At 46.8% G+C, this 66703-nt stretch overlaps 2 protein-coding genes and 4 long non-coding RNA genes across 51 annotated transcripts; 2 read left to right on the top strand and 4 right to left on the bottom strand.

Moving 5' to 3' along the window:
- Positions 1–97: 97 nt before the first annotated feature.
- LOC127930144 (uncharacterized) lies at positions 98–4872 on the top strand. 23 transcript variants are annotated; one of them, XR_008137021.1, is made up of 5 exons: positions 98–3024; positions 3157–3354; positions 3551–3680; positions 3744–3875; positions 3935–4872. XR_008137021.1 is itself a non-coding variant. In XM_052519566.1 (5 exons), exons 1-5 carry the CDS (start codon positions 2851–2853, stop codon positions 4400–4402), a joined length of 1038 nt encoding a protein of 345 aa, XP_052375526.1. In that variant the 5' UTR covers positions 98–2850; the 3' UTR covers positions 4403–4872. The 23 variants fall into 23 exon arrangements, 12 of the variants coding, with proteins under 12 accessions (XP_052375526.1, XP_052375521.1, XP_052375527.1 ...); XR_008137018.1 differs by having other exon boundaries at positions 3485–3680; XM_052519566.1 differs by having other exon boundaries at positions 3157–3222; positions 3419–3616.
- Positions 4873–16699: 11827 nt separating this feature from the next.
- On the bottom strand, positions 16700–21693 carry vasnb (vasorin b). Its single transcript, XM_035763067.2, has one exon. It carries the CDS (start codon positions 20555–20557, stop codon positions 18473–18475), a length of 2085 nt encoding a protein of 694 aa, XP_035618960.2. The 5' UTR covers positions 20558–21693; the 3' UTR covers positions 16700–18472.
- An 840-nt stretch (positions 21694–22533) lies between these two features.
- On the bottom strand, positions 22534–24070 carry LOC127930143 (uncharacterized). Of its 5 annotated transcripts, none has more exons than XR_008137012.1 (5): positions 23193–24070; positions 22941–23150; positions 22773–22898; positions 22623–22685; positions 22548–22580 (listed from the first exon to the last, which is right to left on the bottom strand). It is a non-coding gene; the product is annotated as an uncharacterized LOC127930143 (long non-coding RNA). The 5 variants fall into 5 exon arrangements; XR_008137014.1 differs by having other exon boundaries at positions 22773–22877; XR_008137013.1 differs by having other exon boundaries at positions 22534–22664.
- An 11-nt stretch (positions 24071–24081) lies between these two features.
- Positions 24082–26568, bottom strand: LOC127930142 (uncharacterized). 20 transcript variants are annotated; one of them, XR_008136992.1, is made up of 7 exons: positions 26269–26557; positions 26140–26204; positions 25603–25862; positions 25131–25325; positions 24888–25017; positions 24515–24579; positions 24082–24347 (listed from the first exon to the last, which is right to left on the bottom strand). It is a non-coding gene; the product is annotated as an uncharacterized LOC127930142 (long non-coding RNA). The 20 variants fall into 20 exon arrangements; XR_008137007.1 differs by having other exon boundaries at positions 24082–24282; XR_008137009.1 differs by having other exon boundaries at positions 24953–25017.
- Positions 26569–35707: 9139 nt separating this feature from the next.
- LOC127930140 (uncharacterized) lies at positions 35708–38081 on the bottom strand. Its single transcript, XR_008136988.1, has 3 exons — positions 38016–38081; positions 37788–37901; positions 35708–35860 (listed from the first exon to the last, which is right to left on the bottom strand). It is a non-coding gene; the product is annotated as an uncharacterized LOC127930140 (long non-coding RNA).
- Positions 38082–64494: 26413 nt separating this feature from the next.
- On the top strand, positions 64495–66140 carry LOC127930141 (uncharacterized). The gene is made up of 4 exons (XR_008136989.1): positions 64495–64634; positions 64727–64795; positions 64934–65048; positions 65762–66140. It is a non-coding gene; the product is annotated as an uncharacterized LOC127930141 (long non-coding RNA).
- The last annotated feature ends 563 nt before the right edge of the window (positions 66141–66703 follow it).

Here is a 66703-nt window from a genome sequence, read left to right as displayed (position 1 = left end):
ATGTTCTGTCTGTTCTGTTCTGTCTGTTCTGTTCTGTCTGTGTCTGTTCTGTCTGTTCTGTCTGTTCTGTCTGTTGTTCTGTTCTGTCTGTTGTGTCTGTTCTGTTGTGTCTGTTCTGTTGTGTCTGTTCTGTTCTGTCTGTTGTGTCTGTTCTGTCTGTTCTGTCTGTGTGTCTGTTGTGTCTGTCTGTTGTGTCTGTTGTGTCTGTTCTGTCTGTTGTGTCTGTTCTGTTCTGTCTGCTGTTGATGGATGGTGGATGTATTTATTCTAGGTATGTGGTTGATGGGGGAAGTCATGAGAGGGAGGGAGGAGGGGCCTGGCTCCTACCTTCCCCAGCCACAGTGAGCCCAAATCGGGCTGATGTTCACTTTCCACTGGGCTGGACCATAACTGGCCCTGGAGCTCAGCTGAGCATCAGCAGTCCTGGCCACAGCCACAGCTCAGAAAGGATGGCGGCAGGCGGACACACACACACAACACACAACACACACACACACACACACACACACACACACACACACACACACACATACACACATACACACATACACACACACACGTGGCGTCAAGCGGCCCCAGCGGGCATTGTTTTTGTTTGTGTTGTGTGGTGATGTTGAGAGCCGGCCTCTCCATGCCTGGCTGTGCCCTGTAGCTCAGTAGAGCGCCACCCTGCATGGGCAGTTTGGAGCCTCCAGTCAGACCAGACTAGTTTAGATAAACCAGTCCAGTACAGAGGAGTCAGCGTCTTGTCACTGGACAGAGAGAGAGCCCTGCCCAGTCCGCTCATATCAGTCTTACTTCACTTTCTTATTTCAAATGTATTTGACAGTGTAAATGCTAAATCAACATGTCTGTAAATGTGCCAGATTCTTCCTGCACGCTACTTTTCAACTGTGGTCCCACTGTGAGGTTGGTTCCATGTTCTGGCCTCTGGCCAAAGCAGCATCATTGCCCACTGAAGGAACACTGTAATGGGTTTTTACATGAGTTTGGTCACACATCCACCATAGTTGTTGGAACCAACTATCAGAGCCAGCACAGTTGGGCTCAGGTCAGCTCAGCAGTGTGAAAAGGGCAGTGCTGAGGTATTTTAGTCAGCGGCATCACCTTTTTCTGACCCGATGATAGATAGATGTAAATGTTCTCAAATGATAGCTTTGATGAAATGAATTCTGAGTGAAATAAATGATTGAGTCCTTCTATCCCAGATTAGACCACCATGAGAATTATACAGGCCTCTAACTCCCCTCCCCAGTCCCTCCTCACGACCAAAAACAAACTGTCTCTCCCTCTCTCTCTCTGGGCTGACTGGTCAGGACGTGTAAACCGGCCCTAATTGGCCTGACGACAAGCCATAAAAATTACCCACATCCCCCCCACACACACACACACGCACACGCACACACACACATCCTAAATCTGCCACTCTTTCAGAAGCTCAGAAGTAATCATGCTGCAGACGTGTGTGGATTGCCAGGCTTTTCCTGTGGGCCTGGATTAGAGGATTGAAGTGTGTGTGTGGCTTTGAGTTCAGTTATGCGCTCGTGTGTGTGTCAGCTTTGTCTGCCTGTGTGTCTGCCTTCAAACACGCACGTGTTTAAGTCTAACTCCATGTTAATTACTTGCTCTCCTTGTTACCCCGTCCACCCTCCTCTTTTCTCTTTTTGGTAAATTGAAGGAGGGAATAAACAGGTGTTTGTTGGACGAGGCAGTCGTCTCATTCCTGCAGGGTCAGGGGTCAGAGGTCAGGGGGAATGAGCCCCATAGCAACAGGATGTTTGAAACTCTGTATTCTCTGAGATTAGGGTAGTGTGTGAGTAGACGTGTGTGTTTGGAGTTAAAATGACTAATGAGGGTAGAGGGATGTAAAGTCTGATCTGTGATCAAGGTCCATTCCTAAGCAAGCTGTGTGCCAGCCAGGCCTCTTTGGAAAGGTGCATCACACACACACACACAGAGACATACACACACACACACTGGACTACACACACACACACACACACACACACACACACACACACACACACACACACACACACACACACACACACACACACACACACACACACACACACACACACACACACACACACACACACACACACAGAGACACACTGGACTACACACACACACACACACACACACACACACACACACACACACACACACACACACACACACACAGACACACTGGACTACACACACTGGACTACACACACACACAGACACACTGGACTACATACACACACACACACACACTGGACTGCACACAGACACACACAGAAACATCCCACATCTAGATCTTAGACAGGTGAAGAGTAAGATCATTCATTCTATATTACTTGTCCATTGGTTTTAGCGCCACTATTTGCAGACACACGTCCATTTTCAGAGGTATGTCATGTCCACTGTTGGCCATAACCAGCTGGCCAGCCTCGACACATCGTGAGAGCAGTATTGTGATAAAAAGGATTATGGGTACTAATCCGTGCCTGTCACCACCCTCTGCTCAGTATAAATATAAGTAAACACACACCCTCGCAAACCTAGCTCTGCTCTGAGCACCCTCACTACCATAGACATGGGTTTAAATAGTATTTGTTTTCTTTACAAATAATTTACCTGTGCTCGATTGCGCTTGCCGGACGCAATGGAGCCAATAGAGTTGTCACAAAAGTTCAAGACCCTCCCATCTGACGCCTATCGCTCCAGGCAGGTTTGATCAGACGCTCCACGTATTTGAAGGCAAACGATACTATTTAAACCCAGTGTTGCTGCACACACTACAGAGCTAACTAAACAGCTTTAGATCTGAGTTAAGCTATAGGTTTGTAATATCAGCCCCAAACCATGCAGGGAACAGCTGAACCACTAGGTCCACATCTCAGACAGGTACCAGTTCATAGTATCACTCACAGACCATCACAGCTGAAAACAGGCCCAGCACATCTCAGGCAGGTACCAGTTCATAGGATCACTCACAGACCATCACAGCTGAGAACAGGCCCAGCACATCTCAGACAGGTACCAGTTCATAGGATCACTCACAGACCATCACAGCTGAAAACAGGCCCAGCACATCTCAGGCAGGTACCAGTTCATAGGATCACTCACAGACCATCACAGCTGAGAACAGGCCCAGCACATCTCAGGCAGGTACCAGTTCATAGGATCACTCACAGACCATCACAGCTGAGAACAGGCCCAGCACATCTCAGACAGGTACCAGTTCATAGGATCACTCACAGACCATCACAGCTGAGAACAGGCCCAGCACATCTCAGACAGGTACCAGTTCATAGGATCACTCACAGACCATCACAGCTGAGAACAGGCCCAGCACATCTCAGACAGGTACCAGTTCATAGGATCACTCACAGACCATCACAGCTGAGAACAGGCCCAGCACATCTGACAGGTACCAGTTCATAGGATCACTCACAGACCATCACAGCTGAAAACAGGCCCAGCACATCTCAGACAGGTACCAGTTCATAGGATCACTCACAGACCATCACAGCTGAGAACAGGCCCAGCACATCTCAGACAGGTACCAGTTCATAGGATCACTCACAGACCATCACAGCTGAGAACAGGCCCAGCACATCTCAGACAGGTACCAGTTCATAGGATCACTCACAGACCATCACAGCTGAGAACAGGCCCAGCACATCTGACAGGTACCAGTTCAGGATCACCACAGACCATCACAGCTGAGAACAGGCCCAGCACATCTCAGACAGGTACCAGTTCATAGGATCACTCACAGACCATCACAGCTGAGAACAGGCCCAGCACATCTCAGACAGGTACCAGTTCATAGGATCACTCACAGACCATCACAGCTGAGAACAGGCCCAGCACATCTCAGACAGGTACCAGTTCATAGGATCACTCATCACAGCTGAGAACAGGCCCAGCACATCTCAGACAGGTACCAGTTCATAGGATCACTCACAGACCATCACAGCTGAGAACAGGCCCAGCACATCTCAGACAGGTACCAGTTCATAGGATCACTCACAGACCATCACAGCTGAGAACAGGCCCAGCACATCTCAGACAGGTACCAGTTCATAGGATCACTCACAGACCATCACAGCTGAGAACAGGCCCAGCACATCTCAGACAGGTACCAGTTCATAGGATCACTCACAGACCATCACAGCTGAGAACAGGCCCAGCACATCTCAGACAGGTACCAGTTCATAGGATCACTCACAGACCATCACAGCTGAGAACAGGCCCAGCACATCTCAGACAGGTACCAGTTCATAGGATCACTCACAGACCATCACAGCTGAGAACAGGCCCAGCACATTTCAGCACAGCATCAAATCTGTTCTCTGCTGTGGAATCTACAGATGGGTATACAGATCCAGCGTTCATGATGCACTGCTAGCTTGAAAGCCCGTTCGGACTGTGTATACAGCGCTGTGTGATAGATGGCGACCGTCGTCTCGGGGGGACGAATCAGGGCCCTCGCAGCTTGACCCCAGGGCGGCGTGCTGCCGGAGAGTTATGGAAGCTGTGCCGGCCGGCCATGTTTTTCTGTTTGTGTTGAATGGTGTGACTGGAGAGTTACTGCTGTTGCTATGTTGAATATGAACATTTTTAAGAGGGAGGGAGGGAGGTTAGTCTCTTGTTGAAAAGGGGCTTGGTGAAGTACGAGCGGTTGGCTAGTCTCTTGTTGAAAGGGGGCTTGGTGAAGTACGAGCGGTTGGCTAGTCTCTTGTTGAAAGGGGGCTTGGTGAAGTACGAGCGGTTGGCTAGTCTCTTGTTGAAAGGGGGCTTGGTGAAGTACGAGCGGTAGTCTAATCTCTTGTTGAAAGGGGGCTTGGTGAAGTACGAGCGGTTGGCTAGTCTCTTGTCTAAGTCTCTTGTTGAAAGGGGGCTTGGTGAAGGGGGCGAGCGGTTGGCTAGTCTCTTGTTGAAGTCCGAGCGGATGGCTAGTAGCTCTTGTTGAAAGGGGGCTTGGTGAAGTACGAGCGGTAGTCTAGTATCTTGTTGAAAGGGGGCTTGGTGAAGTACGAGCGGTTGGCTAGTCTCTTGTTGAAAGGGGGCTTGGTGAAGTACGAGCGGGGGCTTGGTGAAGTACGGCTTGGCTAGTCTCTTGTTGAAAGGGGGCTTGGTGAAGTACGAGCGGTTGGCTAGTCTCTTGTTGAAAGGGGGCTTGGTGAAGTACGAGCGGTTGTCTAGTCTCTTGTTGAAAGGGGGCTTGGTGAAGTACGAGCGGTTGTCTAGTCTCTTGTTGAAAGGGGGCTTGGCTAGTCTCTTGTTGAAAGGGGGCTTGGTGAAGTACGAGCGGTTGGCTAGTCTCTTGTTGAAAGGGGGCTTGGTGAAGTACGGCGGTTGGCTAGTCTCTTGTTGAAAGGGGGCTTGGTGAAGTACGAAAGATGAAGTCTAGTCTCTTGTTGAAAGGGGGCTTGGTGAAGGGGGCTTGGTGAAGTACGAGCGGTTGGCTAGTCTCTTGTTGAAGTCCGAGCGGATGGCTAGTCTCTTGTTGAAAGGGGGCTTGGTGAAGTACGAGCGGTAGTCTAGTATCTTGTTGAAAGGGGGCTTGGTGAAGTACGAGCGGTTGGCTAGTCTCTTGTTGAAAGGGGGCTTGGTGAAGTACGAGCGGTTGGCTAGTCTCTTGTTGAAAGGGGGCTTGGTGAAGTACGAGCGGTTGGCTAGTCTCTTGTTGAAAGGGGGCTTGGTGAAGTACGAGCGGTTGGCTAGTCTCTTGTTGAAAGGGGGCTTGGTGAAGTACGAGCGGTTGGCTAGTCTCTTGTTGAAAGGGGGCTTGGTGAAGTACGAGCGGTTGGTTGGATTTGGTTAGTTGTCTTAATCCAGAGCAGTGTCCATGTAAGTCAGTTCAGCTGCTCTGTAGACTCAAACAGTCTCCCACCAACCCATTAACCCTCAAACACACTGTGTCTGTCTCTCTCTCGCCCTGTCTGTGTCTGTGCCTGTGTCTGTGTGCGTGCGGGGCGCAGGTCTGCTCCAGTTAGCATCATCACTGTAATAGGATGTGTATTAATCTTTCAGCACCAGGTCTTGGCGCTCGTTGTTTTGGGTTGTGCTGTAACCCTCTTGGGTGATGTTCATCATCCCTCCTCATCCGCTGTCATCCAGACTTTATTGGTTTGGTTTTCTGCTGCATGGCCTGTTCTCTATGTGTGTGTGGTTTATCTCTGTCTTTTCTGTCTCTCTCTCTCTTTTCTGTCTCTCTCTCTCTTTTCTCTCTGTGTCTGTCTGTCTCCCCCTCTCTGTGCCTGTCGGTCTGTCTGTCTGCCTGTCTGTCTGTCTGGAAGATGCCAGTAGTCCGTGAAGAGGAGAGATTCTGTATAATAATCCCTCTGTAGTTGTTGAGGAGTTTGTGTCAGTCAGTCATATCAGATGACACACTATGGTGAAATGATTTGGTTGATTGATAGCATGTGTCTCTATTGTAATGGAAAGATAATGTCACAGAAGAAGTGTTGCTGATTGCATGGTCTACTCCTATTCTAACCAATATGCTACATCATTGTTACCAGCTGATGCAGATGTTCAGTAATATTGCACACCTCAACCTAGAGGGACATTTAAAAGTGTAGCAAAGGGAGACGGAGTTGCCAAATTGAAAATAACCTGACTGAGAAATATTTATTTGTACATTTCAGCAGACGCTCTTATCCAGAGCTTTGTTTACAAACCATTTCCTGTGCATTTGAATGTCCAGAGGCATCTACCTGAAATCAGGCAGGGGTTTGGTGACCCCCCCGTCTCTCAGCCAGCTCTACATTCCTGAGCCCGGCCCAGTCAGGAAGTGAGCGGCAGACCCAGCAGGCCAGATTACCTCCATCCTGACACAAGTTGTGTCCCAAATGTCACCCTATTCATTACATAGTGCACAATTTTTTTACCAGGGCCCATAGTGCACTATGTAGTGAATAGGGTGCCATGTGGGACACAGTCCTGTCTCTGTACAGTACCTCAGTCTGTCTACTGTATTAAAATGTGTTCTACAGTTCCTCATTCAGTCACAGTCCTGCCTCTGTACAGTACCTCAGTCTGTCTACTGTATTAGAATGTGGTTCTACAGTCTATTTCAGCCACACCCATTGCTGACAGGTGTAAAATCGAGCACACCGCCATGCAATCTCCATAGACAAACATTGGCAATAGAATGGCCTTACTGAAGATCTCAGTGACTTTCTACGTGGTCTGGGTTTGGCGGATGCCAGGGGAACGCTACCGCTCCAAAGCATAGCGCCAACTGTAAAGGTTGGTGGATGAGGAATAATGGTCTGGGGCTGTTTTTCATGGTTTGTGCCCCTTAGTTCCAGTTTAAGGAAATCTTAACGCTACAGCATATAATGATGTTCTAGAAGATTCTGTGCTTCCAACTTTGTGGCAACAGTTTGGGGAAGGACCTTTCCTGTTTCAGCATGACAATGCCCCGTGCACAAAGCGAGATCCATACAGAAATGGTTTGTCTAGATTGGTGTGGAAGAACTTGACTGGTCTGCACAGAGCCCTGACCTCAACCCCATTGAACACATTTGGGATGAATCGGAACGCTGACTGCGAGCCAGGCCTAATCGTCAAAATCAGTGCCCAATAACACTAATGCTCTTGTGGCTGAATGGAAGCAAATCCCCCCAGAAATGTTCCAACATCTAGTGAAGGGCACACATTAGAATACAAAAAAAACAGTCCATGGTAAGCACAAATGAAACATCACAAATCACCCAGATAAACAGTTACATTCATCCACAAATAATTCCTCAATCGGTACCTTAAATTGCCTCTGAATCAGAGAGGTGCGGGGGGCTGCCTTAATCAACATCCACGTTATCAGGAAACAGGGGGTTAACTGCCTTGCTCAGGGGCAGAATGACAGATGTTTACCTTGTCAGGTCTATATCACCACAATCAAGAACAGATAAAAAGGTAGACTTTTTATCTGCCCCTTATCTGCCCCTAATCTCCCCCTTATCTGCCCCTAATCTGCTTCCTACTGCTTAGAGAAAGGCACAATATGTTTCTATAGAAAAAGCCAACTTCAGATCTTAGCATCTTAACCAGCTCATCTATTGGTTTTTAATGTTAAATCCATATCCATCCAAATGCCTCAGTATTTATACTTGGGAACATGTTCCATTGGAGAACCATCTACCGAGTGAACATGTAGTTCATCTGAAATATTCTTACGAGAGTTTAAAAACAGTTTTTGCCCGTATTAAGCACAAGTTTTATATCAGCAAGGGCTTCCTGCATAACTGTAAAATCAGCCAGATCAACAGTCAGGGCAATAGCATCCATAATACTATCGTCCACATATAGATGAAGTTCACCATTTTGAACAGATTGACTCATGGTGTTACATGAATAGTGAAAAGACCAGGTCCCAGAATGGACCCCTGTGGTACACCTTTATGTACTTGAAGAAATTCACACTTAATCCCATCCATCACGATGGCCTAAATTCTGTTACTAAGATAATCATGAAACCAAGAACAGGCGTCAGAGCTCAGGCCTATCCATGACAAATTATTCAATTGAATAGCATGATCAACAGTATCAAAAGCTTTTGACAGGTCCACAAACAAAGCAGCACATTTCATTGTAGTATCTAAAGTGTTGACAAGATCATTAACAACTAATGTGGTTGCTGTAATAGTGCTATGGCCAGGCCTGAACCATGATCAGTTTACATTCAAAATACATTTCTCACATAAAAAAGAGCAAAGTTGTACATTTACCAAGGATTCTGGAATCTTAGCTAAACAGGGAAGCCTTAAAATGGGGTGATAATATTTAAGATCCCTACTGTCTCCGTCCTTATGGAGGGGCAGCACGAGTTGATTTACATACTTTTGGAATATTTCCTGATAACATTGTTAAATAAAAGAAAATATGGGTAGTTGAGCCAACAATGATGGTGCTGCACACGTAGGCAGACCAGGATCCACTTTGTCAGCCCCTGTGGATATCTTGTTGTCTATTGCTAGCAAAGCATCCAGGACTTATTTTTCTGTAAATAGCCTCATAGAAAAGCTTTGACTACCATTTCTCTGATCATTCAGCAAGTTTACCCTTCCAGCATCCAGCACAACAACATTATGAATAGGCTTAAAGTTCTTTCAAAGAGAGAGCCTGCTGAAATAACATGGTGATTAAATGCATCAATGATGCCTTTTTTCTGTAATATGGCCAGTGTCTGAACTCATTTGTTGTGGCAGAGAGGAGGAAGTAGAACCCTTCAGGGATTTGACAGTTTTCCAGAATTTAGCCGGGTAAGTGACTGCGACCCAGTGACTGCATCAGACCAGGAATACCTAGGATAGGATAAAGTAATCCTTCTCACCCCCCTAAAAGATTTAGATGCACTATTGTAAAGTGGCTGTTCCACTGGATGTCATAAGGTGAATGCACCAATTTGTAAGTCGCTCTGGATAAGAGCGTCTGCTAAATGACTTAAATGTAATGTAAATGTAATGTACCAGAGACTTTTAGAGTGTTGATCAGCTCAGTAAAACCCTGTTTGATCAGCTCAGTAAAGCCCTGTTTGATCAGCTCAGTAAAACCCTGTTTGATCAGCTCAGTAAAGCCCTGTTTGATCAGCTCAGTAAAGCCCTGTTTGATCAGCTCAGTAAAACCCTGTTTGATCAGCTCAGTAAAACCCTGTTTGATCAGCTCAGTAAATCCCTGTTTGATCAGCTCAGTAAAACCCTGTTTGATCAGCTCAGTAAAACCCTGTTTGATCAGCTCAGTAAAACCCTGTTTGATCAGCTCAGTAAAACCCTGTTTGATCAGCTCAGTAAAACCCTGTTTGATCAGCTCAGTAAAACCCTGTTTGATCAGCTCAGTAAAACCCTGTTTGATCAGCTCAGTAAAACCCTGTTTGATCAGCTCAGTAAAACCCTGTTTGATCAGCTCAGTAAAACCCTGTTTGATCAGCTCAGTAAAGCCCTGTTTGATCACCTCAGTAAAGCCCTGTTTGATCAGCTCAGTAAAACCCTGTTTGATCAGTTCAGTAAAACCCTGTTTGATCAGCTCAGTAAAACCCTGTTTGATCAGCTCAGTAAACCCCTGTTTGATCAGCTCAGTAAAACCCTGTTTGATCAGCTCAGTAAAACCCTGTTTGATCAGCTCAGTAAAACCCTGTTTGATCAGCTCGGTAAAACCCTGTTTGATCAGCTCGGTAAAACCCTGTTTGATCAGCTCGGTAAAACCCTGTTTGATCAGCTCGGTAAAACCCTGTTTGATCAGCTCAGTAAAACCCTGTTTGATCAGCTCAGTAAAACCCTGTTTGATCAGCTCAGTAAAACCCTGTTTGATCAGCTCAGTAAAACCCTGTTTGATCAGCTCAGTAAAGCCCTGTTTGATCAGCTCAGTAAAGCCCTGTTTGATCAGCTCAGTAAAACCCTGTTTGATCAGCTCAGTAAAACCCTGTTTGATCAGCTCAGTAAAACCCTGTTTGATCAGCTCAGTAAAACCCTGTTTGATCAGCTCAGTAAAACCCTGTTTGATCAGCTCAGTAAAACCCTGTTTGATCAGCTCAGTAAAACCCTGTTTGATCAGCTCAGTAAAACCCTGTTTGATCAGCTCTGATTGACCCTTTTTGGTGTCATTTGATCCCATGTGAACTATGACAGTAGCAGCCCCGGTTGGGGGTACTGGAGAACCGGAGTTGGGAAACGCTGCTTGAGAGGAGGTGACACTGTCTGTCTGTCTGAACCCTCCAGGCAGGACAGGTGACTGAACATCAGTGTGATGGGAATAGCTAGTGACAGACAGACTTAAGGCCAATACTGAAGTTTGTTAGAGTATTGTACATAGCCCCATATCACAGAGTGTATTTTAGGCCCACTCTCAAATCAAATCTTATCCCCTAACCCAGTGGTTCTCAATCCTGGTTTGTTTTTGCCTTAGCACTCACTGCACACCTGATTGAAATCTTTAAAGTGTGATGATGAGTTGATCATTTGAATCAGCTGTGTAGTGCTGGGGCAAAAACAAAAAGGTGCATCTCTTTGTGTCCCCTGGACCAGAGTTCGTCCTGCCCTAACCTCTAACCTCCAACCCCTAGACACTGATTTTAAAGATCCAATGCAGACGTTTTTATCTCAATATCAAATTGTTTCTACCTTACTGTGATTGTTTTAAATTAAAATGGTCCAAACGAAACAACAATATCTTAGTAAAATGCAATTTCTCAAGAACTCATTTTGTTAGGACTGTCTGGGAGTGGTCTGAGGCAGGGGTCTAATTGGAGAAGGAGGGATGTGTAACCTGAAAACTAGCTGTTTTTTACAGAGAGGAGGGAAAACTCTCTTTTTTAATTAATTAATTGGTGATGTCATCAGGTCTACCCAGCCAGACAAGCTGAAATTTCAGGCGGTATTTTCAAACCGCTCTTACACTGAAAGGGGCGTTATCCTAATTTTCACAATTTCACAGTATTATTCTGACCTGTGGAAACTGCCCCTTTAAAGTAAAATTACTTTGGCTCAAGGCTACAACAGCTCTTATACGTCCCAGGTAAGCAGATGGCTCAAGGCTACAACAGCTCTTATATGTCCCAGGTAAGCAGATGGCTCAAGGCTACAACAGCTCTTATATGTCCCAGGTAAGCAGATGGCTCAAGGCTACAACAGCTCTTATATGTCCCAGGTAAGAGGATGGCTCAAGGCTACAACAGCTCTTATATGTCCCAGGTAAGAGGATGGCTCAAGGCTACAACAGCTCTTATATGTCCCAGGTAAGAGGATGGCTCAAGGCTACAACAGCTCTTATATGTCCCAGGTAAGAGGATGGCTCAAGGCTACAACAGCTCTTATATGTCCCAGGTAAGAGGATGCTCAAGGCCACAACAGCTCTTATATGTCCCAGGTAAGAGGATGGCTCAAGGCTACAACAGCTCTTATATGTCCCAGGTAAGAGGATGGCTCAAGGCTACAACAGCTCTTATATGTCCCAGGTAAGAGGATGCTCAAGGCCACAACAGCTCTTATATGTCCCAGGTAAGAGGATGGCTCAAGGCTACAACAGCTCTTATATGTACCAGGTAAGAGGATGGCTCAAGGCTACAACAGCTCTTATATGTCCCAGGTAAGAGGATGGCTCAAGGCTACAACAGCTGTGACAAATCAACACAGAGGCAGCCTCGTGACTCCTCAATTCATAACAAGGTTCTCAGAAGGCCTTACAAAGCAGCAGGCTCCTCTCTCCATCCAAAGTCAAACAAAAGCCTCAAGTAGCCTTAATATCTCAAGGACATCTCCCATAGGATACATACTTTTACACACAAGTCAGATAGACTAACAACCCAGAAACAGCTGGGTCCTGTTCATTAGGCACTAAATGGAGGAAAATGGACTGAAATAAGGAGGGATGACCTGGACTCTCATTTTTGTTTTCTGTTATAAAATGTTTTAAACCAAGAAATGTGCTGTAGCCACTAGCCAGGTACACTGACAATTTCCCCAGCAGTAATAACACGGGGTCATTGGTCACTTAGAGAACCAATCGGGATCAAGTCTTATCTTTCTTGGCCAATAGAGTCTAATTGAGCTCATCTCGTCTCTGGAATCTCTGTTGATTCATCAGATCAGTCAAACTGTTGTTATCAGTGGACCAAGTAAACACATGTGTTTCTCTTCCAACCACCTCCCTGTTTCATTAATGCCAGATTTACCCCCCTCTTTTTTCCGGAATAATTAACATCCTCGTTCCCCCCAGCTCCCCCCCCTCATTCCTATGAAATGAGAAGCACAGTTGTGGTGCATTCCAGAATGACAGGCTGTTCAGATTAGATGCATGTGCTTTAATTCCAGGCTCACTTTTGGAAGCCATGTTGAACTTACCCCCACACCCACCCACCAGCCCCTGTCCGTGAACAATTCTTTACACCTCAGCAACTAGTCTCTGCAGAGTCGTGGGTATTCAGTGCACGTGGCCCTGCATGGACCTTAATCATTTTTTTGACACAGTTTCTCTCCCTCTATTGCTCGCCATCTTTTTACCCTGCTTTTTGCCCTCTACCCTGCTTTACCATAGATATACTGTAGCACATCCACACCTGCCTTAAGCCAACCCATGTGACTGACTTCCAGTAAGCATTCGACCACAGTGTAGAAAGGGAGGGAGGGAGGAGGTATCTCCAGGGGGATTATGATCCTGTTTGTTTTATATCTCATAATCTACTGAACAGCATGTGAAATCGACTGCATGTGTTCACCACAAATTTATTACAGTGAAAAGCACATAAAACCAAACCAAAGCCTCCCCCTTAGCCTCCTCTCCTTCTTTCTCCTCTCCTCTTTCCTCTCCTGTCATCCCTCACTGTCAGACGGGCATCCGCTGCCCTCTCATGCCCTTTGATCCATCCGTTGACTTTGGCACTAGAGGGAACGCACAGGGCATCACTTACTGCCAGCTGTACTTACTGCCAGCTGTACAGTAGTACACCACCTTTCAGCTCTCACATCTTTACTATTATTACAGAGAGAGAGAGGGAGGGAGAGAGAGGGAGGGAGAGAGAGGGGGAGGGAGAGAGAGGGAGAGAGGGAGAGAGAGAGAGAGAGAGAGAGAGAGAGAGAGAGAGAGGGAGAGAGAGAGAGGGAGGGAGGGAGGGAGAGGAAATGCCAATTCGAAGCCACACTACGACCCGTGTTTTAACACATTGTCCTTGGCAGACTCCCTTCAAGCCCTGGATTTGGAAAAGAAGCTAAAACTAAAAATGAGAGGGAAGAGAGCGGGAGTGGTGGAGGGAAAGAACGATTGAGAAAAAAGTTTAAAAATATTTACTCAGCAATAATTTTGTGTGGAATTTTTCAGGATGATAATTTGAAAAAGGCTTCATTCACGGCTACAATGGCTCCTTTGATTGGCGCATGCAGCTTGAGCAGCGTCGGGGTTGGCCCCTCGCCAGAGGCCAGGTCTGTTAAAGCCAAGGGGAAGAAAAGAGGCCTGTTTCACAGAAGGAAAAGAGAGAAACAGACACATGCTCTCCCTGTGTTGCTCTCTTTCTTTCTCTCTTTTTCTTTCCCTCTCTCTCTCTCTCTTTCCCTCTCTCTCTCTCTCTTTCCCTCTCTCTCTCTCTCTTTCCCTCTCTTTTCCTCTCTTTCTCTCTCGCTCTCTCTCTTTCCCTCTCTCTCTCTCTTTCCCTCTCTCTCTCTCTTTCCCTCTCTCTCTCTCTCTCTCTCTCTCTCTCTCTCTCTCTCTCTCTCTCCTCTCTCTCTCTCTCTCTCCCTCCCTCTCTCTCTCTCCCTCTCTCTCTCTCTCTCTCTCTCTCTCCCTCTCTCTCTCTCTCTCTCTCTCTTTCCTCTCTCTCTCTCTCTCTCTCTTTCCTCTCTCTCTCTCTCTCTCTCTTTCTCCTCTCTCTCTCTCTCTCTCTCTTCTCTTTCCTCTCTCTCTCTCTCTCTTCCCTCTCTCTCTCTCTCTTTCCCTCTCTCTCTCTCTTTCCCTCTCTCTCTCTTCTCCCTCTCTCTCTCTCTCTCTCTCTCTCTCTCTCTTTCCCTCTCTCTCTCTCTCTCTCTCTCTCTCTCTCTCTCTCTCTCTCTCTTTCCCTCTCTCTCTCTCTCTTTCCCTCTCTCTCTCTCTCTCTCTCTCTCCTCTCTCTCTCTCTCTCTCTTTCCCTCTCTCTCTCTTTTTCCCAGTCTTTCTTTCTTTCTTATCCACACAGAGCTCAAGTACTAGTATTCACGTCACATACATGATTGTTTGAGACTGCAGTTGAACCTGTGTTAACTCTGCGAGGCAGAATGCTGATTTTTCACCCCAACTATTCCAACATATGAGGTGAGAGGGAGGGAGACAAGAGAAGAAGAAAATGTTTGAAAAACAAAGGCTGAACCTGGTGCGTGTGTGTTACTGCTGACTCGCTGGGTATACTTGGTTGTTTTCACTCAGAACCAAGTGAAATAATGGGTGTCTTCAGGACCGCAGTGGAGCTGTTTTATGTGTTTGTGTTGGTGCTGGGACTGAGAACAACAGCTAGCAGCTGGATGCCTGTACCTGAGCCAAGCTGTGTGTGTGTGGACATACTGTACAGTCCCTGCCAAGCCTGTACCTGTAAACTTGTGTATGGTCAGAGGTTAATATATTATGTACGCTAACAAACAATGCTAACCCATTAGCTCAGGGTCAGGGACCCTGTCTGCGGTACAAATCACTATTAATATTTAGCCTCTGTGTGGTTTCAATCATATTTTTTACCTTCGCCTCCAGCTATTGAGGGAAAAATACCAAGACCCCCTAAACAGTCTGGTGAGAAGTTTGTGTTGGGTGGTGCTCTGCTGGAGGGAGGAATGTAACACTGTGTTGGACACATTGGATTAATAATGAAGCACTTCTTGGAGGTGGTGGTAGTCAGATCCAAGGACATGGAAGAGCTAACAGATACGGATACATAAAAACAATGTGTTCTCTCTCAGGCTCACACACATCAGTGTGTATGTGTGGGGAGGAGGCGAAGGGGTACGTGAGTGGGGGGGGGGGTTGCGAACTGCCTGCCAGACTTGACATCCTGACAGGTTTAATAACTGGCTCAATCATGCCTCCCTCTCTTCCCGCTGGACCCTTCTTCCCTCGCTTCCCAGAGTGATGGCTGAATGAAGGAGGTGAAGTTGATGATAGACTTAATCTATTGCTTCACTGCCAGTCAAATGTTCTACTGGGACAGAGAAAAACAGACGATTTAGAACAGGGCTCTCCAACCCTGTTCCTGGAGAGCTACAGTCCAGTATTGGAGTTAAAACCTACTGGACTAACTCTCCAGGAACTAACTCTCCAGGAACAGGGTTGGAGAGCCCTGATTTAGAAGAATCAAACAGACGTAACCTCAAATGTTTGTTTTCAGTTTTTATTTAAACTTTTTTAATAATGTCAACATTGTGTTTTTTGCTCATAAAAATATGTTCACTTAATTCAAAAGGACATGGAAAGAGATGAACAATAACAACGAAAAGCTTCCCAAAATAAACAGGGAAAATAGGAATAATATCAAAAATATTTCTGGATATTTTCAATGTTTTTTGTATTGTAAAACCAAGTATTCCAGTTAAGTTGTTTGGTAGTTTTACACACTTTAAACTGATGTAGTTTTAAGTGTTAAATATTGAGGCCTAAGTATTTGTTTAGATGGTATAAGATTTAGTGGTAGACAGCATCCACCAACACTTCCTTCCTTCCAATCTTAATCTTGTTTTCACTAAAATAATAGTCATAATGTATACCGCCTGGTCACTAAGCCTGTTAGAAGAGGGGACCCTTGTCTTGACATGCCCATTTCAGGAGGTTTAAATACATGCTCTGGAACTTTAGCGACTGCTAAGTATTTGTTAAACCTCCCACTTTGGGCTGGATGTGTCAATGTGGAGTTAAAAATGCATACTCTATTCACAGAATTACTGTCTTACCTCAATTAGACATTTAATGCCTAGTTTAAAATGAACTTTTTCTCGAAGCTGTGCTGCTCCATTTTCTCTCCATTTTCCCCCTAGCAATTCAAGTTCTAGCCAATGAGCTTTAGCCCCTTGCCATTTGAGCGTTAGCTAGCTAGATGCAGAATGAGAAAGAGAAATTATGTGGGGCACATATCTGCACGTAGTACACAGGGACCACTTTTGTCTCATGAATGCTACTTTCAGAACTACTGGCTAAAAACTATACAAAAGTACTGGAGAATGTCTTTAAATGTAGTGTGTGTGTGTGTGTGTGTGTGTGTGTGTGTGTGTGTGTGTGTGTGTGTGTGTGTGTGTGTGTGTGTGTGTGTGTGTGTGTGTGTGTGTGTGTGTGTGTGTGTGTGTGTGTGTGTGTGTGTGTGTGTGTGTGTGTGTGTGTGTGTGTGTGTGTGTGTGTGTGTTTAGTGGTGGATACAGTACCACTGAAGCATGACAGTGACTTGATGTCTGCCTCTCTGTGCACAAGACGGGACATGCTTCCACATTATCACTGATCTGTTTACCGACAGAGATCTTCATACTGTAGTCGGCACTGAGATCCTCATCAGGGGCAGGCAGGTTAACGCCAGACACATTAAAGTTACTTAGACTGTTTTCACTTTCTGAGATTTGAATCTCAACACTGGTGTTTCAGCATATTCTAGTTTGGTGTACACATTTTTTCCTAAATGTCCCTCGTCCCAGACAGAGCCCATATAAAACCTTCAACTATATGCTACGCTTGGACTTTTCATAGTCTGCTTGGCTGCAAGTGAGCAAGACGTGGGACCCTCTTTTTCCCAAAGACCAGTTAATGGTGCACAACAAAGCACCATAGAGGCTAATTCTGCCTGAGGGAAATCCACAAGCATCTCTCTCTGAGGCTAGGCTAAGCTAGGCTAACAAGTGCGTTCTTGTGAATTGCGGTTTACTGAAGTAACTGTGTTCCCTCTTGGGGACATAAACAATTAATAAAGCCTTTAGAAATGAACTGTTTATTTTTCCCCTCCTCTCTGTGGTAATCATGTGTGTGTGGTTGATCTGAGGCAGGCTCAGGGGATGTTTGAAGTTCGCTGCAGCACAGAAACAAATGTAAAGGTTTCAGCCAACTGAAACTGTTTATCGGTGCTTTTTGTGTGGGGGGCGGGGCGGGGTTGAGGGCCAGAGAATGGAGAGGGGATTTAGTACGAGACTTACAGCTGCTTAGACTGTCTGACATTCGTAGGGTAAAGCCTTTGATTGACTTCGCTGGTACAAACGAGTTTTAATCTTCAAAGATTTGAATCTGGGGTTTAATCTGTCTGTTAAATCACAAGCAGTTAAGGGGGGATGAAGGGTGGTAACAGTCACATACTTATAGAACGACAACAACAGCAAAAGTATAAAAACATTTACAAACACAACAAAAAAATGACAATTTCACTAAGCAATAGAGCCGAAACAAAGCATGATAAATGTCCGGCACCTTGCTTTTCAATTACTGGAAAAAGTTATCTTCATTTGGTGACTCGGATGTCATTCACAGCAAGTGCCACTGGGGTAGTGCTGAGGTGCTACGGGGGCAAAATAATTGCTTAAACTCTTTTTACATAGTTCAGGTATCACAAGGGGTGCACAGCAATGCACCCCCATTTCAGTGCAGACCCCATTTTAGAGTAGACACAGCAGGGATTAGGTCACTACCCTGATGTCTCTCTGTCTGGCCCAGTCTCGCTTCACCTTTGACCTGCTGTGGAGAGTGGGCACACTCAGTAGGGAGCCGCGTGGCGCCAGTCCAGCAATGTGATTGTAGAAACAAAGCAGTAGGTGTGGAAATAAGAATAAAGGCACTTTAAAAGGCTCCCTTATTTTCAAATAATCCTTTCAAACATATTTTAATGTCTGCATAGTTTAATATTTGTTCCGTTTCTCAATTGCTGACACATGGCTGGCCGGTCCTCTCTTTCTCCTCCACTGTCACCAACAACTCTAGCTGGTGTCTTGTCCGTGAGGGAATGAGTAGCTAGAGGTATTTAGTCTGACCCTCTGGGTCTGAGTAGCAACAGAGATGGGCGTCAGAAATAAGAGGGCTTATGAGAGAGAGCCATGTTGTTGTTCGGCGAGCAATGATCCTGTATTAGCAGCACCTCGTACTCCAGGCCGCCATTTTGAACCACAGCCGGCTCCGGCTGCTTTTGGGGCATCGCCCCTCCAATGTTGGAACCAGCCTTGACTCCCTCCAGCTCCAGCTGGGCTGGCTCACACTCCAGATCCAGGTGGCCCTTGGCCCGTTTCCTCCTCATGTAGCACACCATCCCCACGGCGGCTGCAATCAGGACTAGGAGCAGCAGGATGGCCAGAGCCGGCACCAGCATGGTGGTCAGCCTCTTGTCCTCCACCTGCCTCCCTGTGGCAGTGTGCTGCTGGGCCGCTGTGTGGGCCACCGTGCAGACGCTGTCCCCACCGCTGAGGTCGCCCAGTGGGCTGGCGCATACTGTGTAGGTGGAGTTGGGCCGCAGCCCCCTCAGGGTGTACTCTGGGTAGGAAGCAGGCACGCTGAGCTGCATGGGACGCCGGTCGGGCCCCGACAGGTTGCGGTATGTCAGACGGATGCCGCGGATGTAGGGCCGGACCTTGATGTAGCGGTGCAGGTCCAGCAGGATGGAGGAGCTGGTCACCAGGCGCGAGCTGATGTCGGGGGCATCGGCGGTGACAGTTGCCGCGGAAATGTAATTGTTGTTGTCATTGTGGTCCTGATCGGGAGGGGGAGGGGGGTGGGAGTGGTGGCGGTTCTCGCAATAGGTGCCGTAGAAGCCACGAGGGCAGGTGCACTCCAGATGGCCTTGCCCGTCCAGCCGACAGGTGCCCCCATTCAAGCAGGTCTGGGAGGGGCAGAAGAAGTCCACCTCTGGGTCTTGGCTGCTGCTGCTGGGAGAGGCAGGGACGGGGGGCGGGGGCAGGCTGCCTGTCCCAGTTGAGGTGTCCTCCTCACTGGGCCCTGGTGCAGGGATGGCTGGGGAGGTGCTAGGCAGGGTGGTGACTGGAGGGGGCATGGTGGTGCTGGTTCTGACTGTGCTAGCGGTGACAGTAGTGGTGGTGGGGCAGCCAAACTCCCTGTGCTCCAGCCTCTCCAGCACCTTCCCAGCGTTGAGGGGAGGGAAGTGGCAGCGGGTCTCCTCCGTCCTGCCCAGAGTCACCCCCTGGTTCCTGAGCCACCCGGGAAACCAGGCCAGGGTGCACAGGCAGTTGAAAGGGTTCTCTGCCACCGTCAGCTTAGTCAGGTGAGGGAAAAGCTGTGCGAACCCGTCAGGCAAGCCCTGCAGACTCAGGTTGCTGATGTCCAACTCCTGGAGCTCGCTCAGGTTCTTCAGGTCCTCCAGCTTCAGTGGGCCCATGGGGTTCCCGGCCAGGCTCAGGTAGATCAGGCCCTGGACCTCCCTCAGCGCCAGGGGGAAGGAGCTCAGCTCGTTGCCAGAGATGTCCAGTTCGTGGAGATTCCCCAGGCTGGCCATCAGGTCCTCGTTCAGGCTTTCGAGGCCCAGGCCGGCCAGCTTCAGAGACTCCAGGTTGGGCATCTGGAGGTCGGCTGACCCCAGGGATGGGAGGGTGTTGAAGCGGAGGTCCAGCAGCAGCAGTCTGGGCATGGCTAGGGCGGGGAGCGAGGTGAGCTGGTTTCCCTGCAGCTTGAGCTCCAGCAGCTGCTCCAGGCCGTGGAAGGCGGCAGGGTGTATAGTCCGGATGTGGTTGCTGTAGAGGTACAGCCTCTCCAGTAGGGCCATGCCCGCAAAGCTCTCCTCTGACAGATGGGTGATCTGGTTGGCTGAGAGGTCCAAGTTCCTCAGGGAAGTCAGAGGCTCAAACACCCGGTCAGGCAGTACCGTGACTTTGTTCTGACTCAGATCCAGCATCTCCAGGCTCTCCATGCCCACAAAGTCTTCCTCCGCCAGAGTTTCGATGCCGTTGGCGAAGAGGTAGAGGTTCTTGGTGGGTTCCGGGACGCCTTGGGGCATGGTGGCAGAGCGGCGCTGGAAACAGAAGATGGATTCTGGGGTGGAGCAGGTGCAGTCCTGGGGACAGTCGCTGGCCAGAGTCCTGCCAGGGAGCCGGAGCAAGAGGAGAAGGAGGAAGGGCGTCAGCGGAGGGAGGAAGAAGGCCTTCATGGTGCCACTGGAGTCACTCTGTCTCCTCTCTCAGCCTGAAAGGACAGATCAAGGACAAGGTCAGCTATAGAAAGAGATGCTTTAAATGCAGGGCCACTGGGTAATAGATATACACAGACAGAGTCTTATCTTTGTCATGTCTTGCTGGAAACTGTGAAGGACATGGGAAAGGAAGGCAACCTAGAGGTGTCGAACATAGAGACAACCTAGAGATGTAGAACATATAGACAACCTAGAGATGTAGGACATAGAGACAACCTAGAATTATAGGACATATAGACAACCTAGAGATGTAGAACATAGAGACAACCTGAAGTTTAGGACATCGACACACCCTAGATGTGTAGGACATAGAGACACCCTAGAAGTACAGGACATAGAGACAGCCTAGAAGTATAGGATATAGAGACAACCTAGAGATGTAAGACATGGAGACAACCTAGAAGTATAGGACATAGAGACAACCTAGAAGTATAGGACATAGAGGTGTAGAAGTGCTAAATTGAGATATACAGCAATTCTGTACTATAACTACCCTTCAGATCTGTATAATGCGTCACAAATCTGTATAGATCTTTATGATGTATTAGTTTCTCTTTTTTCATGTGGTTAGCACAATATGTGGCGTTTATTATCGTCGTCTGAGCACACATGAAGGATCAAAGTCGTGGTCTCTTGACACAGGGCTCTTCAAACAATGGGCCGTGGTACGGCAGTGACCTCAGGGCTTTGAGTCATTTTCCACTGGACTCAGGGGAAAGAAAGTTCCCTTAGATAGAGAGTAGCAATCTATTGTAGCCACACTCTGACCAAGGTGACTTGAACTTGATAGTATCAGACACAGTAGATCCTGGATGTTGTTTTCCTTTCTGAGGTGTTTTCCTCAAGCATATTGTTAGTTACTGTGGTAGCAGGTTTGGTAGCTGCTTCCTTAACATAAACCTTGCTATGGATCCTGGTAGTACTTGGTGCTGTGGACTGGTAAACACATTTATGTGTCTCTCTGTCTCTCCCACTCTCTCTAGGTATGTCTATCTGTCTCTCTGTGTCTGTCTGTCTCCCTCTTTCTGTGTGTCCCCTTCCTTCCTTCCTTCCTTCCTTCCTTCCTTCCTTCCTTCCTTCCTTCCTTCCTTCCTTCCTTCCCTTCCTTCCTTCCTTCCCTCCCTGTCCTGGTTCTATCTCTGTCTCTCTCTCTCTGTGTCTGTCTGTCTCTCTCTCTGTGTCTGTCTGTCTCTCTCTCTCTGTCTGTCTGTCTCTCTCAGGGTCAGTCCACCCACTACCATTTACAGTTCTCCACACACTGTGGTTGAACGGGAAGCACATTTAACAATTTTCTCCATGTTTACGACAAACTCTTTAGCCTGTGAAACCACGTTACAGACACACACACAAACACACACACACAAGTTGTTCAGATTACGATGTCTGAGGGAGGCGATGAAGCCTGTCAAGAACTCCAGTCACCCAAGCCACGGACTGTTACCATCTGGCAAATGATAACGGAGCATTGGGTCTCGGACCAACAGGCCATCAGACTGTTGAACAACTAACCCTAGCTGTTTACCTGCTCAGAACTGCACCGTAGAGACCGTTTACACTGACTCTCCACACGCCAACCCTTACACACACACACACACACACACACACACACACACACACACACACACACACACACACACACACACACACACACACACACAACACCTGCTGTTACATACACTGTTACACACACTGTTACATACCTGCTGTTACTGCTGTTAGTGGTTTAATGCCTGCTGTTACCTGCTGTTAGAGGTTTAATACTGGCTGTTAGTGGTTTAATACCTGCTGTTACCTGCTGTTACACACACACATACCTGCTGTTACATACACACACACACACACTGCTGTTACATACCTGCTGTTACCTGCTGTTACACCTGCTGTTACATACCTGCTGTTACTGTTTTACCTGCTGTTACTGCACACTGCTGCTGTTGAATTTGATTTGACAGTTTAATACCTGCTGTTAGTGGTTTTATATCTGCTGTTTGTGGTTTTATACCTGCTGTTTGTGGTTTTATACCTGCTGTTAGTGGTTTTATACCTGCTGTTAGTGGTTTTATACCTGCTGTTAGTGGTTTTATACCTGCTGTTAGTGGTTTAATACCTGCTGTTAGCGGTTTTATACCTGCTGTTAGTGGTTTTATAATGCCTGCTGTTAGTGGTTTTATACCTGCTGTTAACGGTTTTATACCTGCTGTTAACGGTTTTATACCTGCTGTTAGTGGTTTAATACCTGCTGTTAGTGGTTTAATACCTGCTGTTAGTGGTTTTATACCTGCTGTTAGTGGTTTTATACCTGCTGTTAGCGGTTTTATACCTGCTGTTAACTGTTGTATACCTGCTGTTAGTGGTTTAATGCCTGCTGTTAGTGGTTTAATACCTGCTGTTAGAGGTTTAATACTGGCTGTTAGTGGTTTAATACCTGCTGTTAGTGGTTTTATACCTGCTGTTAGTGGTTTTATACCTGCTGTTAGCGGTTTTATACCTGCTGTCAACGGTTTTATACCTGCTGTTAACTGTTGTATACCTGCTGTTAGTGGTTTAATGCCTGCTGTTAGTGGTTTAATGCCTGCTGTTAGTGGTTTAATACCTGCTGTTAGTGGTTTAATACCTGCTGTTAGTGGTTTTATACCTGCTGTTAGCGGTTTTATACCTGCTGTTAACTGTTGTATACCTGCTGTCAACGGTTTTATACCTGTGACAAAAAACATTTGATCTGGAGGATTGACATGAGAGCAAGTGTGTGTGATTCTGTGTCTCAGTGTAAAACAGAACAAGTCTTAATGCTGCAGTACAAACTCCTTGTTTCCCTCTCATTTCTCCACTTTTACAACTGTACCAAGTCTCTGTTTGTGACTGTAATTATGTGATACACGTTATAGTGCATGTGTGCATGCATCTGTGTGTGATTTAGCTTGCGGTGCTCTAAACTTGTCGTTATCGATATCCTGGAGCTGCTTTCCTGACAAACGCTCAGTATAAATCACCTAAAATTAGAATATTGTCATTACTCAAAACTTTGGCCAACGCTCCTTACTAAACACGTCTGAGAAATACAGTAGAAACTCAGAGATGCTGAGAGAGGCGCTTTTGTATCCAAAGAGAAGATAGTGTCAGATGGGCATGTCAAGTAATTTACACCCCTTGAGACCCAGCATATTCAGGCCCGAGACAGGACACCTGTAAGATCACATAACTTAGACTTGAGTTGAAAGAGAGCGAGGGAAGGGAGGAAAGAAAGAGGAGGGAATGGATGGCATATAAAGGGAAGATGAGCTGCTCAAGTGAGTCATTGAAGACGTTTATCATCCTTCGTTCCAAGGAGTAATCGCACGGGTTAGTGGCCTTGAGCGAGGAGAGACTAAAATACAGATTTTCAATCTTTCTTCCTTCCTTCTGTCCTCCCCTTCTCTCTCTCCCTACTTCTCTCTTTCTCTCCCTCCCTAGCTTTCCCCCTCTCGATCTCTGGGCTTACAGTGTGGGGGGTTTAATATCCGCAGTTCATGTCGGGGTGAAATACGCCAAGCTTAGTTTTATTGGACACTGCAGGGAGACTGCAACGGTGGCCATTATTTTCTCCCCCTTTAAACATGAGCCACGCAGAGACACAATCACCTGATTAATATTCAACTATTCCTCTTCTCTCCCTTTAAACATGAGCCACGCAGAGACACAATCACCTGATTAATATTCAACTATTCCTCTTCTCTCCCTTTAAACATGAGCCACGCAGAGACACAATCACCTGATTAATATTCAACACATTCCTCTTAATATTCAACTATTCTCTTCCCCCTTTAAACATGAGCCACGATTAATATTCAGAGACACAATCACCTGATTAATATTCAACTATTCCTCTTTAAACATCTCCACAATTTAAACATGAGCCACAAACAGAGACACAATCACCTGATTAATATTCAACTATTCCTCTTCTCTCCCTTTAAACATGAGCCACACAGAGACACAATCACCTGATTAATATTCAACTATTCCTCTTCTCTCCCCCTTTAAACATGAGCCACACAGAGACACAATCACCTGATTAATATTCAACTATTCCTCTTCTCTCCCTTTAAACATGAGCCACGCAGAGACACAATCACATGATTAATATTCAACTATTCCTCTTCTCTCCCTTTAAACATGAGCCACACAATCACCTGATTAATATTCAACTATTCCTCTTCTCTCCCTTTAAACATGACACAATCACCTGATTAATATTCAACTATTCCTCTTCTCTCCCTTTAAACATGAGCCACGCAGAGACACAAATCACCTGATTAATATTCAACTATTCCTCTTCTCTCCCTTTAAACATGAGCCACGCAGAGACACAATCACCTGATTAATATTCAACTATTCCTCTTCTCTCCCTTTAAACATGAGCCACGCAGAGACACAATCACCTGATTAATATTCAACTATTCCTCTTCTCTCCCTTTAAACATGCCAGCACAATCACCTGATTAATATTCAACTATTCCTCTTCTCTCCCTTTAAACATGAGAGACACAATCACCTGATTAATATTCAACTATTCCTCTTCTCTCCCTTTAAACATGAGCCACACAGAGACACAATCACCTGATTAATATTCAACTATTCCTCTTCTCTCCCTTTAAACATGAGCCACACAGAGACACAATCACCTGATTAATATTCAACTATTCCTCTTCTCTCCCTTTAAACATGAGCCACACAGAGACACAATCACCTGATTAATATTCAACTATTCCTCTTCTCTCCCATGAGCCACAGATTAATATTCACAATCACTCTGATTAATATTCAACTATTCCTCTTCTCTCCCCTTTAAACATGAGCCACAAGAGACACAATTAACTATTCCTCTTCTCTCCCTTTAAACATGAGCCACACAGAGACACAATCACCTGATTAATATTCAACTATTCCTCTTCTCTCCCTTTAAACATGAGCCACACAGAATATTCAACTATTCCTCTTCTCTCCTTTAAACATGACACAATCACCTGATTAATATTCAACTATTCCTCTTCTCTCCCTTTAAACATGAGCCACGCAGAGACACAATCACCTGATTAATATTCAACTATTCCTCTTCTCTCCCTTTAAACATGAGCCACACAGAGACACAATCACCTGATTAATATTCAACTATTCCTCTTCTCTCCCTTTAAACATGAGCCACACAGAGACACAATCACCTGATTAATATTCAACTATTCCTCTTCTCTCCCTTTAAACATGAGCCACACAGAGACACAATCACCTGATTAATATTCAACTATTCCTCTTCTCTCCCTTTAAACATGAGCCACACAGAGACACAATCACCTGATTAATATTCAACTATTCCTCTTCTCTCCCTTTAAACATGAGCCACACAGAGACACAATCACCTGATTAATATTCAACTATTCCTCTTCTCTCCCTTTAAACATGAGCCACGCAGAGACACAATCACCTGATTAATATTCAACTATTCCTCTTCTCTGATTAATATTCAACTATTCCTTTAAACATGAGCCACGCAGAGACACAATCACCTGATTAATATTCAACTATTCCTCTTCTCTCCCTTTAAACATGAGCCACGCAGAGACACAATCACCTGATTAATATTCAACTATTCCTCTTCTCCCCTTTAAACATGAGCCACGCAGAGACACAATCACCTGATTAATATTCAACTATTCCTCTTCTCTCCCTTTAAACATGAGCCACGCAGAGACACAATCACCTGATTAATATTCAACTATTCCTCTTCTCCCCCTTTAAACATGAGCCACGCAGAGACACAATCACCTGATTAATATTCAACTATTCCTCTTCTCTCCCTTTAAACATGAGCCACACAGAGACACAATCACCTGATTAATATTCAACTATTCCTCTTCTCCACCTGCAGTGGTTTTACTTTCTCTTTCATTCTGCTCTTATTTGGAAAGCAGGTTTCAACATTTAGAAAAAACGTCATGATTTAAGTTGATTGTGGGGGGGGGGGGCTGCTCGCTGTGTGAGTGGAAATTGTAGACACCTTCAGGTTGAATTTGTTCACTTAAGGGAGTTTCTTAAGCGCCGTTTTAATGGTACTGGTTGCTGTTTGGGGTACGACCTGGATTCTTCTTGTATTGTAGGGTTTGTCCTGACAAATGTAACCCATAATACTCCCAGAGAACTCTGTTCTGAGGTGCTTGAGGGGTTGAAGAGTACAACACTAAAAACGTCCTCGACAATGACTGAGACTTTCCCATGTTCATTTTCCTTTCCGCCTCGCTGTCTGTTGTTACTCACTTGTAGCACTGACCCACCCGTTCAGCCAATGCACAACTTTGCTGCAACCTTGTAGCAACATTGTGAGGCAGAGATCACACTCTCCCATCTGAAAACGCATCCCTGAGCTACAGAGATAGTGCCACCATGGTTACGGTAACTTGCGCCCTTCCACTTCCACTTTTTCCAAACATTGCCTGTCATTCTCAAGGTTCCTCTATCTAACTCTTTGATAAATGAGTCTTGTGCCTGCAGAGAGACACATTATCACATCCTGCACTAGGTCATACTGTAGCCGCCTGCCCACAACAAGTCATAATCTTACAGCTAATCACGCTGTTCTAGTTCATTACGGATTGAATTGATTTAACTTGGTCTAGTTGCTTCTGCGTCACATTGAAGAATAATCTGGTTGTTTTGTTGTGTGCCATTGCCACGTTGTTCCCAGTCTGGAAATCCTTTATCCAAGTTTATCTGTCCGAAAAGTTAGCTCTGCTTCCTTGTCTCTCTAACGATGAATGAACCATCATCATCTTCACCTTTATCCCTCACTCTATCTCTGTTCTGTCTCGTTGTAGCTCCTATTCTCAGCAGGTAACACAAGCTGCATGAGCCTGTGTGTAACACAACTGTTATAATCACTGAGCCCCCGCTGATGATGGCCATGACATATGATGAACTTTGCAGAAGGAAACAGAGCAGGTTTTTTGCATTCTTGCGGCTGGCGTTTCATTAATTCACTGGCAGCCATGCGATCTTTTCCTCCAAAAGCCGGTTTTAGTTGCGGCCGTATAAAACTAGCAGAAATGCACAGGGCTTGTGCCAAGTAGATATTACGGTTGAAACGGAGCCACCGAGTTCCACTGCATATCTGGGATCTGTTTCCCCCCTCTGCAGTTTCCCTGCTCTATTTTGCTGTTCTTTATTTCACTTGTACATTTTCTTTACTGAAAAACACGGCCTCGAATGTCAAGAGTTGGAGAGGAGATGTAAGGGCTGGGGGGCTGGGGGGCAGGGGGGCTGGGGGGGGCTGGGGGGGAGGCTGGGGGCTGGGGGCAGGGGAGGGGGGGGCTGGGGGGCAGGGGAAAGAGGAAGGCGGGGGGGACAAAGGCCATGAAAGTTAGTTTCTAGCCCAGTATCATCCCTTCACATCACGCCACCACTGTGGTATGTATCTTCCTCCTCTTTCAGCATACCTCTCTTTTCTCTTTCCACTCCTCCTGGAAATCATAACCCTTGATAATGTTTTCCCCCTGTAGTTCCTTGAAGCCGGAGTACGTTAAAGAAGAGAGGTATAGTGGTAATATCTTGATGCTCCCTGAGCTACACATTCCTATTGTTATGTTCCAAGTCATTACATGTTAAAGCCAAGGCTGGGCAGAGATGTATTGTTATACAGCCAAACACCAATAAAGTAGCTTTAGTATTGTGCCATTGGGTCAGATTAACAAAGTAGCCAGCAGCTAACTCACTAACAGCTATCAACAGCCAACACCTGCTAACTCCGTGAGAAATACCTCGTAACTTCTGCCAACAGTGCAAAAACTACTAACTTAGCTTTTCTTTTTGCCAACAATGCAAAAGGTACTGTGTTGGACTTAATCAGCATTAGGTATAGGCCTAGTAATTGTTTCTGGAAAATCTCGTTCAGACATTAAAGATAGCATCTGATGGAGGTACAGTCTGCCATTTGACCACAGTGTAATGGGTAGTAGGGGTGAGGGGTCGCAGTTATCCCATGGGTTTAAACACAACGCCTGGGGGACACATTTAAATGGACTGATAATGGAATTCAGTGGGTTGTAATGGATTTCTGCCCGTGCTCATGTAGCTGGTGGTCCGTCTGAACTGCTCTTCTACATTACATGTGTATAGAACTTCCCTCACAGGAGAAGAAAGTTATTCTAAATTAAATAGACTTTTCTACTAGCAGGTTCTTAACTATGACTTCATTCGGCTTATGTGTGCCTTTGCGGAAGTTTCTAAAATGTGGCTTGAGTTTTTCCTTCGGTTCAGCCATAAAGTCAACAGAGAGACATGAACCCGGGCTCTTCTGATATACAGCCTATAATAAAAAGCAGGAAGGCTGGTAGTATTACAGGGTTGGGAAATGATGAAGAGGTAGATGGAAAGACAGAGAAGAGAGTGTGGCTGGATGGATCTGCTGTGTGGCTGGATGGATCTGCTGTGCTGTGTGGCTGGATGGATCTGCTGTGCTGTGTGGCTGGATGGATCTGCTGTGCTGTGTGGCTGGATGGATCTGCTGTGCTGTGTGGCTGGATGGATCTGCTGTGCTGTGTGGCTGGATGGATCTGCTGTGCTGTGTGGCTGGATGGATCTGCTGTGCTGTGTGGCTGGATGGATCTGCTGTGCTGTGTGGCTGGATGGATCTGCTGTGTGGCTGGATGGATCTGCTGTGTGGCTGGATGGATGTGCTGTGTGGCTGGATGGATGTGCTGTGTGGCTGGATGGATCTGCTGTGTGGCTGGATGGATCTGCTGTGTGGCTGGATGGATCTGCTGTGCTGTGTGGCTGGATGGATCTGCTGTGCTGTGTGGCTGGATGGATCTGCTGTGCTGTGTGGCTGGATGGATCTGCTGTGCTGGCTGGATGGATCTGCTGTGCTGTGTGGCTGGATGGATCTGCTGTGTGGCTGGATGGATCTGCTGTGCTGTGTGGCTGGATGGATCTGCTGTGCTGGATGGCTGGATGGATGTGCTGTGTGGCTGTGGATGGATGGATCTGCTGTGTGGCTGGATGGATCTGCTGTGTGGCTGTATGGATCTGCTGTGTGGCTGGATGGATCTGCTGTGCTGGCTGGATGGATCTGCTGTGTGGCTGGATGGATCTGCTGTGCTGTGTGGCTGGATGGATCTGTGCTGTGTGGCTGGATGGATCTGCTGTGTGGCTGGATGGATCTGCTGTGTGGCTGGATGGATCTGCTGTGTGGCTGGATGGATCTGCTGTGTGGCTGGATGGATGTGCTGTGTGGCTGGATGGATGTGCTGTGTGTAGAGAAAAGAGAAAAGGGGAAAGAATAACGGGGGATGAAGGCTGGGGAAAGGGAAACTCCAGCAACAGTTGAAGGATGGTAAAACAGACATTTTGCAAGCTTGCCTGGCGCAATGGAACCAATGGAATAGTCCCTAAAGTGCAATCCCCGATCATCTGGCACTCCAGGCAGACTCAATCAAATACCCAAAGTATTTAAAAGAAAACAAATCCTATTTGAACCCAGGTCTGTCACAACATAGACACATACAGCAGTATGCATTTGTGTGGTATGTGTCTGAAGCGGTACAGGACAAACATCAGCCAATCACACCTCTCCCTGAACAGAGGGAGCCAATCAGGCGCTGGAGGATACAGGCAAGAGACGGGGGACGGGTGTAGGGGAGCAGGGCCAGAATACACAAGATCAAGGGAGCCATGCAGTATAGATGGAGGTATGAGTGTCGGGAGAGGGGAGGCCGACATGAAAGAATGTGAGAGAGACGTAAGGAGGGCAGCTATGTAGATGAAGTTTGGAATATTTTCCTAAGAAACCCAATGTTGTGATTCTTGCTCTCTGGGGTCTATGTTTATTTTACTGTGCCTCATTCTGACCAGGGTCCAGAGAATCTGATAGCCCAGAGGGAACCATGAGGCTGAAGCAGGCAGAGAGGGAACCATGAGGATGGGGCAGGCAGAGAGGGAACCATGAGGCTGGGGCAGGCAGAGAGGGAACCATGAGGCTGGGGCAGGCAGAGAGGGAGCCATGAGGCTGGGACAGGCAGAGAGGGAGCCATGAGGCTGGGACAGGCAGAGAGGGAGCCATGAGGCTGGGGCAGGCAGAGAGGGAGTCATGAGGCTGGGGCAGGCAGAGAGGGAGCCATGAGGCTGGGGCAGGCAGAGAGGGAGCCATGAGGCTGGGACAGGCAGAGAGGGAGCCATGAGGCTGGGACAGGCAGAGAGGGAGCCATGAGGCTGGGGCAGGCAGAGAGGGAGCCATGAGGCTGGGGCAGGCAGAGAGGGAGCCATGAGGCTGGGGCAGGCAGAGAGGGAGCCATGAGGCTGGGGCAGGCAGAGAGGGAGTCATGAGGCTGGGGCAGGCAGAGAGGGAGCCATGAGGCTGGGACAGGCAGAGAGGGAGCCATGAGGCTGGGACAGGCAGAGAGGGAGTCATGAGGCTGAGGCAGGCAGAGAGGGAGCCATGAGGCTGAGGCAGAGGGGAGCATGAGAGGGACAGGCAGAGAGGGAGTCATGAGGCTGGGACAGGCAGAGAGGGAGCCATGAGGCTGGGACAGGCAGAGAGGGAGCCATGAGGCTGGGACAGGCAGAGAGGGAGTCATGAGGCTGGGGCAGGCAGAGAGGGAGCCATGAGGCTGGGGCAGGCAGAGAGGGAGCCATGAGGCTGGGACAGGCAGAGAGGGAGCCATGAGGCTGGGACAGGCAGAGAGGGAGCCATGAGGCTGGGACAGGCAGAGAGGGAGCCATGAGGCTGGGACAGGCAGAGAGGGAGCCATGAGGCTGGGACAGGCAGAGAGGGAGCCATGAGGCTGGGACAGGCAGAGAGGGAGCCATGAGGCTGGGGCAGGCAGAGAGGGAGCCATGAGGCTGGGGCAGGCAGAGAGGGAGCCATGAGGCTGGGACAGGCAGAGAGGGAGCCATGAGGCTGGGACAGGCAGAGAGGGAACCATGAGGATGGGGCAGGCAGAGAGGGAGTCATGAGGCTGGGACAGGCAGAGAGGGAGTCATGAGGCTGGGGCAGGCAGAGAGGGAGTCATGAGGCTGGGGCAGGCAGAGAGGGAGCCATGAGGCTGGGGCAGGCAGAGAGGGAGCCATGAGGCTGGGACAGGCAGAGAGGGAGCCATGAGGCTGGGGCAGGCAGAGAGGGAGCCATGAGGCTGGGGCAGGCAGAGAGGGAGCCATGAGGCTGGGGCAGGCAGAGAGGGAGCCATGAGGCTGGGACAGGCAGAGAGGGAACCATGAGGATGGGGCAGGCAGAGAGGGAACCATGAGGCTGGGACAGGCAGAGAGGGAGCCATGAGGCTGGGGCAGGCAGAGAGGGAGCCATGAGGCTGGGACAGGCAGAGAGGGAACCATGAGGATGGGGCAGGCAGAGAGGGAACCATGAGGATGGGGCAGGCAGAGAGGGAACCATGAGGATGGGACAGGCAGAGAGGGAGCCATGAGGCTGGGACAGGCAGAGAGGGAACCATGAGGATGGGGCAGGCAGAGAGGGAGCCATGAGGCTGGGAAAGGCAGAGAGGGAACCATGAGGATGGGGCAGGCAGAGAGGGAACCATGAGGCTGGGGCAGGCAGAGAGGGAGTCATGAGGCTGGGGCAGGCAGAGAGGGAGCCATGAGGCTGGGACAGGCAGAGAGGGAGCCATGAGGCTGGGACAGGCAGAGAGGGAGTCATGAGGCTGGGACAGGCAGAGAGGGAGCCATGAGGCTGGGACAGGCAGAGAGGGAACAATGGAGGACACAGACAGACAGGCGGACGGACGGACGGACGGACAGATGGGGTGTATTCAGTGAGGTTTTGTTTCTGACTTAGAATATGTGGAGAACTACAAATACCTAGGTGTCTGGCTAGACTGTAAACTCTCCTTCCAGACTCACATTAAGCATCTCCAATCCAAAATTAAATCTAGAATCGGCTTCCGATTTCACAACAAAGCATCCTTCACTCGTGCTGCCAAACATACCCTTGTAAAACTGACCGTCCTACCGATCCTTGACTTCGGTGATGTAATTTACAAAATAGCCTCCAACACTCTACTTAGCAAACTGGATGCAGTCTATCACAGTGCCATCCGTTTTATCACCAAAGCCCCATATACTACCCACCACTGCGACCTGTATGCTCTCGTTGGCTGGCCCTCGCTACATATTCGTCGCCAAACCCACTGGCTCCAGGTCATCTATAAGTATTTGCTATGTAAAGCCCTGCCTTATCTCAGCTCACTGGTCACCATAGTAGCACCCACCGGTAGCACACGCTCCAGCAGGTATATTTCACTGGTCACCCCCAAAAGCCAATTCCTCCTTTGGCCACCTTTCCTTCCAGTTCTCTGCTGCCAATGACTGGAACGGACTGCAAAAATCACTGAAGCCGGAGACCCTACCTCCCTCACTAACTTTAAGCACCAGCTGTCAGAGCAGCTCACAGATCACTGCACCTGTACATAGCCCATCTGTAAATAGCCCATCCAACTACCTCATCCCCCATACGGTTATTTATTTAATTTATTTTGCTCCTTTGCATCTCAGCATCTCTACTTGCACACTCATCTTCTGCACATCTATCACTCCAGTGTTTAATTGCTATATTGTAATTATTTCGCCACTATGGCCTATTTATTGTGTAACTGTGTTGTTGTCTGTGTCACACTGCTTTGCTTTATCTTGGCCAGGTCACAGTTGTAAATGAGAACTTGTTCTCAACTAGCCTACCTGGTTAAACCTGGTTAAATAAAGGTTAAATAAAAATAAAAGGTGAAACGTTCAGAGCAGATAGAAATGTAGAGAATAGAGCCTCAACCACCTGACACACAGTCATGTCTGTTCCACACCTGGGTTCAAATACTATTTCAAATCATTTCAAATACTACAGAAAAGTCCTAAAAGTGGAAACCACGCCCACCTGGCACTCCAAGGCAAACGCTCATAGTATTTGTAAGATTTGGGACAGTGGTTGAACCCAGGTCTGCTGTCATCCTGGGAGGAATGCAGCCGTTGAGCGTCAGCTTCTCTCCTCCTCAGGCTTGTCATTTCCTCTCTGCTGTCTCCACCGCTCTTTGCCTCCTCTCTGTTTAAACTTGAAACATTCCTGAGATGTGCAGCAGCTGAGTTTGAAAGGGAGCTTCCTCTGAGTCTCATCTACAAACACACACGTTAGATCAAGAGGACGTTTCCCCTTTAGGAAAGCTATATATTTCCCAAGAAAAACGGGGGAAATGTCAACAGACTAGGGACTGACTGTACGTGTGGATGGAGTAAACACAGAATGACACAGAACACTAGAGAGGACTTACAGTATATAACAACATGTATCTCTATGGGAGTAGGGCTTTCTTTGTTCCTACTCTCATTACACAACTAGAGTTATAACCTCTGTGCTCTCTGGGTTTGAATATGACCGTATCTATTATAAAAAAGATGATGAATGTGTGGCACTGCTGGTGCTTCAGGCCAGGAGCGAGCCTAGCTAGGCTGTGGTAGGCGCTCTCTCTCCCTGCTCTCTCGCTCTCTCTCCCTGCTCTCTCGCTCTCTCTCCCTGCTCTCTCGCTCTCTCTCCCTGCTCTCTCGCTCTCTCTCCCTGCTCTCTCGCTCTCTCTCCCTGCTCTCTCGCTCTCTCTCCCTGCTCTCTCTCTCTCCCTGCTCTCTCGCTCTCTCTCCCTGCTCTCTCGCTCTCTCTCCCTGCTCTCTCGCTCTCGATCCCTCTCTTTCTTCTCAAGACAGAGGGAAAAGCAAGAAAACAGGGGGAACCAAAAGGAGAGAGGGATGGAAAAGAAAGGTCCAACAAGCTAGGAGAAACAGAAAGAAGGGTCGGTCCTGTCACTCGTCAGTCAGGTGGAGGGCTGAGATGGGTTTAGCCTGCATGAGAGAGAGTCGTGAAGCCTCAGCAATTACAGCTTCACAGGGCCTCCCAGGCCCAGGGCCCAATGTCAAGAGCCCTTATCTCCAGCGAAAGGACAGGGCCGTGTGTGTGTGCGTGTGTGTGTGCGTGTGTGTGTGCGTATGTGTGTGTGTGCTCACTGCAGACATCTACTAAATCACATCTAGCTCCATTTGATCCCCCCACAGAGCGGTAATTTGATCCCCCGTCACTTCTACGATCTTAACACTGTGTCATCTTTCTCTCATTCCCCTGGCTGCGGTTCTCTAATGGTACGGCCCTTACGCTGTCCTAGCAGGGGGCAAACTCGGTCAAAACCATCAATCTCAGACAACGGGGGTCAATGAGAGAAAGAGAGGGAGATGGAGGGAGAGGAAGATTAAACATCAGAGCCTAGTGAGAAAGGCTGGATGTGAAGGCGAAGCAGACCTGATATTCGTTAAGCGCCCGTTTGAAGGAATAAGAACTCCTGACATCCATCAGGCTGGTAGTGAGAGCTGGGATAGCATGTTGGGATGTGGCCTGAGCAGGCCCTTTTCTTGTGGTGGGCCTGAAATATACCAGAGAGAGAATTGTGTGCAGCAGCTTGCAAAGTTCGTTTCACTGTATTGCCCCATAACCCCCCTTCACACCACTACAAAGATACTGTGGCTGCCAGAGGTTCATTGTCCCTGACAGATGTCGTAAAATCATTACCCCTCCTTCCTTTTCTTCTCTCTATTCTCTATATTGCCAGATTAATCTTTGACTGAATTCTCTGTAAGGCTGGTTCTAGTAAAGTCAGAAAGGACAGAATGTTATTTGTGTCAGACTGAAGATTCTTCGCCAACTGTGCTTTCTCCGATGTCAAGATCCATCTCTGCTTACTACTAGGTTGCATTGCACCTTGGGAGAGAAAAGCAGTTTATAATTTACATTTGTTGTTATCATTCACTGGATAACAAGCTGCAAGTGTACTTGGCATGGTTACCGAAAGCCTTGATCGTATTGCAGAAGAGGGAAAACAAGTTCTTCAATTTCTTTCTCTTCCTCCCCCGTCTCTTTCATATTAGTCTCTACCTCCTCCTCTCCATCAACACTTTCCTGCTCCCTCCCTCCCTCCCTCCCTCCCTCCCTCCTCAACCCTTATAGATTCAACGGCAAGTTAAACATGTCTGGCCAACGGTGCACAACACACACGTTGCACAACACTGTGGTTAGCAAAGCTGACATTATGATACTGTATACTTCACTAACCTAGCTACATGTTTTCATTGACTGTATACTTCACTAACCTCGCTACATGTTTTCATTGACTGTATACTTCACTAACCTAGCTACATGTTTTCATTGACTGTATACTTCACTAACCTAGCTACATGTTTTCATTGACTGTATACTTCACTAACCTATGTTTTCTTGACATGTTTTCATTGACTGTATACTTCACTAACCTAGCTACATGTTTTCATTGACTGTATACTTCACTAACCTAGCTACATGTTTTCATTGACTGTATACTTCACTAACCTAGCTACATGTTTTCATTGACTGTATACTTCACTAACCTAGCTACATGTTTTCATTGACTGTATACCTTTCACTAACCTAGCTCATGTTTTCTAACCTAACCTAGCATGTTTTCATTGACTGTATACTTCACTAACCTAGCTACATGTTTTCATTGACTGTATACTTCACTAACCTAGCTACATGTTTTCATTGACTGTATACTTCACTAACCTAGCTACATGTTTTCATTGACTGTATACTTCACTAACCTAGCTACATGTTTTCATTGACTGTATACTTCACTAACCTAGCTACATGTTTTCATTGACTGTATACTTCACTAACCTAGCTACATGTTTTCATTGACTGTATACTTCACTAACCTTGAGCTACATGTTTTCATTGACTGTATACTTCACTAACCTAGCTACATGTTTTCATTGACTGTATACTTCACTAACCTAGCTACATGTTTTCATTGACTGTATACTTCACTAACCTGTAGCTACATGTTTTCATTGACTGTATACTTCACTAACCTAGCTACATGTTTTCATTGACTGTATACTTCACTAACCTAGCTACATGTTTTCATTGACTGTATACTTCACTAACCTAGCTACATGTTTTCATTGACTGTATACTTCACTAACCTTGAGCTACATGTTTTCATTGACTGTATACTTCACTAACCTAGCTACATGTTTTCATTGACTGTATACTTCACTAACCTAGCTACATGTTTTCATTGACTGTATACTTCACTAACCTAGCTACATGTTTTCATTGACTGTATACTTCACTAACCTAGCTACATGTTTTCATTGACTGTATACTTCACTAACCTAGCTACATGTTTTCATTGACTGTATACTTCACTAACCTAGCTACATGTTTTCATTGACTGTATACTTCACTAACCTAGCTACATGTTTTCATTGACTGTATACTTCACTAACCTAGCTACATGTTTTCATTGACTGTATACTTCACTAACCTAGCTACATGTTTTCATTGACTGTATACTTCACTAACCTAACCTAGCTACATGTTTTCATTGACTGTATACTTCACTAACCTAGCTACATGTTTTCATTGACTGTATACTTCACTAACCTAGCTACATGTTTTCATTGACTGTATACTTCACTAACCTAGCTACATGTTTTCATTGACTGTATACTTCACTAACCTAGCTACATGTTTTCATTGACTGTATACTTCACTAACCTAGCTACATGTTTTCATTGACTGTATACTTCACTAACCTAGCTACATGTTTTCATTGACTGTATACTTCACTAACCTAGCTACATGTTTTCATTGACTGTATACTTCACTAACCTAGCTACATGTTTTCATTGACTGTATACTTCACTAACCTAGCTACATGTTTTCATTGACTGTATACTTCACTAACCTAGCTACATGTTTTCATTGACTGTATACTTCACTTCACTAACCTAGCTACATGTTTTCATTGACTGTATACTTCACTTTTCCTAGCTACATGTTTTCATTGACTGTATGTTTTCTTCTGTATACTAACCTAGCTACATGTTTTCATTGACTGTATACTTCACTAACCTAGCTACATGTTTTCATTGACTGTATACTTCACTAACCTGTATACTTCAGCTACATGTTTTCATTGACTGTATACTTCACTAACCTAGCTACATGTTTTCATTGACTGTATACTTCACTAACCTAGCTACATGTTTTCATTGACTGTATACTTCACTAACCTAGCTACATGTTTTCATTGACTGTATACTTCACTAACCTAGCTACATGTTTTCATTGACTGTATACTTCACTAACCTAGCTACATGTTTTCATTGACTGTATACTTCACTAACCTAGCTACATGTTTTCATTGACTGTATACTTCACTAACCTCGCTACATGTTTTCATTGACTGTATACTTCACTAACCTAGCTACATGTTTTCATTGACTGTATACTTCACTAACCTAGCTACATGTTTTCATTGACTGTATACTTCACTAACCTAGCTACATGTTTTCATTGACTGTATACTTCACTAACCTCGCTACATGTTTTCATTGACTGTATACTTCACTAACCTAGCTACATGTTTTCATTGACTGTATACTTCACTAACCTAGCTACATGTTTTCATTGACTGTGCACCACACTTAAAGGTGGAGTTTCAGTTTACCAAACTATCCGGGGGAATCAACAATAAGTGTTTTCAGTGTCTTCGTGGATTGACCCGTCAGAATTCAGAAACTCCCCCAGAACTCTCCTCTCTTTTCTTCTGTTCTACTTGACTCCCTCCATTTTCTCTCAATAACCCCCTTTCCTCCTTTTACCCATTCATCATCTGCTGCTCTCTGACCTGTCTAGGGGGGCCCTGGTTTATGGGATGGCGCTGTCATGTTGAGGGATGACCCTTACTCAGTGCATTGTGGGTAACAGGATCCAGCTGTGGTCAGGGGGAGGGGGGCACTGACAGTGGAGTTAGGATGGGTGGTGCGTGGGGGTGCTCCTGTTTCATCTCACAGGACAGCAGCTAGGGGGATGGGGGTAAGAGGAGGGGGTCACAGGGGGCAGATAGACCTCCACACCAGTGTTCCCCCGGCTGAGGAGGTGATCTTTTATGATTGTTATGTATACACGTCCCTAGTGCTGTACACTGCAGTAAATCCATAGAAACTGCTTGAGCCCAATGCTAGTGAGATGCTGCACTGCTGTAGTGAATCTAACAGGGGTAACAGTGTTATACCCTGGATGACTGATCTCTGGCTCTGTCGTAATGGAGATCAGACTGTTATTAATGCTCTAGACTACTAGCATTGTTCCATTAAAAGACAAGGTCCCAGCATAAAAGGACTCTAGTAGCTAGGCACTCAGCATACTATCTCTCCCTAGTAAACTCCCTAGTAGCCACTCATCTCTTCTTCCTAATGAAGTGTTTCCTAAACCCTCGACATTTCCACTGATTGGATGTATTCGAGGACTAGCACACCTGAATCAACTAATGAAGTGCTTGGTGATTGGTTGACCAATCAGATGTGCTTATACTGAAACACATGACATAGATGGAATGGCTAGGGGTGCTTGAGGAGAGGTTTGGGAAGCCCTGGCCTAACTAATACATCTCATTAGATAACCATCACCTGCCAGGAAAACAAAGACTTGAGAGCAATGAGCCATATTACTATTCCTAGAGGTCAGGGGTCAGAGTCAGATTGGCTGTTTCCACTGCTGCTAAAGCGACTGTGTCCTTTGTGTAACCCTCCACAAAGACAGGACAGAAAACAGGGCCTGTTGGACACAGGCACACACCCATCGCACGCACACATGCAGAGACAGAAACACACACACACACCCCTGAGCCTCCTGCCCACCTACCGGCACCACCGCCACAACAGGTGCACTTTCTGCAGTCCTCCAGGGCATTTCCAAACCCAACACCTCCAAAGTGTGTATGTACAACTCAACCCAGGTTAAATCCTCCGCGCTTCAGAGCTGCCTTGGCTGCTACATTCCTAGGGAGCGAGGCTGGGAGAGGAGAAGAGAGGCAGACGATGGCCAGGCCAGACCAGACAATAGTCTGTGTTAGCAGATATCTATACTGCCTCTGAGCATTAAGGTCTGAGGTTCAGTTTAAATCCTCTCCTTTCTTTCTCTAAACATACTGCAGAGGAAGGGATTCTAGATGCCCGACAAGATCCCCTTGGATGAGATTGACACACACTAACTCTCTGTCTTGCTCTTTGCAGATCGTATAGGTATTGACACACACACTAACTCTCTGTCTTGCTCTTTGCAGATCATATAGGTATTGACACACACACTAACTCTCTGTCTTGCTCTTTGCAGATCGTATAGGTATAGGTATTGACACACACTAACTCTGTCTTGCTCTTTGCACACACACACACTAACTCTCTGTCTTGCTCTTTGCAGATCGTATAGGTATTGACACACACACTAACTCTCTGTCTTGCTCTTTGCAGATCGTATAGGTATTGACACACACACTAACTCTCTGTCTTGCTCTGACACACACACTAACTCTCTGTCTTGCTCTTTGCAGATCGTATAGGTATTGACACACACACTAACTCTCTGTCTTGCTCTTTGCAGATCGTATAGGTATTGACACACACACTAACTCTCTGTCTTGCTCTTTGCAGATCGTATAGGTATTGACACACACACTAACTCTCTGTCTTGCTCTTTGCAGATCGTATAGGTATTGACACACACACTAACTCTCTGTCTTGCTCTTTGCAGATCGTATAGGTATTGACACACACACTAACTCTCTGTCTTGCTCTTTGCAGATCGTATAGGTATTGACACACACACTAACTCTTTGTCTTGCTCTTTGCAGATCGTATAGGTATTGACACATGGCTGCCGTTGCCTCCCTCAGTCAGCACTGATGAGGTGACCCAGCCCTGTGACCCTTGAACTTTCTGACTAATAAAATCAGTGAGGTCACAACCCACTCACATGGACACAAAGCAGCCCTCTGTTACACACCTACCATCCCTGTGGTCAATTGGCTGATTATCCAATCACAGCTCTTTATACAGACACGTGGTGAGAGACTAGCCCATTAGGCGTCTGATCTTTACTATACAAAAATATCCCATTCATACAAAGTGTGTAGAGACCAGAACAATGGATAGGTCTGTATCCTCCTTTCCTTTGTGATGGGCTTTGAACTAACGTTTGATCCCATACCCTAACACCTGTCTCTGTCTAGTGGGAAAAAAACTGGTTTCCTGATCTGATTCTAGATCAGATTTAAACTGGGACTATTCTTCAGATAGAGACTGTCTCTGGTTGTGGAGTCCCCTGTAGCTCAGTTGGTAGAGCATGGTGCTTGCCACGCCAGGGTTGTGGGTTTGATTCCCACGGGGCACCAGTATGAGATCAAATGTATGCACTCACTACTGTAAGTGGCTCTGGATAAGATGACTCAAATGTACAACACTGTCCTGCCCCAGTCATACACTGTATGTCAGTCAGGGACATAGAAATATAATTCCTAGATAATGAACACAATTAGAATAGAATGCTAACACGCAGGTCTGAGGTCAGTTAGGGACAGCTACTATAAAGTAAAACACTAGCCTCTCTGTGCTCAAATTACAACTGATATACTTGTTTTTCTGACTCTGGATCTGATTTAGATTGTGACTATTCTTCAGAGACTGGCTCTGGTCCTAGAAGGCTGGTTTGCTCCTGTTCCCAGGTCAGTCAGCTTTAAACAGCTACTAGCCCCCTGGCCTCTTTACTATCTGACCCATACACGCTGACCCCAAGCCTTGGAGACCACTCTGCTTGACCTGAGCACCATCTGTCACATGCCAATGTGGCGTAAGAAGGCAAACCGATGTAGACGCCTCTCTGTGGGAGAACTCTTTCTCTCCCCCTCTCTCCCTTTTTCTCTCTCTCTCTTCCTTTTTCTTTCCCTCTCGCTCTCTCTCACTGATGGCTCTTCCTTTGAGGTGGTAGGGGGTTGAGGAGTCAGGATTTGATGGCTTGTTGGGGAGCAGGAAGGTGCCACAGTCTTCAGCTGAACCCTGAACTCTATAGTCTTCATGTCATAAAGGTATTTGTCATACCATTCACATACTGTCCATACTGTCTATACACACCATTCTCATACTGTCCATACTGTCTATACACACCATTCTCATACTGTCCATACTGTCTATACACACCATTCACATACTGTCTATACACTCCATTCACATACTGTCTATACTGTCACCATTCACATACTGTCACATACTGTCTATACACCATTCACATACTGTCTATACACACCATTCACATACTGTCTATACACACCATTCACATACTGTCTATACTGTCTATATATTCACATACTGTCTATACACACCATACATATACATACTGTCTATACACACCATTCACATACTGTCCATACTGTCTATACACACCATTCACATACTGTCCATACTGTCTATACACACCATTCACATACTGTCCATACTGTCTATACACACCATTCACATACTGTCTATACACACCATTCACATACTGTCTATACTGTCTATACTGTCTATACTGTCTATTCACATACTGTCTATACACATTCACTATTCCATACTCCATACTGTCTATACACACCATTCACATACTGTCTATACACACCATTCACATACTGTCCATACTGTCTTCATACACCATTCACATACTGTCCATACTGTCTATACACACCATTCACATACTGTCTATACACATGTCTATACTGTCTATACTGTCTATATTGACACTACATACTGTCTCTATACACACCATTCACATACTGTCCATACTGTCCATACTGTCCATACTGTCTATACTTGTCTTTGCATACTGTCCATACTGTCTACACACACCATTCACATACTGTCTATACACACCATTCACATACTGTCTATACACACCACTATACTGTCTATACTGTCTATACACACCATTCACATACTGTCTATACACACACATGTCCATACTGTCTATACTGTCTATACTGTCTATACTGTCCATACTGTCTATACTGTCACATACTGTCTATACTGTCTCTGTCTATACTGTCCATACTGTCTACACACACATACTGTCCATACTGTCCATACTGTCTATACTTCACATACTGTCTATACTGTCCATACTGTCCATACTGTCCATACTGTCTATACTGTCTGTCTTACTGTCCATACTGTCTATACTGTCTATACTGTCCATACTGTCTATACACACCATTCACATACTGTCTATACTGTCTATACTGTCTATACTGTCTATACTGTCCATACTGTCTATACTGTCCACACTGTCTATACTGTCCATACTGTCTATACACACTGTCTATACTGTCCATACTGTCTATACTGTCCATACTGTCTATACTGTCTATACTGTCCACACTGTCCATACTGTCCATACTGTCTATACTGTCCACACTGTCTATACTGTCCACACTGTCTATACTGTACTGTCCATACTGTCTATACTGTCTATACTGTCTATACTGTCCATACTGTCTATACTGTCCATACTGTCTATACTGTCCATACTGTCTATACTGTCTATCCATACTGTCTATAGTGTCTATGTCTGTCTATACTGTCTATACTGTCCATACTGTCTATACTGTCCATACTGTCTATACTGTCTATACTGTCTATACTGTCCATACTGTCCATACTGTCTATATACTGTCTATACTGTCCACTGTCCATACTGTCTATACTGTCTATACTGTCCATACTGTCCATACCATACTGTCTGTGTCCATACTGTCCATACTGTCTATACTGTCCATACTGTCCATACTGTCTATACTGTATACTGTCTATACTGTCTATACTGTCTATACTGTCCATACTGTCCATACTGTCTATACTGTCCATACTGTCCATACTGTCTATACTGTCTATACTGTCCATACTGTCTATACTGTCACATATACTGTCTATACTGTCCATACTGTCCATACTGTCTATACTGTCCATACTGTCCATACTGTCCATACTGTCCATACTGTCTACTGTCCACTGTCTCATACTGTCCATACTGTCTATACTGTCCATACTGTCTATACTGTCCATACTGTCCATACTGTCCATACTGTCTATACTGTCTATACTGTCTATACTGTCCATACTGTCTATACTGTCTATACTGTCTATACTGTCCATACTGTCTATACTGTCTATACTGTCTATACTGTCCATACTGTCCATACTGTCTATACTGTCTATACTGTCCATACTGTCCATACTGTCTATACTGTCCATACTGTCCATACTGTCTATACTGTCCATACTGTCTATACTGTCTATACTGTCTGTCTATACTGTCCATACTGTCCATACTGTCCATACTGTCTATACTGTCTATACTGTCTATACTGTCCATACTGTCTATACTGTCCATACTGTCTATACTGTCCATACTGTCCATACTGTCTATACTGTCTATACTGTCTATACTGTCTATACTGTCCATACTGTCCATACTGTCCATACTGTCTATACTGTCCACACTGTCTATACTGTCCATACTGTCCATACTGTCCATACTGTCCATACTGTCTATACTGTCCATATACTGTCCATACTGTCTATACTGTCCATACTGTCTATACTGTCCATACTGTCCATACTGTCCATACTGTCTATACTGTCTATACTGTCTATACTGTCTATACTGTCTATACTGTCTATACTGTCTATACTGTCCATACTGTCTATACTGTCCATACTGTCTATACTGTCTATACTGTCCATACTGTCTATACTGTCCATACTGTCCATACTGTCTATACTGTCCATACTGTCCATACTGTCCATACTGTCCATACTGTCTATACTGTCCATACTGTCCATACTGTCTATACTGTCCATACTGTCTATACTGTCTATACTGTCTATACTGTCTATACTGTCTATACTGTCTATACTGTCCATACTGTCCATACTGTCTATACTGTCTATACTGTCTATACTGTCTATACTGTCTATACTGTCTATACTGTCCATACTGTCTATACTCCATACTGTCTATACTGTCCATACTGTCTATACTGTCTATACTGTCTATACTGTCCACACTGTCTATACTGTCTATACTGTCTATACTGTCTATAGTGTCTATACTGTCTATACTGTCCATACTGTCCATACTGTCTATACTGTCTATACTGTCTATACTGTCCATACTGTCTATACTGTCCATACTGTCTATACTGTCCACACTGTCTATACTGTCTATACTGTCTATACTGTCTATACTGTCTGTCCATACTGTCCATACTGTCTATACTGTCCATACTGTCCATACTGTCTATACTGTCCATACTGTCTATACTGTCTATACTGTGTCTATACTGTCTATACTGTCCATACTGTCTATACTGTCCATACTGTCTATACTGTCTATACTGTCTATACTGTCTATACTGTCCATACTGTCCATACTGTCCATACTGTCTATACTGTCTATACTGTCTACACTGTCTATACTGTCCATACTGTCCATACTGTCCATACTGTCTATACTGTCCATACTGTCTATACTGTCTATACTGTCTATACTGTCTATACTGTCTATACTGTCCATACTGTCTATACTGTCCATACTGTCTATACTGTCCATACTGTCCATACTGTCCACACTGTCTATACTGTCCATACTGTCTATACTGTCCACACTGTCTATACTGTCTATACTGTCCATACTGTCCATACTGTCTATACTGTCCATACTGTCTATACTGTCCATACTGTCCATACTGTCCATACTGTCTATACTGTCTATACTGTCTATACTGTCCATACTGTCTATACTGTCTATACTGTCCATACTGTCTATACTGTCTATACTGTCCATACTGTCTATACTGTCTATACTGTCTATACTGTCCATACTGTCCATACTGTCTATACTGTCTATACTGTCCATACTGTCCATACTGTCCATACTGTCCATACTGTCTATACTGTCTACACACCATTCACATACTGAACATATGTATTTATATTTCGCAACATTTCTACAATTCTATCCATTTTTTCATGGGGTTTTGTACTGTGTATTTAAATACTGTATTCTTCACATAGCTCATTCTAATATTTCTACATTGTATTTTAGTTACACTGTTTATACACAGTGTATTTATTTATATACTGGGTTATTGATATATCTCACTCTAATATATTTACTGCTGTACATATCATTCTGAGTATATCTCGTGTAAATTCATCCGGTGTAGACGTGGATTACTGTTACAGTGCTATTTGGGTTAATTAGATTCGTTCTGACGTTTCAAGATTTGTAAAATGTTTTTGGGGCATCATTTGTGTACTTGTTGACTTTTACTACATTTTACTACATTGTTAGGAACTAGTAACATAAGCATTTCACTGCACCCGCTATAACATCTGCTGAAGTGTGTACGTGACCACCACATTTGATTTGATCATATAATAGAACTAATAGCTCTGTAATGAAGAGGCTGTAAGTGTACGGGTACAGGGAAAGCACTTGTCCGTTGTCGGTTTTCAATAATGCAAACCAGCAGGTGTACATTCTTCTGGTGTCAGTGAGTATGTGCTTTGTGCGTGTGTGTGTTTGCTGGGTGTGAGTGTCAGAGGATGGTGTGTACTTGTCTTCATGATGTGTGTGTTTGAGTATCGGAGACGTGTGTGTGTGTGTGTGTGTGTGTGTGTGTGTGTGTGTGTGTGTGTGTGTGTGTGTGTGTGTGTGTGTGTGTGTGTGTGTGTGTGTGTGTGTGTGTGTGTGTGTGTGTGTGTGTGTGTGTGTGTGTGTGTGTGTGTGTGTGTCAGGGATTGGTTAGAGGCAGCTCAACCTGTTCCGTGGCCGTGTGCTGACACACAAGGCAGGTGTGATGTACACACTCCAATCTCTCTCCCTCCCTCCATACCTTGTTTTCATCATCCTGTATTTACCTCTAGTTTATTGTTACATGTCTTTGAATGAACCACTGATTCATCATCACCCCCTGATATTACTGCTATGATTAACTATTTATCTTGACTTAAGTTCAACTTATTTTCAACTTCAAAGGCTATCCAGGAGATCAAACATAGTTTTGATCAGGGATTTACCTGACTCCCAATTCTGCTTTCTCTCTCTTAGTAGAGAATAGTATTTATTTTTTGGGACCCTGTTGCGCGGTGTTTCTAGAAAAAGAGGGTCTGAACCTCCAGATTTCTCTCCTGGTCAAATAGAGCCGTGTTTATTTTTTAAGAATCAGTATATTCAGATACTGAATATGTACATGTATGTTTACATTCAGTCCTACCCTTGTCCGTCTGTTCAACAGTCAAATGTAGATTGAAGGTACCTATGACTGAATATGTATGGTCACATTCAGTTTGACCTTTCTCCCTCTGAACCCTGAACGTCTACTGTCGGAAACAAAGGTCAAGTCAACAAAAGCTAAGGGTTTGTGACACATGCAGTCCGTGGGCGGACAGACTGACAGACGGATAAACAAACACACACTCTCTGAGTGGTTCTGTCACCGTGTCCGTCTGTCTGGTTGTCCTTCCCTCTGGCTCCACGCGCCACTGTCCCCCGCCCTATCATGTCACCTCCTACCAAATACCTCTGTCACCCCATGTCTCCAGAGAGGATTTACCCTGCAGTGTGCCAACCACATTTCTGTCACCGAGGCCTCCGCCGCCACCGTAGCACACACACACACACACACACACACACACACACACACACACACACACACACACACACTCATAATGAACCTGCAGTTAATCTAGGAGCAGCAGGTAACAAGCAGTAGCATTCTTTCACCACCACGTCACCAAAAATGTAAAATAGGTTTGTAAATTGACCTCAAATGTTAACAGATATAGAGGCTGTGGAGAAATCAGGATTTCCAGTGAATTGATAATGATCTGATGATGGACTCGTTCCTGCTGATGTGATACTTGACTAATGTGAAAGTCAGTGGACATGGCACCATGTCCTGTGTAACCTGGACAGGCTGTCTGAAGTACACAGTCTCACACACCCCATCAACATACACTGAGACACACATGTATGAAGCATCCTCAGCCTCATAGCACATCTGTGTTCCCACCTGTTCATCCCCTGTTGCCCTGTTTTCTCTCCCATCTCTGTTTCTTCTGAAGGTGTTGTTCAGGACACCAGTAACCTCTCCTCCCTCTATGTCTAGTGGCTGTCAGGGTGGTTGTAGAGGTATAGACCGGGCAAACATCCACGCAGGAAGGGAACCAACTCTCTCTCTCACACACACACACACACACACACACACACACACACACACACACACACACACACACACACACACACACACACACACACACACACACACACACACACACACACACACACACACACACACACACACACACACACACACGTACGTACATGTCTCTCTCTACCAATGAGCCGTGTCGTAGCAGGTACGGGTGAGGGAGGGACAGAAAGCCAGTATATTTTTTCCTCCAGGGGACAATGAGGTTAAATTGACTTGAAGGATAAACGTCTCAGTACACCTCTTCATAGAACACTGAAGGGATTTGTGTCAATCAGCTGGAGATGCTGCTGCTGTTCTGGTTCTTGTCTTGAAGGTGTTTTAACAGAAAGGTCACTGTTGTTCTGTACGTCTATGACAGTAAAGAATGCCACAGATGCCAGAGATGGGACAATGTGTGACACTAGGGACACAATGGTGACAGTGTCACTGTGAGGATGACAGTAGCAGTACATTGTTTACTCACTTGGCTGTCGGCCTGGCGATTTACAAGATCATTTATTAAACTTGTTGTCACTGTTTCCAATTTAAATCAATCTGTAGAGTTTCTCTAGGTCAGTGTTTTCCAATCCTGGTCCTGGGGACCCATAGGGGGCCCTAGCACTAACACACCTGATTCAAGTAATGAAAGCCTTGATGATTCATTGAATCAAGTGTGTTAGTGCTCGTAATGAAAGCCTTGAAGATGAGATGATTGGTTGAATCAAGTGTGTTAGTGCTAGGGTAACCACAACTTTTGGTGTGGATATTGCAAATGGAATTAGTTAATTGTCACTGTGTCTTATCAATCTGTGGAGGAGAGACACATGTGTATGTGACTAAAAAACATTGATGTGAGTTATGTAGGTCCAGGTGGTGACATTGACTACATCAGTCATCTGAATCTAATCACCTCTCTCTCCACGTCTCTCTAGGATCTGAGTAGTCATGACGTCACATGGTGTATGTAGTCTGATCTGGAGGCTGAGAGAGGGATTTGGGTTGTAGCCAGTAGTGTGTCATTGTGTCAGTAGAGGACAGTGTAGGGTTCTCAAATCTACACATTTACACTTTCTTTCCTCATTCTTTGACAATAAGCCTGTGTTTACAGACCTATCTACCTGTTTGACAGGTCTGTAGTTTACTGTACTGTAGAAATGACTGTCTGTGCTTTTAAGTCATTCTAGCCTTGGGGCTTTATCCCATAAAACACACACACACACACACACACACACACACACACACACACACACACACACACACACACACACACACACACACACACACACACACACACACACACACACACACACACACACACACAGAGAGATAAATTATGACAAGAAGATCTCTTTGGCTGATTTAAACTGTCACAAAAGAATGCATTGTGAGAAGACATCTCGCTGTGTTGGTCACTTGCCAGGGCCTCATAGCTCAACCAACCGCCTCTAACGTCCCCCTGTCAGCTTGGCTTGTCTCGGGGTGGCCTCGCCTGCCTCCTGAGCTCACTGCTGCCTGCTTCTGCCGGTGCTGCTTCTACTCTGCAGCTGAGAGATCTTTCAACAAGGTTATATCACCGCGACCCTGGAACACTGCAATTAACGTGCAACAGGTGTGCCGTGCTCTCTGGGTTAGATATGGGAGAGATTCCTCAAGAAAACAACCATATGACAGAGAGATCTGCCTGCGGAGGCTGGAGCGCTAACACACACCACTGCCTGGTCATGTGTTGCACATGGCGCTCCTCTTTAAACAACCCACCACTGCCTGGTCATGTGTTGCACATGGCGCTCCTCTTTAAACAACCCACCACTGGCGCTCCTCTCTGGTCATGTGTTGCACATGGCGCTCCACTTTAAACAACCCACCACTGCCTGGTCATGTGTTGCACATGGCGCTCCACTTTAAACAACCCACCACTGCCTGGTCATGTGTTGCACATGGCGCTCCACTTTAAACAACCCACCACTGCCTGGTCATGTGTTGCACATGGCGCTCCACTTTAAACAACCCACCACTGCCTGGTCATGTGTTGCACATGGCGCTCCACTTTAAACAACCCACCACTGCCTGGTCATGTGTTGCACATGGCGCTCCACTTTAAACAACCCACCACTGCCTGGTCATGTGTTGCACATGTTGCACATGCCGCTCCACTTTAAACAACCCACCACTGCCTGGTCATGTGTTGCACATGGCGCTCCACTTTAAACAACCCACCACTGCCTGGTCATGTGTTGCACATGGCGCTCCACTTTAAACAACCCACCACTGCCTGGTCATGTGTTGCACATGGCGCTCCACTTTAAACAACCCACCACTGCCTGGTCATGTGTTGCACATGGCGCTCCACATGGCGCTCCTCTTTAAACAACCCACCACTGCCTGGTCATGTGTTGCACATGGCGCTCCACTTTAAACAACCCACCACTGCCTGGTCATGTGTTGCACATGGCGCTCCACTTTAAACAACCCACCACTGCCACTGGTCCTGGCGCTCCATTTAAACAACCCACCACTGCCTGGTCATGTGCACATGGCGCTCCACTTTAAACAACCCACCACTGCCTGGTCATGTGTTGCACATGGCGCTCCACTTTAAACAACCCACCACTGCCTGGTCATGTGTTGCACATGGCGCTCCACTTTAAACAACCCACCACTGCCTGGTCATGTGTTGCACATGGCGCTCCACTTTAAACAACCCACCACTGCCTGGTCATGTGTTGCACATGGCGCTCCACTTTAAACAACCCACCACTGCCTGGTCATGTGTTGCACATGGCGCTCCACTTTAAACAACCCACCACTGCCTGGTCATGTGTTGCACATGGCGCTCCACTTTAAACAACCCACCACTGCCTGGTCATGTGTTGCACATGGCGCTCCACTTTAAACAACCCACCACTGCCTGGTCATGTGTTGCACATGGCGCTCCTCTTTAAACAACCCACCACTGCCTGGTCATGTGTTGCACATGGCGCTCCACTTTAAACAACCCACCACTGCCTGGTCATGTGTTGCACATGGCGCTCCACTTTAAACAACCCACCACTGCCTGGTCATGTGTTGCACATGGCGCTCCTCTTTAAACAACCCACCACTGCCTGGTCATGTGTTGCACATGGCGCTCCTCTTTAAACAACCCACCACTGCCTGGTCATGTGTTGCACATGGCGCTCCTCTTTAAACAACCCACCACTGCCTGGTCATGTGTTGCACATGGCGCTCCTCTTTAAACAACCCACCACTGCCTGGTCATGTGTTGCACATGGCGCTCCTCTTTAAACAACCCACCACTGCCTGGTCATGTGTTGCACATGGCGCTCCACTTTAAACAACCCACCACTGAATTCAATTTGAGAGCTATTCCCCCCGAGCCTCCTCGTGCCCCCCATCTGGAGAGGTGAGAGACGGGGCCCTTGGTGAGGTTTTGGGAGATCTCTGTGTGTGTGTGTTTGCCCACAGATGGAATCCACATGTGTTCTATGGGTTAGTCCCACTGTCTTATTGTTAATGCTCAGTAGAGAGAGACACCATGGTACATCACTCCTGCTTCATATTGTAAAACCCCCAGAGAGGAGAACTACCTGCCCCTTCACACAGTGTCCAGGTGTTTCTGGACCTAGTCTTCCAGACACCGTGTTTGTGTTGGTTGTCACTCTGTACAGCCTATAGAGGGGCCTCTGTCAGACCCGTCCAGGAGCAGATACATGTCCTCGGTGATGGAGCAGACAGACCCTCCCTAGTCTCTATGATCTCAGCCCTGTCATGGCCCCCTACGTTGACACTTCAGAGACCTTTTCAGACGCTTCATGGTTTGGAGACACACACATACACACTTCTTCTAGTTCAGGAATGTGTGTCTGGTTGGAACGCTGCTGGGTTGTAAATAATTCACTATCTAGCGAGAGAGGGTTTGTGTCAACACATAGTCTTCTGGCTGCTTCTACCTTAATCCTGTCGTTTTAACATCAAAGCTCCAACGCACTGCCTCAAATTACAGCACACAGTGACATCCTGCCTCAATGCCTGTCTGTCTGTCTGCTTGCCTGCCTGCCTGTCTGCCTGCAGTACATGTGTGTGTTTGTCTGTCCACAAGTCTGCTCTCCAGAGTGGGGCTAATGTGTGTGTCCGTGTGCAATCACTTACTGCATGCCTCACTCTGTATCGCTCTCTTTCACTCTGTCTCTCTCTGAGGTTTGAGGAGTGGGGATGAGGGAAAGGTAGAGGTGGTTGTAAGGCAGTTAGTGAGTGTACTAATGATTCCAGACCCCACAGGCCTTGAGCAGTGGGCTGTGTTCTGGGTCAGAAAGGAGAGGAGGGGGAGAAAAGCAGAGCACACTTTCCAAGCCTGCACAGTCCCTGTCAGACCTTAACAACAGCCCCCGCTGCCCCAGGGCCTGACTGCTGGACCAGACCACAGCTTGACCCAGACACACTCCCCCTGCCTCACATAATAGACCATCCCAGCTGGATCAGACACACTCCCCCTGCCTCACATAATAGACCATCCCAGCTGGATCAGACACACTCCCCCTGCCTCACATAATAGACCATCCCAGCTGGATCAGACTACAGCTTGACCCAGACACACTCCCCCTGCCTCAAATAATAGACCATCCCAGCTGGATCAGACACACTCCCCCTGCCTCACATAATAGACCATCCCAGCTGGATCAGACATACTCCCCCTCCATCTATAATGGACCGGCCCAGGGGGGTGGAGAGGGGCAATTATCACCAGTGATTGAATAAGCCTCCCCTGCCTGCACTTTTATAGACCATCATACACACACACACACACACACACACACACACACACACACACACACACACACACACACACACACACACACACACACATACATACATACATACATACATACATACATACACACATACATACATACATACATACATACATACATACATACATACATACATACATACATACACCATCCTGTTGCCTTTCTGCCACTGCCCCTAGACTTTATAACTTCCAAACCAGGCAGCCATGCCCCCCCCCCACACACACACACACACACCCTCCATACTTCCTCAACAGCTCTCTCTGCTCAGCATGTGTGTGCTCTCAGTCCTTTTTGTAGTTGTAGGTAGGGACTCAGTCAAGTGTGAAGAGGACTCATGAGGAAGGAATGTGTTGAGGTTAGCACTATCAACAGCCAAGTGTGCTTTCTGGAAACTTTGAATGCAATCATTCAACAGGATGTTTCCTCATTCAGAAATGTGCCAAAAATGTTACCCTATGATACTTCTGGAGTGAACTAAAAACCTGTCTGTTGACAATAAACTGGTATCATCTTGTTTCATATGGAGGTGTTAGTAGTCGTATTTCTGGTAGTATAGCAACTTAACTACTCTATCATATAAACATTGAAGAGGAGTGAAATGTAAGGTCAAACAATTAACCCTTGACTTACCCACTCAACAAGATTTCGCCTCCTGTTTCAGTTCACTTTGACTGGGGCGGTGGTGGTGTCCCCTCTATCTGTAGACAACACAACAGAACAAACACATTAACACACACACTGTATTTGTGACTGACCAATCATCTTGACCGTTGAGGTGTGGTAAGAACCCACAGACTAGCTCTTGTAGTTAAGGTAGGTACAGTAGTTTAACTCACCTCTTTTGGGGATTGTTTTAGTTATGGTTGACCGGACCTTCTTTCTCCACACCACCCCACAACAACCCCAATCTCCTTCCCTCCCATCTCCAGTCCTGCTCTCTACATCACCCCACAACAACCCCCATCTCCTTCCCTCCCATCTCCAGTCCTGCTCTCTACATCACCCCACAACAACCCCCATCTCCTTCCCTCCCAGCTCCAGTCCTGCTCTCCACATCACCCCACAACAACCCCCATCTCCTTCCCTCCCATCTCCAGTCCTGCTCCAGTAGTCACATCACCACAACAACCCCCATCTCCTTCCCTCCCAGCTCCTGTCCTGCTCTCCACACCACAACAACCCCCATCTCCTTCCAGTCCAGTGCTCTCCACCCCACAACAACCCCCATCTCCTTCCCTCCCAGCTCCAGTCCTGCTCTCCACACCACCCCACAACAACCCCCATCTCCTTCCCTCCCAGCTCCAGTCCTGCTCCACCACCCCACAACAACCCCCATCTCCTTCCCTCCCAGCTCCAGTCCTGCTCTCCACATCACCCCACAACAACCCCATCTCCTTCCCTCCCAGCTCCAGTCCTGCTCTCCACATCACCCCACAACAACCCCCATCTCCTTCCCTCCCCCACAACAACCCCCATCTCCAGTCCAGTCCTGCTCTCCACACCCTTCCCTCCCACAACAACCCCATCTCCTTCCCTCCCAGCTCCAGTCCTGCTCTCCACCCCCCACAACAACCCCATCTCCTTCCCTCCCAGCTCCAGTCCTGCTCTCCACATCTCCTTCCCTCCCAGCTCCAGTCCTGCTCTCCACATCACCCAAACAACCCCCATCTCCTTCCCTCCCAGCTCCAGTCCTGCTCTCCACACCACCCCACAACAACCCCCATCTCCTTCCCTCCCATCTCCAGTTCTGCTCTCCACACCCACAACAACCCCCATCTCCTTCCCTCCCAGCTCCAGTCCTGCTCTCCACCCCACAACAACCCCCATCTCCTTCCCTCCCAGCTCCAGTCCTGCTCTCCACATCACCCCACAACAACCCCCATCTCCTTCCCTCCCAGCTCCAGTCCTGCTCTCCACCCCACAACAACCCCCATCTCCTTCCCTCCCAGCTCCTCCCAGCTCCAGTCCTGCTCTCCACCCCACAACAACCCCCATCTCCTTCCCTCCCAGCTCCAGTCCTGCTCTCCACATCACCCCACAACAACCCCCATCTCCTTCCCTCCCAGCTCCAGTCCTGCTCTCCACATCACCCCACAACAACCCCCATCTCCTTCCCTCCCAGCTCCAGTCCTGCTCTCCACCCACAACAACCCCCACAACAACCCCCATCTCCTTCCCTCCCCGCTCCAGTCCTGCTCTCCACCCCCCACAACAACCCCCATCTCCTTCCCTCCCAGCTCCAGTCCTGCTCTCCACATCACCCCACAACAACCCCCATCTCCTTCCCTCCCAGCTCCAGTCCTGCTCTCCACCCCACAACAACCCCCATCTCCTTCCCTCCCAGCTCCAGTCCTGCTCTCCACCACCCCACAACAACCCCCATCTCCTTCCCTCCCAGCTCCAGTCCTGCTCTCCACATCACCCCACAACAACCCCCATCTCCTTCCCTCCCAGCTCCAGTCCTGCTCTCCACACCACCCCACAACAACCCCCATCTCCTTCCCTCCCAGCTCCAGTCCTGCTCTCCACCCCACAACAACCCCCATCTCCTTCCCTCCCAGCTCCAGTCCTGCTCTCCACATCACCCCACAACAACCCCCATCTCCTTCCCTCCCAGCTCCAGTCCTGCTCTCCACACCACCCCACAACAACCCCCATCTCCTTCCCTCCCAGCTCCAGTCCTGCTCTCCACCCCACAACAACCCCCATCTCCTTCCCTCCCAGCTCCAGTCCTGCTCTCCACATCACCCCACAACAACCCCATCTCCTTCCCTCCCAGCTCCAGTCCTGCTCTCCACATCACCCCACAACAACCCCCATCTCCTTCCCTCCCAGCTCCAGTCCTGCTCTCCACATCACCCCACAACAACCCCCATCTCCTTCCCTCCCAGCTCCAGTCCTGCTCTCCACATCACCCCACAACAACCCCCATCTCCTTCCCTCCCAGCTCCAGTCCTGCTCTCCACATCACCCCACAACAACCCCCATCTCCTTCCCTCCCAGCTCCAGTCCTGCTCTCCACATCACCCCACAACAACCCCCATCTCCTTCCCTCCCAGCTCCAGTCCTGCTCTCCACATCACCCCACAACAACCCCCATCTCCTTCCCTCCCAGCTCCAGTCCTGCTCTCCACATCACCCCACAACAACCCCCATCTCCTTCCCTCCCAGCTCCAGTCCTGCTCTCCACACCACCCCACAACAACCCCCATCTCCTTCCCTCCCAGCTCCAGTCCTGCTCTCCACATCACCCCACAACAACCCCCATCTTCTTCCCTCCCAGCTCCAGTCCTGCTCTCCACATCACCCCACAACAACCCCCATCTCCTTCCCTCCCAGCTCCAGTCCTGCTCTCCACATCACCCCACAACAACCCCCATCTCCTTCCCTCCCAGCTCCAGTCCTGCTCTCCACACCACCCCACAACAACCCCCATCTCCTTCCCTCCCAGCTCCAGTCCTGCTCTCCACACCACAACAACCCCATCTCCTTCCCTCCCATCTCCAGTCCTGCTCTCCACATCACCCCACAACAACCCCCATCTCCTTCCCTCCCAGCTCCAGTCCTGCTCTCCACACCACTCCACAAGCTGAACAGGAAGTGGTGTTGTTTTAACGTGATGCATTCCAGCGCCGTATGGGAGGGGTGCGAGGAGGGAGGCAGGGAGCGTGCTGAGCGGCAGCAGGCCGTGTGGCGTATGAGGCGTTCTGGCACAGGGAGCGAGAGGATGAACGACCGAACCAGACAACGATAGAATGACAGAGGAAGTGAGTGAGGGAGGAAAAGGAGAGCAAGAAGGCAGGCTGTCTTCTGTCTGTCAGCTCCCTGACCTGCTGGCCATCGTATCAGGCCGTGTGTGTGGAAGAAGTGACGTGTGCATAAACCGGCATTACAGTGTATGTTTTCTACGAGTATGTTGGTGTGTTTATGACTGGCAGGGTATCATGGTAGGACAGTAGTTTAACACAGCTACAGTACTTAGTGAGTGAAGGCAGGGTATCATGGTAGGACAGTAGTTTAACACAGCTACAGTACTTAGTGAGTGAAGGCAGGGTATCATGGTAGGACAGTAGTTTAACACAGCTACAGTACTTAGTGAGTGAAGGCATGGTATCATGGTAGGACAGTAGTTTAACACAGCTACAGTACTTAGTGAGTGAAGGCAGGGTATCATGGTAGGACAGTAGTGTAACACAGCTACAGTACTTAGTGAGTGAAGGCAGGGTATCATGGTAGGACAGTAGTTTAACACAGCTACAGTACTTAGTGAGTGAAGGCAGGGTATCATGGTAGGACAGTAGTTTAACACAGCTACGGTACTTAGTGAGTGAAGGCAGGGTATCATGGTAGGACAGTAGTTTAACACAGCTACAGTACTTAGTGAGTGAAGGCAGGGTATCATGGTAGGACAGTAGTTTAACACAGCTACAGTACTTAGTGAGTGAAGGCAGGGTATCATGGTAGGACAGTAGTTTAACACAGCTACAGTACTTAGTGAGTGAAGGCAGGGTATCATGGTAGGACAGTAGTTTAACACAGCTACAGTACTTAGTGAGTGAAGGCAGGGTATCATGGTAGGACAGTAGTTTAACACAGCTACAGTACTTAGTGAGTGAAGGCAGGGTATCATGGTAGGACAGTAGTTTAACACAGCTAAAGTACTTAGTGAGTGAAGGCAGGGTATCATGGTAGGACAGTAGTTGAACACAGCTACGGTACTTAGTGAGTGAAGGCAGGGTATCATGGTAGGACAGTAGTTTAACACAGCTACAGTACTTAGTGAGTGAAGGCAGGGTATCATGGTAGGACAGTAGTTTAACACAGCTTAACACAGCTACAGTACTTAGTGAGTGAAGGCAGGGTATCATGGTAGGACAGTAGTTTAACACAGCTACAGTACTTAGTGAGTGAAGGCAGGGTATCATGGTAGGACAGGACAGTAGTTTAACAAGGCAGGGTATCATGGTAGGACAGTAGTTTAACACAGCTACAGTACTTAGTGAGTGAAGGCAGGGTATCATGGTAGGACAGTAGTTTAACACATCTACAGTACTTAGTGAGTGAAGGCAGGGTATCATGGTAGGACAGTAGTTTAACACAGCTAAAGTACTTAGTGAGTGAAGGCAGGGTATCATGGTAGGACAGTAGTTGAACACAGCTACGGTACTTAGTGAGTGAAGGCAGGGTATCATGGTAGGACAGTAGTTTAACACAGCTACAGTACTTAGTGAGTGAAGGCAGGGTATCATGGTAGGACAGTAGTTTAACACAGCTACAGTACTTAGTGAGTGAAGGCAGGGTATCATGGTAGGACAGTAGTTTAACACAGCTACAGTACTTAGTGAGTGAAGGCAGGGTATCATGGTAGGACAGTAGTTGAACACAGCTACAGTACTTAGTGAGTGAAGGCAGGGTATCATGGTAGGACAGTAGTGTAACACAGCTACAGTACTGAGGCTCTAACCACATACTGCACCTGTAGCATCAGAAGACCAAGGTTAAGGAAGTGCCACATATGTGTGTGTTAACAGAGCTGCTGTCTCTGTCTGTGGTTCAATGTGTGTGTGTTCTTTACAGGGTTCTGTGTGAACCAGGCTATAACCTATGTATTTAGATGGCTGTGCAGTGACTGCTGATGTGTGACTTTACTGATGTGTGACTTTACTGATGTGTGACTTTGAATAACAGTAGATTTGACCCCCTGCCTGACACATATTACTGTGAGCCTCTCAAAGTACACAGTGTAACTGTAATTCATACAGATGTTTGATACTCTCCCAAAGCCAAACCAGTAAAGTGACACTGACAGAATGGCGTTATAAACCTGTTTTGTGTAATTAATGAGTGTACCTGTGTTTCTTTGTGCTCTTGTCAGCCACTCGTAAGTAACACACACACTATACCGTCTCAGCTGATCGTATCGGGCTGTGTGTGTGTGTGACGCCAGAGACTGACTGTTGACAACAACATTGCTGTCAGCATCAAAAGGACACAACAGCTCCAATAAGACATTTTCATCATAACGCTCCTCAGGCGACAGCGCTGATGGAAGGGCAGCCTGTTTGTGTGTGTCTGTCTTTTCATGTTGACTTCTAACGTAATTGCTTAGAGACAGACTCTATGTCCACTTCATGAGTTTCATCACAAACCCTGTGTTTGTGTTATTCTCCATCAGACCTGGGTTCAAATACGATTTGAAATCATTTAAAATACTGTATCTGTGTTTTGATATATCTTGCCTGTTGGAATGGAACCAATAGAAAAGTATTGAAATGGCAAACTGCAAGCCCCGCCCACCTGGTCCTCCAGGCAAGCTAAAGCAAATGCTCAAAGTATTTAAACGATTTTGAATAGTATTTGAATCCAAGTCCAACTTTGGGAATCGGATTGAACCAAACTGCTTGATATAGAGGTGACTGGTGCTGAGAGTCGTTAGACCCTGGGGCTTCCTCAACAACATATTCAGAAAAACAAGTTGTTTTTCTCCAGTGTCCTTGCACCACAGTCATGCAGAAACCTCGTCATCCAGAAACCTCGTCATTCAGCTAAGCGTTCATGAAGGTGTGAAACAAGGAGATGTCTCCAAGAGCACACAGTCTAACCAGAGAACACTTCAGAAACACCAGATACTACACTGTACAGTATACACCAACACCAGAGACTACACTGTATACACCAACACCAGAGACGACACTGTATACACCAACACCAGAGACTACACAGTATACACCAACACCAGAGACTACACTGTATACACCAACACCAGAGACTACACAGTACAGTATACACCAACACCAGAGACTACACTGTATACACCAACACCAGAGACTACACAGTATACACCAACACCAGAGACTACACAGTATACACCAACACCAGAGACTACACTATACACCAACACAGTATGTACACCAACACCAGAGACTACACTGTACAGTATACACCAACACAGAGACTACACAGTATACACCAACACCAGATACTACACTGTATACACCAACACCAGAGACTACACTGTACAGTATACACCAACACCAGAGACTACACTGTATACACCAACACCAGAGACTACACTGTATACACCAACACCAGACTACACAGTATACACCAACACCAGACTACACTGTATGTACACCAACACCAGAGACTACACAGTATACACCAACACCAGAGACTACACAGTATACACCAACACCAGTGACTACACAGTATACACCAACACCAGAGACTACACTGTACAGTATACACCAACACCAGAGACTACACTGTACAGTATACACCAACACCAGAGACTACACTGTATACACCAACACCAGAGACTACACAGTATACACCAACACCAGATACTACACTGTACAGTATACACCAACACCAGAGACTACACTGTATACACCAACACCAGAGACTACACTGTATACACCAACACCAGAGACTACACAGTATACACCAACACCAGAGACTACACTGTATACACCAACACCAGAGACTACACTGTATACACCAACACCAGAGACTACACTGTATACACCAACACCAGAGACTACACTGTATACACCAACACCAGAGACTACACAGTATACACCAACACCAGAGACTACACTGTACAGTATACACCAACACCAGAGACTACACTGTATACACCAACACCAGAGACTACACTGTATACACCAACACCAGATACTACACTGTATACACCAACACCAGAGACTACACTGTATACACCAACACCAGAGACTACACAGTATACACCAACACCAGAGACTACACTGTATACACCAACACCAGAGACTACACTGTACAGTATACACCAACACCAGAGACTACACTGTACAGTATACACCAACACCAGAGACTACACTGTATACACCAACACCAGAGACTACACAGTATACACCAACACCAGAGACTACACTGTATACACCAACACCAGAGACTACACAGTATACACCAACACCAGAGACTACACTGTATACACCAACACCAGAGACTACACAGTATACACCAACACCAGAGACTACACAGTATACACCAACACCAGAGACTACACTGTATACACCAGATACTACACAGTATACACCAACACCAGAGACTACACAGTACAGTATACACCAACACAGAGACTACACTGTATACACCAACACAGAGACTACACTGTATACACCAACACAGAGACTACACTGTATACACCAACACAGAGACTACACTGTATACACCAACACAGAGACTACACAGTATATACCAACACCAGACTACACTGTATACACCAACACCAGAGACTACACAGTACAGTATACACCAACACAGAGACTACACTGTATACACCAACACAGAGACTACACTGTATACACCAACACCAGAGACTACACAGTATACACCAACACCAGAGACTACACAGTATACACCAACACCAGAGACTACACTGTATACACCAACACCAGAGACTACACAGTATACACCAACACCAGATACTACACTGTACAGTATACACCAACACCAGAGACTACACAGTACAGTATACACCAACACAGAGACTACACTGTACAGTATACACCAACACCAGAGACTACACTGTATAACCAGAGAACACTTCACCAACACCAGAGACTACACAGTCTAACCAGAGAACACTTCACCAACACCAGAGACTACACAGTATACACCAACACAGAGACTACACTGTATACACCAACACCAGAGACTACACAGTACAGTATACACCAACACAGAGACTACACTGTATACACCAACACCAGAGACTACACTGTACAGTATACACCAACACCAGAGACTACACTGTACAGTATACACCAACACCAGAGACTACACTGTACAGTATACACCAACACCAGAGACTACACTGTACAGTATACACCAACACAGAGACTACACTGTATACACCAACACCAGAGACTACACTGTATACACCAACACCAGAGACTACACAGTATACACCAACACCAGAGACTACACTGTATACACCAACACCAGAGACTACACAGTACAGTATACACCAACACAGAGACTACACTGTATACACCAACACCAGAGACTACACTGTACAGTATACACCAACACAGAGACTACACTGTATACACCAACACCAGAGACTACACTGTACAGTATACACCAACACAGAGACTACACTGTATACACCAACACCAGAGACTACACTGTATACACCAACACCAGAGACTACACAGTACAGTATACACCAACACCAGAGACTACACTGTATACACCAACACCAGAGACTACACAGTATACACCAACACAGAGACTACACTGTATACACCAACACCAGAGACTACACAGTATACACCAACACCAGAGACTACACAGTATACACCAACACAGAGACTACACTGTATACACCAACACCAGAGACTACACTGTATACACCAACACCAGAGACTACACTGTATACACCAACACCAGAGACTACACTGTACAGTATACACCAACACCAGAGACTACACTGTATACACCAACACCAGAGACTACACTGTATACACCAACACAGAGACTACACTGTATACACCAACACCAGAGACTACACTGTACAGTATACACCAACACAGAGACTACACTGTATACACCAACACCAGAGACTACACAGTATACACCAACACCAGAGACTACACTGTACAGTATACACCAACACAGATACTACACTGTATACACCAACACCAGAGACTACACTGTATACACCAACACCAGAGACTACACTGTATACACCAACACCAGAGACTACACAGTATACACCAACACCAGAGACTACACTGTACAGTATACACCAACACCAGAGACTACACTGTATACACCAACACCAGAGACTACACTGTATACACCAACACCAGAGACTACACTGTACAGTATACACCAACACAGAGACTACACTGTATACACCAACACCAGAGACTACACAGTATACACCAACACCAGATACTACACTGTATACACCAACACCAGAGACTACACTGTACAGTATACACCAACACCAGATACTACACTGTATACACCAACACCAGAGACTACACTGTATACACCAACACAGAGACTACACTGTATACACCAACACCAGATACTACACTGTATACACCAACACCAGAGACTACACTGTATACACCAACACCAGAGACTACACAGTATACACCAACACCAGAGACTACACTGTATACACCAACACCAGAGACTACACTGTACAGTATACACCAACACAGAGACTACACTGTATACACCAACACCAGAGACTACACAGTATACACCAACACCAGAGACTACACTGTATACACCAACACCAGAGACTACACTGTATACACCAACACCAGAGACTACACAGTATACACCAACACCAGAGACTACACTGTATACACCAACACCAGAGACTACACTGTATACACCAACACCAGAGACTACACAGTATACACCAACACCAGAGACTACACTGTATACACCAACACCAGAGACTACACTGTATACACCAACACCAGAGACTACACTGTACAGTATACACCAACACAGAGACTACACTGTATACACCAACACCAGAGACTACACTGTACAGTATACATCAACACCAGATACTACACTGTATACATCAACACCAGAGACTACACAGTATACACCAACACCAGAGACTACACTGTATACACCAACACCAGAGACTACACTGTATACACCAACACCAGAGACTACACAGTATACATCAACACCAGATACTACACTGTATACACCAACACCAGAGACTACACAGTATACACCAACACCAGATACTACACTGTATACACCAACACCAGAGACTACACTGTATACACCAACACCAGAGACTACACTGTATACACCAACACCAGAGACTACACTGTATACACCAACACCAGAGACTACACTGTATACACCAACACAGAGACTACACAGTATACACCAACACCAGAGACTACACTGTATACACCAACACAGAGACTACACTGTATACACCAACACCAGAGACTACACTGTATACACCAACACCAGAGACTACACTGTATACACCAACACAGAGACTACACTGTATACACCAACACCAGAGACTACACTGTATACACCAACACCAGAGACTACACTGTATACACCAACACCAGACTACACTGTATACACCAACACCAGAGACTACACTGTATACACCAACACCAGACTACACTGTATACACCAACACCAGAGACTACACTGTATACACCAACACCAGAGACTACACTGTATACACCAACACCAGAGACTACACTGTATACACCAACACCAGAGACTACACTGTATACACCAACACCAGAGACTACACTGTATACACCAACACCAGAGACTACACTGTATACACCAACACCAGAGACTACACTGTATACACCAACTCTGACTCACCCTCTGGCTGACTGTCACACAGTTAAATACACACTCACAATCATGGTGAAGAACCCACACACACACCGTTTCCGTCTGAAAATAGTCCCTGGTCGCAGGGTTTGTCTTTTTGGCTTGGTGTTTGTGGGCTTCTTCAGACATGGATGTGTGCCTGTGTTTATTTATCTATGGGAGTGACTGAGGCAGTGGAGATTCAGCTGTGTGGGTGGGTGGGTGGGTGCGTGTGGGTGGGTGGGTCATCACTGGGTGGGTGGGTGGGTGGGTGTGCTAGGGTATAGGTCATCACTGCTAGGCCGTATAGGTCATCACTGCTAGGCCGTGGGTAGGTCATCACTGCTAGGCCGTGTAGGTCATCACTGCTAGGCCGTGTAGGTCATCACTGCTAGGCCGTGTAGGTCATCACTGCTAGGCCGTGTAGGTCATCACTGCTAGGCCGTGTAGGTCATCACTGCTAGGCCGTGTAGGTCATCACTGCTAGGCCGTGTAGGTCATCACTGCTAGGCCGTGGGTCATCACTGCTAGGCCGTGTAGGTCATCACTGCTAGGCCGTGTAGGTCATCACTGCTAGGCCGTATAGGTCATCACTGCTAGGCCGTGTAGGTCATCAGTGCTAGGCCGTATAGGTCATCACTGCTAGGCCGTATAGGTCATCACTGCTAGGCCGTGTAGGTCATCACTGCTAGGCCGTGTAGGTCATCACTGCTAGGCCGTATAGGTCATCACTGCTAGGCCGTGTAGGTCATCACTGCTAGGCCGTGTAGGTCATCACTGCTAGGCCGTATAGGTCATCACTGCTAGGCCGTATAGGTCATCACTGCTAGGCCGTATAGGTCATCACTGCTAGGCCGTGTAGGTCATCACTGCTAGGCCGTGTAGGTCATCACTGCTAGGCCGTGTAGGTCATCACTGCTAGGCCGTGTAGGTCATCACTGCTAGGCCGTGTAGGTCATCACTGCTAGGCCGTGTAGGTCATCACTGCTAGGCCGTATAGGTCATCACTGCTAGGCCGTGTAGGTCATCACTGCTAGGCCGTATAGGTCATCACTGCTAGGCCGTGTAGGTCATCACTGCTAGGCCGTATAGGTCATCAGTGCTAGGCCGTGTAGGTCATCACTGCTAGGCCGTGTAGGTCATCACTGCTAGGCCGTGTAGGTCATCACTGCTAGGCCGTGTAGGTCATCACTGCTAGGCCGTGTAGGTCATCACTGCTAGGCCGTGTAGGTCATCACTGCTAGGCCGTGTAGGTCATCACTGCTAGGCCGTGTAGGTCATCACTGCTAGGCCGTGTAGGTCATCACTGCTAGGCCGTGTAGGTCATCACTGCTAGGCCGTGTAGGTCATCACTGCTAGGCCGTGTAGGTCATCACTGCTAGGCCGTGTAGGTCATCAGTGCTAGGCCGTGTAGGTCATCACTGCTAGGCCGTGTAGGTCATCACTGCTAGGCCGTGTAGGTCATCACTGCTAGGCCGTGTAGGTCATCACTGCTAGGCCGTGTAGGTCATCACTGCTAGGCCGTGTAGGTCATCACTGCTAGGCCGTGTAGGTCATCACTGCTAGGCCGTGTAGGTCATCACTGCTAGGCCGTGTAGGTCATCACTGCTAGGCCGTGTAGGTCATCACTGCTAGGCCGTGTAGGTCATCAGTGCTAGGCCGTGTAGGTCATCACTGCTAGGCCGTGTAGGTCATCACTGCTAGGCCGTGTAGGTCATCACTGCTAGGCCGTGTAGGTCATCACTGCTAGGCCGTGTAGGTCATCACTGCTAGGCCGTGTAGGTCATCACTGCTAGGCCGTGTAGGTCATCACTGCTAGGACGTGTAGGTCATCTCTGTTAGGCCGTGTAGGTCATCACTGTTAGGCCGTGTAGGTCATCTCTGTTAGGCCGTATATCACTGCTAGACCGTGTAGGTCATCTCTGCTGACCTCAACACATAGTCATGTGGTTCTGGTCTGGGTGATACCGGCCTCAAGACTAAATATTTACCATCTAAAAATAGGAGTACAGCCCTGAAAACAGATGTACTCAACAACTCAGAATAGACACATTGATGTAGTTTCTATCTTTGAAGTCTCTGTCCATCTCTGACCCATCACCACTTCACTCTTCATCTCATCTCTGATCCATCACCACTTCACTCTTCATCTCATCTCTGACCCATCACCACTTCACTCTTCATCTCATCATCTGACCCATCACCACTTCACTCTTCCATCTCATCTCTGACCCATCACCACTTCACTCTCCATCTCATCTCTGATCCATCACCACTTCACTCTCCATCTCATCTGACCCATCACCACTTCACTCTCCATCTCAGCTCTAACCCATCACCACTTCACTCTCCATCTCATCTCTAACCCATCACCACTTCACTCTTCATCTCATCTCTGACCCATCACCACTTCACTCTTCATCTCATCTCTGACCCATCACCACTTCACTCTCCATCTCATCTCTAACCCATCACCACTTCACTCTTCATCTCATCTCTACCCATCACCACTTCACTCTTCATCTCATCTCTAACCCATCACCACTTCACTCTTCATCTCATCTCTAACCCATCACCACTTCACTCTCCATCTCATCTCTGACCCATCACCACTTCACTCTTCATCTCATCTCTGACCCATCACCACTTCACTCTTCATCTCATCTCTGACCCATCACCACTTCACTCTCCATCTCATCTCTGACCCATCACCACTTCACTCTTCATCTCATCTCTGACCCATCACC

The sequence above is a fragment of the Oncorhynchus keta genome, chromosome 5, assembly GCF_023373465.1.
Source record: "Oncorhynchus keta strain PuntledgeMale-10-30-2019 chromosome 5, Oket_V2, whole genome shotgun sequence".
NCBI lineage: Eukaryota > Metazoa > Chordata > Actinopteri > Salmoniformes > Salmonidae > Oncorhynchus > Oncorhynchus keta.
Note: the sequence above shows the minus strand (reverse complement) of the source record. Positions and strands in the feature narration are given on the sequence as shown.

What these genes read in the sequence shown, in the direction of transcription:
- LOC127930144 (XM_052519559.1), top strand. Translation starts at nt 2,851, where the DNA reads ATGCAGGGAACAGCTGAACCACTAGGTCCACATCTCAGACAGGTACCA. An exon ending in GCCCAGCACATCTCAGACAG is followed by an intron (nt 3,617 to 3,743) that starts GTACCAGTTCAT and finishes CATCTCAGACAG; the next exon opens with GTACCAGTTCATAGGATCAC. An exon ending in GCCCAGCACATCTCAGACAG is followed by an intron (nt 3,876 to 3,934) that starts GTACCAGTTCAT and finishes CATCTCAGACAG; the next exon opens with GTACCAGTTCATAGGATCAC.
- vasnb (XM_035763067.2), bottom strand. Translation starts at nt 20,557, where the DNA reads ATGAAGGCCTTCTTCCTCCCTCCGCTGACGCCCTTCCTCCTTCTCCTC.